Below are 71,214 nucleotides of genomic sequence, written 5' to 3' on the forward strand. Positions count from 1 at the left end.
TAAGGGCTTGATTTTTGAGCTCATGGGTTCTATGCAGTCATAGTGCAGAAGTGTGATGTCAAGTGCTGAATTGTGACATTACGATGTTCTATGATTTCACCAAAGTGTTGAATTGTGACATCGCAGGGCTTCCTTGTTTCATCATATTGCGTCGTTGTGAGATTTCAGTGCTCCATTGTACCCTCACAGTGTTGAAGTGTGCAGTCATAGTGCTCAGTTGTGACAATAGAATGATAAATTGTGGCACCACAGTGATGAATTACGACACCACACGGCTCCCATGTGTCACAAAAGAGCCGCACTGTGCCATCACAATGCTTGACTGAGCCCTCATAATACCCATGTGTCCTCACAAAGCTGAATTATGACATCGCAATGCTCCCTTGTGCCATCACAATGAGGCACTGTGATATCTTAGTACAGTAGAGTAGGCTACCATTATGCTGCACTGTGAAGTCATAATGTTCTATTGTGCCATCTCTGATCTGAACTGTGATGTCATGATGCTGAATTGTGACATTAATAGCTGTAACATGTCATCACAATGCCTCACTGTGCCATGACAATGCTCTTTGTACTACCACAATGACATTATTATGACATCACACCGTTCAATCTTAACATCACATAGTTCCATTAGGACATCATAAGGCTGGCCTCTGACGCACAATACTGAATTGTATTATCACAGTGCTGCTGCCTGATGTTTTACTCTTTTGGCTTTTTGGGGGTTCCACCACACAGCTCCCAAATAAATCACACACGGAGGCTTATGAATGCTCGGCCTTAGCTTGTTTCTTGCCAGCCTTTCTTAACTTAACCTGCCTACCTTTTGCCTCTGGCTTTTACTCTTCTCTTACTTCTGTATATCTTACTTTTCTTCTTGCTCCATGGCTGGCTGGGTGGCTGGTCCCCTAGTGTCCTCTTCTCCTTGTTCTTTCATTGCTTGTTCCTTCCCTTCCTCATTTCTCCTTCTGTTTATTTTGCCAGCCCCGCCCATCCTTGCTCCTGCCTTGCTATTGGCCATTCAGCTCTTTATTAGACCATCACGCGTTTTAGGCAGGCAGAGAATCACAGTTTCACAGAGCTAAACAAATGCAGCATAAACAAAAGCAACACACTTTCAAATAACACTCCCAAACACAGTACTTTTGTTTGCATCATTGAATTATGACATCATAATGCAGTATTGTTGACATCACAGTGCTGTATTATAAGATCACTATGTTGCATTGTGCAGTCATAATTGCAACATATCAATGCTCTATTGTACCATCACAATATTGAATGGTGACATCACAGTGTTGCATTACGCTATCACAATTCTTCACTGTGCCAGCAGGATGCTGAATCGTGACATCATAATACTGCACTATACCATCACAATGCCCTATTATGCCACAACAACACCCTTTGTATCATCACAATGCCCTATTATGCTTTCACAGTGTGAATATTACAGAGAATATTACAGAGCAGAAGGTTATTGAAATCAGGAGTGCCTGAAAGCGATCATGAGGTAAACATGAAAAAGTCACTTGAAACAAAGCCATAGCTGAGGATGTAGGGAGCAGGGCAGAGTGAGAGTAGTCAGGGCAGGAACTCTTGGAGACTGAGATAAAGCCCCAGAGGAGGCTATTCCACAGCCTGGACAGAGACATCATAGTAGAAGGTAGAAAGCCCAGAGAAAGCTACTCTAGCTATCAGGGTCCACTATAGCCCTGGAAGGAGTCCACAGTATCTTCAAAGGCCACCCAGGGGTTCAGGAAATGAGCTAACAGAATGTTGGCATTAAGGAAGAAGACATGTAAAGTTGGGGGGATTTTTCTTTCTTTCTTTTTTTTTTTTTAAAAATTGTTTTTATTGAGCTATATATTTTTCTCCACTCCTGCCCCTTTCTCTCCCCTCCCCTTCTCCCCTCTCCTATGATCCCCATGCTCCCAGTTTATTTGGGAGAGCTTGTATTTTTCTACTTCCCATGTATGTCTATCTTAGGATCCTCTTTGTTGTCTAAGTTTTCTGGCATTGTGAATTGTAGGCTGGTCTTTCTTTGCTTTATGTCTAAAAGCCACTTGTAAGTGAGTACATGTTATGCTTGGATTTCTGGGTCTGGGTTACCAAATTCAATATGATGTTTTCTAGATCCATCCATTTGCCTGCAGATTTCAAGGTGTCATTATTTTCCCCCCTGTGTAGTTGTTGTGTCCCCCTTTTCATTTCTGATTTTGTTATTTGGCTATTCTCTCTCTGTCTTTTGGTTAGTTTGGATAAAGGTTTGTCTATTTTGTTGATTTTCTCGAAGAACCAACTCTTTGTCTCATTGTTTTCTTTGTTTCTATTTTGTTGATTTCACCTTTCAATTTGATAATTTCCTGCTGTCTAGTCCTCCTGGGTGAGTTTGCTTCTTTTTGTTCTAGAGTTTTCAGGTGTTCTGATAACTCACTAGTGTGGGCTTTTCCAGCTTCTTTATGTGGGCATTTAGTGCTATCAGCTTTCCTTTGAACACTGCTTTCATTGTGTCTCATAAATTTGGGTATGTTGTGTGGTCATTTTCATTGAATTTTAGGATGTCTTTAATTTTTTCCTTGAATACACTGATCATTCAGGTGAGCATTGTTTAATTTCCATGTATTTGTGGGCTTTCTGGAATTAGTATTGCTATTGAATTGTAGTTTTAAGCCATGGTGATCTTATAAGATACTTGGGATTATTCCAATTTTTTTATCTGTGGAGGTTTGCTTTGTTACCTAATATGCGGTCAGTTTTTGAGATAGTTCCATGAGGTGCTGAGAAGAAAGTATGTTCTTTTCTGTTTGGATGGAATGTTCTATAGATGCCTCCTAAGTCAATTTGAGTCATAACAACTGTTAGTTCCCTTATTTCTCTGTTAATTTTTTTGTCTGATATACCTGTCCACTGGTGAGAATGGGGTCTTGAAGTCTCCCACTATTCACTATTAGTGTGTGTGGTTTAATGTGTGATTTAAACCTTAGTAGTGGTTTTTTTTTTCCATTGAGTATGCCCTTATATTTGGGGCATTGATGTTTAGTATTGAGATTTCTTCTTGATGGATTTTTCCTCTGACTAATATGAAATGTCCTCCTTTGTCTCTTTTGATTGATTTTAGTTTGAAGACTATTTTGTTAGATATTAGGATAGCTATACCAGTTTGTTTCTTAGGTTCATTTGATTGGGAAATGTTTCCCCAACCCTTTATTCTGAGGCAATGTCTGTCTTTGAGGTTGAGGTATGTTTCTTGTATGCAGCAGATGGATGGATTCTGTTTTTGTATCCAATCTGCTAGTCTATGTCTTTTTATAGGTGACTTGAGTCTATTTTTATTAAGGGATGTTAATGATCAATGACTGTTAGTTCCTGTTAATTTAGTTTTCATTGTTAGTGATGTTATTGTGTGTGTTTGCTGTTATGAGGTCTTCTATTGTCTGTGTTTTTGTTGATGTAGTCAACTTCTTTGGGTTGGAGTTTTGCTTCTAGTACTTTGTGTAGGGCTGGGTTTGTTGTTAGGTATTGGTTAAATCTGGTTCTGTCATGGAATATCTTGTTTTCTCCTTCTATGGTGATCGAAAGTTTTGCTGGGTATAATAGTCCAGGCTGGCATCTGTGATCTCTTAATGTCTGCATAACACTTGACCAGAACCTTCTGGTTTTCATTGTTTCCATTGAGAATTCAGGTGTAATTCTGATAGCTCTGCCTTTATATGTTACTTAGCCTTTTCCCCTTGCAGCTCTTAATATTATTTCTTCATTCTGTATGTTTAGTGTTTTGATTATTATGTGGCGAGGGGACTTTTTTTTTAATCTAGTCTATTTGGTGTTCTGTAAGCCTCTTGTATCTTCATATGCATATCTTTCTTTATGTTGGGAAAGTTTTCTTCTATGATTTTGTTGAATATATTTTTTTGTGCTCTTGAGTTTGACTTCTTCTTCTATCCCTATTATTCTTAGGTTTCATCTTTTCATGGTGTTCCATATTTCCTGGATATTTTGTGTTAAGCTTTTGTTAGATTTAATGTTTTCTATGACATCATGAGTCTGTTTCCTCTATTGTACCTTCAGCACTTGAGATTCTCTCTTCCATCTGTTATATTCTGCTGTTAATGCTTGCATTTGTGGTTCCTCATCATTTTCTCATATTTTCCATTTCCAGATTTCCCTGAGTTTGTGTTTTCTCTACTGTTTCTGTTTTCAAGTCTTGAATCATTTCTTTCATCTGATTGCTTTTTTTTGTTTGTTTTTTTCAGGGATTTGTTGATTTCTTCCATTTTTTTTTCTTTTCCTCCATTTCTGAGGGAAATTTTCATTTCCTCTTGGAGGGCCTCAAACATTCTCCTAAAGTTATTTTTTTTAGGTCATTTCTTCTGCTTCATCTATATTGGGGTGTTCAAGTCTTGCTGTTATAGAGCCTCTAGTTTTTGTTGGTGTTGTGTTGTTCTTTGTGATGTTGTGTTCTTACCTTGTCTACCCATCTTTTCCTCTGATTGGTGTAGATGGGGCTGTGTCTCTGTGAACAGTCTTCCAGGTGCCATTGGAAGCAACGCTCAGAGGGTTACTCTTCGTGGTGCAGTCAGGGCCATGGTTCCAGTTACCTCAGAGGTCACTCGGTGTTCCCAGAGGTTGCTTAGTGCTCCCAGGGGTTGCTCGGCAATCCCAAGATCATTCTGTCCTGCTCCCAAAGAGTTTGCTTGGTTGGGGCTGCTTCTGCTGAGGTGGTGGGCTCGAGCCTGCTCTAGCACAGGTTGCTGGTTTGGGCCTGTTTTCATGGAGGTTCCTGGCTAGGACCTGGTCCTGCAGAGGTGTCTGACTTGGGTCTGCTCCCTTGGCAGTTACATCCTTGTACCTGCTCCTGTGGAGGTCACTGCCTCGAGCCTACTTCAGTAGAAGTCACTGGCTCAGGCCTGTTCCCTTGAGTGTCCCTGGCTCCGACCTCCTCTTGTTGAGATCCCTGGCTTGGGCCCAGTCCTGCAGAGGTCTCTGGCTAGAACCTGCTCTGTTGGTGGTTGCTCCCTTGTCTTTTTTCTTTTCTCTTTCTTTCTCCCCGCCTCTTTTCTTTGAGACAGGGTTTGTCTGTAACCCTGGGAAGTCCTGGAACTCACTATGTAGAGCAGGCTGGCCTCAAACTACCAGATCTGCCTGCCTGTGCCTCCTGAGGGCTGGGATTAAAGGCATGTGCCACTACCACCCAGCTGGGATTTTTCTTTTAAAACAATCAAATTCAATTAAAAATGGAGAGATAGTTGAGGTCATCTATGAAATAAAGCAGAGAAGGAGGTGGCTAGAACCTAGCGTGAAGGTTTGGGTAGGGGGCTGGTCCCTAACAGGGTGGCGTTCTCAAGGGCAGAAAGGAACAAGAAAAAAAATGTGCATGAATGCCAAGCTGTGCTTTTGGGGCAATGAGTAGCAAAATGACCTGTGGGGCAGAAGGCTCCCGACTGAGGCTAGAGTGCCCGTGTAGCGCGCATCAGCTCTGGGATCCACTCTGCCGGCAATGGCGGAAGCTACTTACCAGGGCGATCCCACAGTGTACCTTTTCCATGTTCCCTTCATCCTCCCAGGCCCCGGCTCTACTTGGGATTTAAAGCAAGATTCCCTACAATCATTGTCGTCTAGTTTGGGGCTTGGCTGCAAGGCTAATGACGCCCTGTGGGAGTCACGGCTGGGACAGGGATGGAGATGTTTCTGTACCTGGGGTGACTCCCACTTGGAACCCAGCGCACAGACAACAGCTGTTGCATTTACTTGGGCAGGTTGGGGTCCGAACCGCTGTCAACGTTAATTAAACACAGAGCCATCTGGAGGATGAACTGCCCCCCGCTCCTCACCCTCAGTTTTTCTGGTGGAAAACAGGCTGAAACCTAATTCTGCCCAGCTGGTCCTCGCCTCTCGCTCGGGAGCAGCTTTGATGTGTGTGAGGAAAATGCTGAGCTGTGAAAGGGCTGTGGACAGATGGTGGACCCCTCACTCAGAGCTTGTCCCCCCCGTGTTGTGAACCTCAGGACTTTGTGCCCCAAGGAAGTCCCCTCCGAAGAGCTGCTCTGTGGGTGGCAGCCATTGCTGTGGCTCCATTGGCCAAGAGGGCTCTTGTCAGCCAACATTATGTCATCACCAGCTGTCTGCAGCTCTTCTAGGAGACACTTGAGAAACTGAAGGAAATATTTTTCTTGGGCCACAGTCGGCTGTTCTCATGGTTTGACAATACCAACCAAATGTAAAGTGGACCAGTAGAAAAAAGGCGGGGGAGGGGACTCAGAAAGCTCCACAGCCAACTCCTGTCCAAGCCCGGCAAGTTGGGCCCTCACACTCCAATCCTTAAAATGGGACAAAAATGGACCTTCCTGGGCTGTACACACGAGTGACAAAGAGCTGCGCGCAGATTTGAGTTGCTTTTTGTTCAGTTTTGTTTTTAAAATAGGTGTTTCCAGCCCGAACGGGAGCGGCATGAGCCTCCTGCCTCAGTCTCATACCTGCTGGGATTACAGGCACGTGCTATTATTCAGTTCAGGTTCTTTCTTTTTTAAATACAGGCCTTTGGAAGATTTGTTTTAGAAACAAATGAAATAATAAAGCAATTGTAACTGCAATGGTACTGACTTTGTGTGGGCCTAAAAAGCTGTGGACAGAGCTCTGGTGGTGTAAGTGGTCCTGAGGCTGGAGGGATGGCCCAGTGTTGAAGGGCACCCCAGGCTGGAGGGATGGCCCAGTGTTGAAGGGCACCCCAGGCTGGAGAGATAGATGACCCAGTGTTGAAGGGCACCCCAGGCTGGAGAGATGGCCCAGTGTTGAAGGGCACCCGAGGCTGGAGAGATGGCCCAGTGTTGAAGGGCACCAGCAGGCTGGACAGATAGCGCAGTGTTGAAGGGCACCCGAGGCTGGAGAGATAGATGGCCCAGTGTTGAAGGGCACCAGCCTCTCTCTCACGGGTTCTGCATCTGATTCCCATCACATACACAGCGGCTTACAACTGTCTATGGCTCCAGTCTCAGGAGATCCAACGCCCTCTTCTGGCCTCTGCAGGTACTGAATGTACATGGTGCACAGATATACAATGCACATACACGAAATAACAATGACATAAAGAAACAGGCATGTCACTGATATGATAGAACACCGTAGCCTATTGTTTCTATTTCAAGGTGGTGGGGGGTAGAAGCCAGCCTTTGGGCCTATTAGTGAAGCACTCTGCCACTGAGCTACACCTCTAGTCCTTAGTATTTTGCGACAGGATCATGCTTGTATGCTCAGGCTGCCCTTTGAACTTGCCATCTAGCTGAGGCTGTCTTTAAACATGCATCGGCTTCCCCAGTGCTGATATTACAGGCCGTGCTAGCATGCCTGGCCCAAACCCGATATTCTGAAAAGACAACACACCAGTGTTAAATGATTCCATTATATAAAACAGTACAATTATCTTTCTCTTTCCTGTCCCTGTTGCGGGAGCCCACATCCCCTCTGCCTTGCAGGGTGACAGGATGGGCCTTGTTTGCCTGAAACTTTTCTGATTTTCCACAGAAAACTCCTCGCACTGGGAAAAGTCATCAACAAACCTTAAGATATTCTCACAAACACACCTTGATATTTTACAAATCACCATAGGGAACTGCATGGAGAAGTTTCTTGTTTAAAAGCCAGTGCGTGATACTGGGTGGGAAGAGGTAACCCACGTGCATCATGGTAACTTCCGGTCCCCAGAGTCATTTTTCCTGTGTAGGGCGATATTCCTGGTCAGGCTTGGGAAACAGATTCATGGGAACATTAACAACCTGTGGCCTCATTTCCCTTGGCTGCGGTGGGCCAGAGACTCCGTTATCTTTTGTTTATAATTTATTTTCATGGAGTTAAAAAAGCCACTTGTGTATTTTGGGCTTTCCTTTTCTAAGTATGCCAAATTGCCATCACCTTCCAGACTTCTGCAAACATAGGTATCTGGTTTGGGAAAGCCCCATTTTTGTGAAAACGTAACAGCCTTATCACGTGGCAAGGGGCAAGGAGACTCGAAGCCTTTTCCAGGGTGAAAATGGACCTGGAACGAGGTGTATTTTCAATACAGGCTTCTCACAATCTGCAACCTGGCACGTTATTATTTTATGAATAAGGCGCTGACATTTCTTTTAAACATTCTAGCTTCAGGCTATTTTACTTTGTGAAGAAAAAGATGAATTATTTATAAAACCCAGCATGAATATCATATGAATAATCCTCATTTCTAGCAGGGAGTAAAATGAGCTGCAGCTGGTGCCCTGTCAGCTCCACAGACCTGGAGATCACAAGCCAGTGAAGGCTGGGCTCCACCATCCCATGCCCTGTCCTGTCCTTCAGATGCAGCAGTTCTGAGATGTGATTGGGTCTTCTCTGGAGAGGGAAGGCAGTCCATTTTCCCCACCTCTCATGGTGTGTGTGTGTGTGTGTGTGTGTGTGTGTGTGTGTGTGAGAGAGAGAGAGAGAGAGAGAGAGAGAGAGAGAGAGAGAGAGAGAGAGAGAGAGAGAGACTACCATAATGTGTGTAGACGTCATAGGCTAACTATGGAATTATAAAGGTGAGGCCCCTTCTACCTTTGTGTGGGTTCTGGGAATTGAACTCAGGTGTGGCAAACACTTTTCTCTGCTGAATCATCTTGCTGGCTTTCATCACTAATTTTTTGTTTCTTGTCCAAACTCCTTTTACTTTTTTCCTCCCCCCTTCCCTCTCTCCCTTCTTCTTTCCTTCCTTCCTCCTTTTTATTTCTTTTTGAGACAGGGATTCTTATTTATTTATTTATTCTTTATATATCCTGCCCACAGTTTCCCCTACCCTCCCTCCTCCAAGTCCTTCCCCCCACCTCCCCTCTCCCCCAGATTCACAGGTCTCCCAGGAGTATCACCCAAACATGGCATATCAAGTTGCAACAGACTAGGCATATCCCTTCATATTCAGCATGGACAAGGCAACTCAGAAGGCAGAAAAGGGTTCCAAAAGCAGTGAAAGAGTCAGAGACAGCGCCTGCTCCCACTGTTAGGAGTCCCACATAGTCTCAAATATCTGCATGCTCACTCCCCAGTCGGTGAGCTGCTTGGAAGAAATAAGAGGTATGTCCTCACTGGAGGAGGTGTGTGGTGTGGGTGGGCTTTGAGGTTTCCTACTCCAGGCCAGGCTTTCTCTGTCTCTCTCTCTCTGTCTGTCTCTCTCTCTGTCTCTCTCTCTGTCTGTCTCTCTGTCTCTGTCTCTCTGTCTCTGTCTCTGTCTCTCTCTTCTGCTTGAGGATCAAGAAATAAAACACAACTCTCAGCTACCTCTCCAGTACCATGCCTGCCTGCATGCTGCTCACCATGACGGCCCTGAACTGAGTCTCTGAAACTGTAAGCAAGCCTCCAGTTAAATGCTTTCCTCCCATAGGGTTGCCTTGGCCATGGTGTCTCTTCCCAGATATAGAAAACTAACAAAGACACCTGCCAAGAGCTGAGATTACAGTCATGTGAGTCTAGGATTCCACTGGTACTCAATATGTGTAGTTGATAAGAACTGAAGCCTGTGTACAGATTCTGACCAGCATTCTAGAAGGTTCCCCTACTACACCAGCACTGTTCTATTCTCTTTTTTTTTCTTTTTGAGACAGTATCATGTAGCCCAAGCTGATCTGAAACTCTGTATGTAGCTGAGCTAACTGTCAACTTCTCATTTCCACACGAGGCAATGTTATGTATACTATGCATGTTAAGGTGTGCATGGGGAAGTCAAGGGACAACTTTGTGAAGTCAGTTGTTCATTCCACCTCTATGTAGGCTTCAGGGTCAAATGCAGGTCACCAGGCTTGACCAAGTGCCTTTATTTATCTTCCTGGTCCACAGTCCTCTCTTTTCTGTTGGTGAATGAGCCGGGATGCAGCTGAGGTCATGCCAGCTCCACAGGCCGGGTGACTTTCCTGGCCATCTTGGTGAACCTTCTTCCCAGAATAAATTAAAAAGAGGATGTGGTCGGGAGTGTAGCTCAGATGGTAGAGAGCTTGCCACACATGTATGGTTTTGTTCACCAGCACCACATAAACCTGGGGGTAATGGCATGCCTGTAGTACTGGCATTTGAGAATTAGTGGCAGCCGGATGAAGCATTCAAGGTCACTTTCAGCTCTATCTAAGTTTGGTACCAGCCCAGGACACAAAAGACCCAGTTTCAAAATCAAATAAAAACGAGAAGATGGTTCTCGCTATATTAAGTAATAAAACAATCAAGATTAAAATATACATGACATGTAAAAGTTACAACATTAAGATGTAGGAAAAGCCTATTTCTTTCTCATCTCGGGAATTAGAGCGAGTGCCGGACAAGGAAAGGAAGACAATATGAACGCCCCAAAGTCACATGCTTGGGATGAGTGCCATTCATCTGTTGGTTCACTGCCATCCAGTCTTTCGTTGTTGTTCTGGTGTCTTCCTCTGCTACGTCCCAGAAAATGGGGATGTCCGCCTTCCACAAGCTTAGGCAATTTGCCCAAGACTCAGTTCCACTGAGTAGAGTCAGCCAATAAGGAGAGGGAAATAGTTACTGGCTGTCCCTGCTCTGAATTCAAAGGTGATCTAGACCTCATTACTTAAGGAGTCTGGTTTTGCACCTCAGTCCCTGCCTCTCGTGTGGAAGTAAGTGCGCTAGGCAAGATGCCAGCAGCTCTCTCCCCTGGCTATCCCACAAGCCTTGGAGGGTAGAGGAACAATTTACAATCAAATGCTCTCTGCTGTTTCAATGATCTTTTTTCACTGCGCTGATAGCTTGTCAATAGTTAGCACTTGCTATGCAATTACCATTTCTTAGATAGTGTGGTAAGCCTGCTGAAATATTAACTCACTTAGCCCTTGACACACTCTTATGGCAGAACTCCTTTCAATATCCCTACTTTCGAGAAAACGGAGGCCTCAAGAGGTTCAACCCATTGGCGTATCGGAATTAAATCGCTTCTATTGTGTTTATTGTGCTTACAGAAATATGTATACATCTTTCTATTTCTGTCCGTTCATCTTGGCCTGATTTGAATAGTTACTGAAGTTGAAGTGGCTATCTCTCAGTTCTAGTTAACACACACAGAGATGTCCTTATTTTGAGAATCCCTCCAGTTGTGTGTGTCTTGGTGAAAGAGGACACTACCCCCCCAATGGAAAGACAATGGGGTTGGATCTAGTCTTTTCCCCTCTTGGAGCAGGTAGCACAGTGATTGCCACTTGGGTCAGTCCATGGGAAGCTGCAACCAAGACTTCTGCATTTAAGCAAGTGGTGCAACTCACGGGCGGTTCAGAAGCTATTCTCCCAGTGGAGGTGATGGTAATGGTACTTAAGTGAGTGAGGGGGCAGAGCTGGGGGTCTGACCCCAGCCTGCTGCTCTGCGTGCCTTGGCCTGGCCTTTGGCATGGGCCGTCAGCTCTGCCATTCTGGTTCGCCACTTCACCATTTTCTGGTGAGTCCCAGACTATGGCCTCTTCCCTGGCCCACTCCCAGCCACAGCATGCCTAGTCTTGACAAGCTAGAGCTGGCCAATCAGGAAAGGGCAGATCCTGCAACCCTTCTCCCTACATTTTGATACGTGTGTGGGCTTGCCCCGACAAGTCCAAAAATACTACAGCCAATCAAATTTAAACTAATGTAACCATTGCTTGTTTAGCCCACTGTATTTGCTGGAGATGACCTAACTGTCCCTGGAATTCCCAGTACCCACATGGCAGTTCACAGCTGTCTATAACTCCAGTTCCAGGGGACCTGAAACCCATGGCAAAACACTAATAGACATTAAAAAAAAAAGAAATGGAAGAAAAGACCACCAAAAAAGTGGAGGAAATTAATAAATCTCTTAAAGAATGTCAAGAAAACCAAGAAAAAACAGTTGATGGAAACAAGGTCTAAAAATGGAAATAGAAGTAAAAAACCCCAACAAAAACAAACAAACAAACAACAACAACAACAAAAATACCTACAAACAGAGGGAATTCTGGAAATGGAAAACTTTGGTAAGTGAGCAGGAGCATCAGCAACAGAATACAAAAGATGGAAGAGGGATTTTCAGGCATTAAAGTTAGGATAGAGGAAATAGATTCATCAGTCAAAGAAAATATTAAATCTAAAATATTTCCTAACAAAAACCATCCAGGAAATCTGTGATACTATAAAAAGAGCAAACCTAAGAATAATAAGAATAGAAGAAGAATCCTTGCTTCAAGGCTCAGAAAATATATTCAATAAAATCACAGAAGAAAATTTTCCCAACCTAAAGAAGGACATACTTATAAGGGTACAAGAAGTTTACAGAGCACTAAATAGACTGGACCAGAAAAAAAGTACCCTTGCCAAATAATAATCAAAACACTAAACATACAGAATAAAGAAAGAATATTAAGAGCTTCAAAGAAGATAGGCCAAGTAACATATAAAGGCAGACCTATCAGAATTACACCCAATTTCTTAATGAAGACTTTAAAAGCCAGAAGAGGACCGACATCTTGCAGGCACTAAGAGACAACAGATGCAAGCCCAGACTACCATACCCAGCAAAACTCTTAATCACCATTGATGGAAAAAAAAAAATTCACAATAGCGTCAATATCCACAAACCCAGTTCTTCAGAAGGTACTAGGAGGAAAACTCCAACCTGAGGAAGTTAATTCCACCAATGAAAACACAGGCAATAGATAATCCCAAACCAGAGGTGTTTAAGTTAGGGTTTCTATTGCTGTGAAGAGATACTGTGACCATAGCAACTCTTATAAAGGAAAACATTTAATTGGGGTGGTTTGCTTAGTTTCAGAGGATCAGTCCATTAGCATCATGGTGGGGAGCATGGTGGCATGCAGGCAGACCTGGTGCTGGAAGAGTAGCTGAGAGTACTATATTTTCAGGCAACAGGAAGTTGACTGAGAGAACATAGGAAACCTCAAGGCCCACACCCATTGTGATACACTTCCTCCAACATGGCCTTACCCACTCCAACAAAGCCACATCCCCTAATAGTGCCACTTCCTATGAGATTATGGGGGCCAATTACATTCAAATAACCAGAGTGATCTAAATGAAGCAGCTGAATGGTGGGGAGACAGAGAACTTACTGGACATCTCTTGTCACCAAATGAAGCTTCCGGTACCAGGAATGGGTTATATCTAATTGAGTTGTTGGCCAAAGAGGTTCTATGGGAGCCTCCACACAACCAGGCTGTTGACAAGGCCCTACTGCTGAAGGCAACACCTACACAGCTCATGGAACCTGGAGAAGTTGAGTTGCTAGCTATCTAGTGCCTTCACCCCTATGGACTAGTGTTGATATCAGAACACACTCTGCACTACTGAAGGACAAAGCTAAACACCAACTCAGCTATAAACCCTTCCTGCCTGGACTTCCCTCAATGAATGAGCAACCTGGAAATACAAGATGAAATAAACCCTTTCCTCTCCAAGTGGCTTTGGTCAGAGTGTCTTATAGGACATGGTCCAACACTCAGCATAAATGAGAAACTATGATCAGACATTCATATCCTCCTCCAATGCTCACAGAACTTTATGGAAGATTGTGTGAAATGAACAAAGGCCAGAGGAGTCTCTAGATAGGAGAGGGCAAGATGAGAACTCTGTTGGGGACATCAAATCCACTGTCTTATTGGTGACCAAAAAATTTAGTCACTGATGTGACTAAATCTGACTAAGTGGTTCTTGGGTGTTTGGAACGGTTTAGGGGAGAATTTTGGAAGAGTCTGGAGCTGTGGCTCTGGTGGAAGTTTAGAATACCAGAATAGAGAAGTGGATTGTAAAAGCTATACCTGTGAGATTTCAACTGTAAATGTGGACTCTACTGGGAACTGGACTACATGATATTTATATCACATTCTGGCAAAGATTCTGTCCCATTTTGCTCATCTTCTGAGAATCTGAGTGAGGCCAAATCCAGAAGTAGTGGAACAATTAAATTGTAGTAGCACATCAGTAGTCAATAAATTAAATCGGTGGAGGGAATTTCAAGATGATTTGGGTGGAGAATGGTTGTTGGTTGCTTTAAGTAAGGCTTACAGTGAGAATCAGGAACAAGCAGTACAGAAGAATTAAAAAACCATGCAGTTTTCACAGATGTAAATAGAGTCAACGGAAACTTCTAGATGGGACAGCGAGGGCACTAAAGGGACTGGCGTCACTAAAGACACACCATTGTGGCAAACTCCCTCTTCCATGATCTCAGAGCCAGCAGCCACGACACAATGTAAAAAACCAAAGCACATCATAAATGTTTTTGATTCATCACACTACATCTGTCTTAGGCTGGGCAGTGGCTCATGCCTTTAATTTCAGCACTTGGGAGACAGAAGCAGATGGATCTCTGTGTGTTTGAGGCCACCTGGTCTGTATAGTAAGTTCCAGGCCGGGAGAGTTACATAGTGAGACTATTAAAACACAACAATAACAACAAAACAAACAAATAAACCAAAAATCAAAACCCAAAGCCAACCACCACCACCAAACAAAACAACAAATCTGTCTTATGGAATAGAAGTCTTTAGAAATAAACCCTCATGGCTATATTGCAGCCACCCAGATTTTGACAAATGGGTAAATATCTTACCATAAAAAATAAGATAGGATCTGGAGAGATGGCTCAGCGGTTAAGAGCACTGACTGCTCTTCCAGAGGTCCTGGGTTCAATTCCCAGCAACCATGTGGTGGCTTACAACCATCTATAATGAGATCTGGTGCCCTCTTCTGGCCTACAGGCAGGATACTGTATAAATAAATAAATAAATCTTTAAAAAGAGTAAAATAAGATAGCCTCTTAAAATCACAGTGCTGGGAAAACCGGGTGTCCATCTGCAGAAAAATGAAATGAAGTGTGTGTTGGGTTTGGCCCTACTGGTCCGTAGGTTCCTGAGAAGGGGAGTGTGGATTGAGGAAAGAGACAAGAGACAAAAGAGAATGGGGAGGACTTCCAGTGAATACAGTAGCAAAAGGCAAAAAGCCCCGAGTTTATTACTCTCAGCCCTTATACACCCCAAACAAAAGGGGGAGGTCACAGAACTTCCAGGAGACAAAGAACAAGCAAGCGCAATTACCTCTTTATATCTCAGAACTCCTGGTAACCACACCCTAAGTCAAAACATCCTGTTGACTGGCCTTTGAAGAGTAAGGCTACCAGTGGCCACATCCTTGGTCAAATATCTTGTTGCTCCTCCAAGAATAGGTCTGAACTCTCTGACCTTTAGTCAAGATGGAACAGATTCAAAACTGGGCCCTCACAAATCTGTATCTTTCAGCATGCATAAAAATCATCTCAAGGAGCTAGTGAGATGGCTCAACAGTTAAGAGCACTTTCTGCCTTTGCAGAGGACCCAGTTTTATTCCCAACACCCACATAGTGACTCACAGCTACCCAGAGTCCCAGTTCCACAAGAATTCAAACAGCACACACGGTGCACATACATGCAAGCAGGAAACACATTCATAGACATAAGAAAGTAAAATAAATAAACTTAAAAATATTTTTTTAAAAAAGGGGGCCTGGAAAGAAGGCTCAGTGGTTAAAAGCACTTACCCTTGCAGAGGACCTGGGTTCAATTCCCAGCACCCACACAATGTGGTTGCTTCCCAGCCATCCATGTTCTAGGGAATGAGATGCGTTCTTCTGACCTTTGTGGACACCAAACATGCACATGGTAGACATACGTACACACAGGCAAAATGCTCACATATAAAAAAAGAATATATTTAATAAAAATGTAAAAAAATCAACTTGAAATGGATCAAGGACTTTAACACAGAGGTTGAAACACTGAAACTGCCAGGAGAAATAACAGAAATCACTTCAGGATGTAGTCAGAAGCAAAAAGCTGTTCTGCTAATTACTCTAAGCACAGTACATAAACCAAAACATTGACAAGGAGGATTACATGAAATTAAAGGCTTCTGCACAGCAAAGGAAACAATCAGAGGAGTGGAGAGCGAGCCTACAGAATGGGGTGGGGGGGGGAGTATTTGCTGGCCATACGTCAGCTGACTTCCTTGAAGCGATGGCTTGTTTTTTGTTTTGTTTTTATTTTTGAGACATTGCCCACCACAGACCCACTCTGAAGTCTGCCAGTCATTCTTGGATGACAGATAGGGTTCCAGGGAAAAGAATGGCCATTTTGTCTGTGGCTCCAAGAACCACACACCTGCTTTTTCTCCTCTGCCAGTTCTCAGCATGAAACTAAAGCAACTTATTGATTCTTCCTGTCTTATCACATACGACGATAACATGTCCTGCTCCTCAGAGTCAAGGTTTAATAATCTCAAGGCTCTATCAAGGGAATTCTGAAGTGATATTGTTGCCATGCAGAGCAAGGCTTTGAAGATGACACCTAGCATAGGTAGAACTTGCCTGGAGTCTTGCCGTCACCCTTGTTGACATTGGCACAAATGTCAGCTCAATGCAAAAGGAAAACCCCCTCTCAGCACCCTTCTAGAATTATTTCTCACTTTGAGAATGCCCTGAGAGGGTGTGAGGAGCCCCAGGGGTCCACAGACCATGCTTCTAGAATGTCTGCTCTAGTGGACAGTAGTCTCGAAGACAGCCTAACCTGGGTCCAGCAGCCCTTGGTTTGATATCAACTGAAGCTGGTCACTGTTGCCTGTTACTATTTTCCCATGTTAAAAAGGCCATTGTACACAGTTATTTGTATCATAATGCTTTAGGTATTCTAAAATGGAACAATGTATAAGTGAACCTTAATTAGAAAGAATTAAAGATCCTAAAATGCCACTTTCCTAAGGTAGTTTAGCATTTATGCTTTCTATATTCTTGGTGTTAAGTCAATGTCAAGTAATCACACCCACAGCTCATAAATTGTGACAAAAGGAGAGAAGTCTGATACTTATTTTAGTGTATGTGTACGTCTGTGTGCCTGCTTCTCTGTGTACCACCTGTGTGCAGTGCCCAGGGAGGCCAGAAGAGGGCGCTGGATCCCCAGGAACTGGAGTTAACTGTGAATCACCTGATGTGGGTGCTAGGAATGGAGCCAAGGTCCTTCGCAGCTCCTTTTCTCTAGCCTGCTTCCCCCTTCTTGTGGATTTTTCTCAGTGACCATATTGTGCTTGGCCCTGTTACTCTTATTAAATATTAAAAACCTCCTATTCACTGGTTAAGTCCTTTCTGGCCCTGACCACTCAACAGTCAATGCCCATTCTTATTGAGAGGGTTTAACTTGGGCACACCTGTGCTCTATTATGCAAGGCTGCAGCACCTGAAGCTTGTTTCGGAGAAGGCTCGGGAATTATGAACCTCACATCCAGATCTTTAGGGAGTTTTCTGTGTATATAGTCATGAAAACGAAGACTCTCCATCAATGGTAGTTCAGAGTTGGAAGAACTTAACCATATGTTTCTTTTGTTTCTTTTTTTTTTTTTTTTGACGGGGGAGAAGGGTGTCTGGGTCTCACCATGTAGCTCTGGCTATATATGACTAACTATATAGCCCAGGATGGCATCAAACCCATAGGGATCTGCCTGCTTCTGCCTCCTCAGTGCTGGGATGAAAGGTGTGTGTCATCATGCTGAGCATATGCTCTATCTTTAGCGCTCATCCCTGTGACATGCTTGCAAACACACATTACACATAGTGCCTGGTGGGCAATGACTACTGGGAATCTGAATGTTGCTCATCCGCCCTCCCCCCTCTGCAAATAAAAACTCATCACATTGTATATGGCAGAGAGCTGGGAGATGGCCCCGATGCTCCCTGCTTCCTGGTATTTGCAACATTACAGTCGCCTTTCCTCAAGTGTGAATGAGCTCTGTGGCATGCTTCTAAGGAATTGGTTCAGGAAAAAGTGTCGGGATGTGATTTGTGATTGTGTTTTATGGAATTGTACTCTATCGTGCTGGATGATTTAACTGCTAACTGGGCTTGGATGCTTTGAAGATGCCAAATCCCAGCACTTGGGAGGCAGAGGCAGGAGGATATCTGTGAGTTCGAGGCCAGCCTTGTCTACAAAGCAAGTTCCAGGTCAGCCAAAGACACAGAAAAATCCTGTCTCAAAACCCCTCCTCCCATGCCCCGCGCATACACAGAAAAAGTCTCCAGTGAGAGAACTCAGGACAGACAACCTATGATAGACAGATGGGGGGGGGGGGGATGGAGGTTCTGATCTCACAGCCGATGAAGAGCTGATTCTGCCTGGAGAAGCTGACTGAGCCCAGAGACAGAGCTTGTCCTAGGTGAGCCTTCTTAGGAGCTCCTAACAAGACACCTTGAAACCGGAGAACCCAGATAGGTCTGAGATAATATACGTGGCTGTTGTGAGCTACTAAGTTTTGGGGTAATTATGGAAGTTTGGTTATGCAGATATAGACAATGAATATACTTTATATATATATACATTATATTTGTCTGTCTCTCTAGCAGGACCAGAAATGAGCTGTTCAAAGTATCCTGGTTCTTGTTCCATGTGTTTAAATATTTACCTATCATTGGGGGAGTGCCTCCCAGACCAACTTGGGGTTAGCTCGAGAAATGCACTCAGCACTGCCTCAATTCCTGGGCTCAGCATCATTTAGTTTATATGCCAGAGACAGCACGACAGTCAATTACTCCTTGGAGTTTGAAACGCCAGGCTGGTCTGGAGAAGGTGTTCATTATTTCCAAAGGTGGAAGCGCAGAAAACTAGTTCACCAGCAGAAGTGTAAAATGCTTACAAGCTCCAGGTGGGAAATTTGCGCTCCCGAGAGCTGGCTCTGCGTGCTAAATCAACTAATGAGGACGTGAGAATACCTGTTTCTAGAGGGGGCTGCTGGATTGAATGAGAAATCGCGCGAGCCGCTCAGCATACTACTCTGAGCAGAGTGAGCCAGGCCGTTAGGATTTCTCGGTGGGGTCTCAGGTCTCGAACAGCCTGGGGCCACCCAGGGGCGGAGCGCAGCGGGGACCCAGCCGAGGTCTGCCCCGCCCACGCGGGGCCGAAGCCCGTCGAATGACTCGGTGCAACGTGTTGGTGGCGGCTGCTGCTGCTGCGGCGGCGGCGGCGGCGGCGGCGGCGGCGCGGGTTCTTCCGGGCTCTGCAGCTTCCTGCTGAGCACCGCGCAGCCGCCTCGGCCGCCGGAGCCCCCGGCGCAGGCCTCCGGGGTGCAAGCCTCCGGGGCGCAGAATTCCTGGGTGCAAGCCTCCCGGGCTCAGGCTTCCGGGACTCAGACCTCCGCACCGTGCGCACAGCGCACCATGAGCGCCCTGTCGCCGCCGCCGCCGCTGCTGTCGCCGCTACTGGTGCTGCTGCTCTCTCTCCTGGCTGCGCCCGCCGTCCTCGCTCGCACAGCCGAGTCCGCCTCGGCCTCACAGCCCGAAGCGGAGCACCAGCTTCCGCCTAGCCTGGGGAATGCCACCCGGCTGGGACCTGGCGTGACGGGCGGGGGCGGCTCCAACAGCAGCGGCAACGCCGTGGTGACCCGTATCTCCAGCCTGCTTCGCGACCTGCCCACCCTGAAGGCGGCGGTGATCGTGGCGTGCGCCTTCAGCGCGCTGCTCATCGCCTGCCTGCTGCTGCGCGTCTTCAGGTGGGTCGCGTCACCCCGCGCCTTGCTCAGCTGGCTCGGCGGGCCGTGTCGCCACGCTGCTGCCCCCGCGCGCCGGCCCCACCTGCGCGCACAGGTGCTCGGTCTTGGCGCGCTCCCGCCCGACGCACGTCGTTCTGTTCTCCCTGCGAGGGTGGGAAACGGAGGGCGGGCGCGTGTCTTTGGGCACATTTCAGGAACCGTTTCCCCTTAAGGCTGTTCGGTGTGTCCCAGGTCCTAGATTCCATTGCTTTACTCTACTCAACAGTTAACACTCTTGAGTTCCAACCACCTTCCGCGGAATTTATCTTTATGCCCACTTTACAGACGAGGTAACATTCAAAGGGGTGGCTGGCTTACACAGGTACTCAGCGGTGGAGGGATAATTTGGAGTAGGGCTCTTCTAACGCGAACCTCGTTCCTGTTCTCCCCCTACTTTCTGCAGCTTTTCCCCCTGTCCAACCCGCTAGTCCCCTTTTCACCTACAGAAAAAGGGAGAGAAAGGGATGCCCGAGGAACCCGGGGACGCCTGCTACGCACCTGATTTGATAATAGGCTTCAGGAGGTTTGGTGACCCTCGACAGCTGCGGTGACTTTCCAAATTGCTGAGCTTCTAGACTGAGCTGTCCCAGTGCACACTTACAGGGGCCTGAAAAGACCTCAGGGAGGTTTTATAGGTTGTTCAAGGCCAAGGAGAAAGTGTCCAGGAAATCCAGGCAATCCCTGGACTAGTGAGGCAGGCGGGTTCACAGGGGAGGTCAGTTGGCCATTTCTCTGGAATGCTAGGGAAATCCTGGTTTGTAGGGAAAAAAGACAAATACATCCTGTTATTCCCACCAACCAGTCAGGAAATGTGTGTGTGTGTGTGTGTGTGTGTGTGTGTGGTTACTGACCCTCTGTCCCATACTATTTTGATGAGCTAGCAAAGATAGGGCAAAGGGCTTGTACCTTTGGAGAACATCTACGCTACAAGAGCAATTAGATCCGCGAAAGTCAAGGTTAGGAACTACGTGTAGAGAGGGTGCTCTTAGTTTTGACACTAAGTCTAGGCATTTCCTTTGGGGCCAATATGATGAAATGCCGGTAGTCTGAGGACGGAGAAGAGGGTCTGTGGTCCCGTGTTCCAATACCACTTCCTGCTTTGGCTCACCCCAGCCTTCCCACTTCCCTCATTCCTGCTGACGAACCGCACTGGGTCTTTGTAGCCACAGCCTAGGCATGGAATTACCTATGTGAGGTGTTTGGGGCCCTTATACACTGGCCCAGTTCACCTTGCTTCTCTTAACCTGTTCTTCTGAGTCTTGTTTTTATCTCTTGCTTTTTCCTTTTATACCCATGGCCCCAGCTTGTGTTTTCCTATCTCTGGTTGGATTTGTCCTCTGCATCTTCCAAGACCGCATGCTGGACCCTGAGTGGTTTTCATGGACAGCTGAATGGGGTCGTTGCTTTCTTACCTGGCCTGTCCAGCCCTAACCTTGTGTCTGTCTCTGCCACTACACCCTATATCCCACCATGCTGCATTGCCCAGTTCGCATGCGCAGTAAAGAGTCCTTGAGGGTGAGATGCCCCTCTTAGTGTTTCTGTGCAGAAGGAGGGGCTGGCATTCAGCTGAGGCAGCGACATCTTTTGCTGATTTCCTCACTGTTCACTTGGAGTCTGCGAACGTCTAGAGCAAGCAGCTCTGAGCCTGGAGGGCTGAAGCATTTAGCTCAAAATAGTCCCGGCCCACACAGCTGTATACTTTTAAAAGAAGGCATTTGAACTATTTTGCCAGTCTGCTCTCTATTACCCAAGAGTGGGGGAGAAGACAAGGCATCGTGTGGCCAGATGTGTGTGTTGTGGGGGGGGCAGGGCAATGAGTTTAAGTAGGAGATGGGGTACTCAGGCCTGGAAGGGAGAGTCCTTGGCTTGGGTGTGGAAGGAAGGAGACCACTTCAGAAGATAAACGGCTTCTGGTTGTGATCATATCCTCTTCCTGGGAAGGCAGGCTTGTTAGCTGAGTCTCCAGGCAGAGAACTGCCACTCTGGATTTGGATGGAGATAGGATCTGTAGTGTTTTTACAGCAGGGAAGGGCCTTGATGGTACCCAGTCCTCTGGAGTTCTTTTGGAGATGTTGCTCCTCGGAGTGTGGGACAAGTATTGGGTTTCAGAACACCCCATGGTTCTGTATGGCTGAAGGCGGGGCTGCACCTTGACTCTGCTGTGGGGTGCTCTGTTCTGTGACTGTTGTCTATAGCCTATAGCCATGTCCCCCTGTGGACTTGATTAACTGGGCTTTCAGAACAACTGGGCTGCCGGCGAGGGGTCTTTTGTACCTGCTTGCTTTCCATTACTTAGCTGTAGGCCCTGAGTCCTGGTCTTCCAGTCATCCAGAATTCCCAAGACCATTTCATTCCTGTTTAAAGGTTGCCGGCTGAAGTGGTCCCACCCACCACCGCTTTCACCTGGGCTGCACCTTCCCCTTCTCTCCTGGGTCACAGTGATGTTCTTTAGGCTGCGGTTCCTGGCTGATCCCTGTTGCTCTGCCCTTCATCCTCCCTCTTCTGCTGAGTGATGGTCTCATTCTTTGATTCTCTCAATCTCCTACATCAAATTCTTGGACCCGTGGGCAAGGCCGTCTCTTCATGATTGGCATTGTGTTTATTCTTGAGCCTTTATATAAGTTCTGCCCAGTGCTCCTCTGCCCTTAGCTGTGCTGGACTCCAAGGGCTCCCAAGAGGCATCATGTGGTCCTTTATTTCTCTCTCTCTCTCTCTCTCTCTCTCTCTCTCTCTCTCTCTCTCTCTCTGATCGGCTTTTCCGATCCTATAAGGCCCCGGTTTCTCCTTTGCTATCTGGTAACCATTAGCCACCTGTGGTTTTGGAGAACTGGAAACATAACTTTCTGAACTGGGAGGTGCTGTAATAATGAGATACACGTGGAATTTATTAAGGGATGCTTGACGTTTTTTCTAAGTCTTTGAAGTAATGTTATTTTCTTTAAAATTATACAATTTTGATGTATGGGTTAAATATATTAAAATTAGGGCTGGAGATGCCATTCAGTGGCACATGTTTCTCTCTCTCTCTCTCTCTCTCTCTCTCTCTCTCTCTCTCTCTCACACACACACACACACACACACACACACACGTTCACACTCACATGAGTACAAGCGAGCATGCATACACGCACAAGTGTCTGACAGGTTTAAGTGTCTTTAGGTTTCTGTTTCTTTTGTTGAACCTAGAAAGCTGGTCTCAAGATCAAGCAATTCTTCTGTCTTAGTTAGGATTTCTATTGCTGTGACAAAACACCATGACCATAAAGCAAGCTGGGGAGGAAAGGGTTTATTTGGCTTACACTTTATTTAACATTACTGTTCATTGTTGAAGGAAGTTGGGACAGGAACTCAAACAGATCAGGATCCCAGAGGCAGGAGCTGATGCAGAGGCCAGGGAGGAGTGCTGCTTACTGGCTTGCTCTCTCTGGCTTACTCAGCCTGCTTTCTTAGAGAACCATGGACTGGGCCCTCTATCATTGATCACTAAATGAGAAAATGCCTTATAGAGGGATCTCATGGAGGCATTTCTTCAACCGAGTCTCCTTCCTCTTCGATGACTCTAGCTTCTGTCAAGTTGACACATAAAACCAGCCAATATACCTCCTGTCTCAGCCTCCCAAGTGCTAAGATTACAGGCACGAGCCACCATGTTTAACTCTTGCTTGCTGAAGGCTCTGGTTATGTAAAATGTACCATGAACTTAGAAATTTAGGGAAAGATACTGTGTTGGTTTTTCATGCTGCTGTGTCAAAAATCCTGATAAAAATGGGGGCTGAGCACGAACTGTTGATCTGAGCTCATGGTTTTAGAGGTATCTGGGCCCCAGCGCTGTGGACCTGTGGTGAGGCAGGGCATCATGACCAGGAGGTCAGGGTGGAGAACAGATGCTCACTTACTGGTCTCTGGGAAAGAGAGAGATTGGACCAACATGTTGTCCCACCCTGCCTCTCGCCTGGATTCCCCTGGGATGCCAAGTCTATACAACTAGCTCATTGTTGACCCTGCTGTCTTTTCACTTGGGAAGACTCCTTGGTCAGGCCGCCTTCACTCAAGCTCCCTAAACCCACTTGAGTTTTGAATTTTCTGTCCCTCTGCAATACCAGGCTGCCGACTGCCAAGGGCAGGGCTTCCGTGGCTCCCTAGCACCTAGTGTCATTCCAAGAATAGGCTGGCATTTAATAAAGATATTTTTAGCAAAAGAATGTTGACCTCCCAAGTATTTTACATTGTTGACGACTCTCCAAGTGTCCCCTGTGACTATTTGCATGGCCAATGTGGGATGCCTACAGGATAGTGGTTTGGGTGGTACCTATTCATTGTCTTAGCCATGCAGAAAAACTGGGGAAGAGAGTGTGGTATCTGTGCTTTTAAATTAGCGCTCTGTCTTCCTGTTTGTCTTCCCTGATGGAGTCACCTTGCTAGACAACAGAAAAAACTTGAATCCAAGTTTAGTAAAAGGAAAGATCCATGTCGTGAAACCAGGAACTTTTAGATAGGCAGCCACCCCGCTAAGGTCCACATGGTTTTCACTTTGATGTTCTTATTCTGATGCTAACGATTAGAAGAAGATGAAATGTGTGCATGTTAGGGTCTTCAGAGCAGTTCCGTCTCATAGTAGAGGTAAGTGTGATTGGGGACACCTGTAATTTCAATATTGAGGAGGCTGAGGCAGGAGGATCATGAGTTGGAAGCTAGCTGGTACACAGTATGGCCTTGCTGAAACAAAACACAAAAACCAAGACATACCCAGCAATTGACACTGTTGGGAAGAATATGGCAGTCTGTGACGGGTTAATACTGAGTGTCAACTTGACAGACTTGAGAACCGTCTAGAGGATGACCCTTTAGGCATGTCTGTGACGGAGCCCCTAGATTGGGTTTGTTGAGGTGAGTGGACACACCTTAAATATGGTCAGCCCTGTGGCCTGGGCCGGGGTGCCAGGTGGAGTGAAAGGGGAGGCGGAGCTGAGCATCAGTGTTCCTGTCTCTCTGTTTCCTGACTGCGGGTGCCGTGTGACCGGTGCCTCATGCTCCTGCCACAGCGATGTCCCCACTGTGCTGCTCTGTACCTTCAGAATGTGAGCCGAAAAAGACCCTTCCTTAGGGCTATGCCAGCAGAGGGCTATGTAATAACAACAGGGCAGGTACAGGATATGTAATTCTCTAGAGCTGCTAAAAGCGATGACGTGGGACGGTGGTGGTGTGCACTGAATAAGACCTGGACTATGGGAAAGACAGTGGCAGTGGCAGTATTGGCCATGTGTTGTTGGATGCAGCGGCATGAAAGTATGGGTTCATTTCACTCAATTATAAACATATGCATATATGAATGTGCAAAGAAATACATTAGCATGTGCACATACCTGTACACGTGGGCGACTCTTCCTTTATGTGATTCTATTCATGGCATGATTCTGTATCACCTGGACTCCTTTACAGTTCTGAGTCATGTGTTCATGCATGCACACTGTATCCTCGGACATGTCTGAAGACCAGTAGGAAAACAGGGCGTACCCCTGGTGATGGGATTCCTGTGTTCTCCTACTCGGTTTCCCTGGTTGGGTACCAGGGTGTGCTCTGTGCAGCCATGCCTGGGGTTCCTTTGTTTGTTCCCGGCGGTCAGGATAACTGATGCTTTCCCATGTGTTGGATATACTGTAGCATCTCCTTGCTTTGGTCTCCGTTTCTTTAGTGTCTGCGGGACCCGAACAGCGTTCTTCTCTCTCTTCTTTTGTGTGTGTGCCAACATGCACATGCATGTGGAGGCCCAAGGAAGACACTGGGTGTCTCCTCTGTGGCCCTCCACTCTGTCCTCTTAAGACAGAATCTCTCACTGATCTAGGAGTTCACCAGTTTTTCAGCTAAGGATGACTTATCAGCAAACCCCTGTTGATCTGCCTGTCTCCACCCACCCATTGTGGGGTTACAGGCACCTCCCCAGGCACACTCAGTTTTTTTAGTGGGTTCTAGGAATCTGAACTCTGGTTTTCATGCTTGTATGGCAAATGCTTTTACCCACTGAACCCCAGGACCCATATTTTATCTCATTTCCCTGTCTTAGTTATATTTCTATTTGTGTGATTAAATGCTGTGACGGAGACCAAGGCACCTTACAAGAGTTAGTTGGGCTTTGGTTTTAGAGGGTTAGCATTCATGATGCTTCTATGTATTAATAAATCTTTTAATTTTTATTTAGTTTTACTTTCTATTACAAAAAACGTATTCTCTCTCTCTCTCTCTCTCTCTCTCTCTCTCTCTCTCTCTCTCTGTCTCTGTCTGTGTATGTGTGTGTAGGTTAGAGACACCTTGTTGGAGTCAGTTCTCCCCTTCTACCATATGGAACCCAGGAACTGAACTCAGTTCCTTAGGATGGGTGACAAGAGCCGCTATTCACTGAGCCACTTTACCTGCCCCATGTGTTAATATTTTACTATCAAGGGAAACTCTAGGTAGGAGATCAAATCTGGAGAGAAGATTCTAGAGCACCTTCTGGTGGGTGTGATCACATGGTTGAGTATCCTGGAGGTCTTGGAGGTGGGCGGACATCTCTGGGTTGGCTGCTCGATGCCTTTCATGAAAGAGCAGGAGGTAGATTTTTTTTCCTTTTTAAGGAGCTATGTGTAGGAGTAGAAAACCGCTTTTTCTTACCTTTTTGACATTGGGTGCTGGTAGCCTTGCGTGGATTCAAGGATATAACACTCATAGACCCGAGACTACAGAGACCCTTTGCCCTAAGGGTTCCCCTATAATATCTCTTTCATTGAGCTTTGAGAACTCTCCCGTGATGTGGCTGCCAGCCAGGGAAGCTTTACACATTGAAACCGCAGCTTCCCCGCTCCCTGGCTTGGCTGCTCTCCCGGTTTTACTGTACAGGCACTGCTTCTCTCCTGTCTCTGGTGGCTGCGTGCGCAACCCCTTCTTATTTCAAAATCTCTGTAAAATCCTCTGATCCGAAAGGATTTGTTTTGGCGCTTCCCCAGGGATCGGGAAGACAAAGTTGAAGTGATCTAGCATTGCTTGGTGTGGTGGCGAGGGAGTAGCCACCATGTTCCGGAGACAGTGACCCCTTGCATTACCCAAGTTGCTATCTAGGTCCTGGAGAAGGGGCTAAAGTTTCCTACTTGCCTGTGTTTCCCAAATTTTCTATTATTATTATTTATAATAAGGAGAAAAGTTAAATATAAGCACTTACTCCAGGGCTGGGCAGGGTGTGTCAGGAGGACCTCTCCAACTCACTGGCCGGCCTCCGTGAGAGAACCTGTCTCAGAAAGCAAGGTGGAGAGTAATTGTTGACACAACCAGTGTCAACACACATATGCATGTGCACACCCCTTTGGATGTTTGCGTGTGCATGCAACACATATAATCACCATTACTTATGGAGCCACAAGCATCAAGGGTACTAGGGCTGAGTTGCTCTCAGATTTGGCTTTCTGGTTTGCTTGTTGGCAATGTGAGCATTCTCTGAACCATGCTAGGTAGCCACTCTCTGTTATTAATTACATACAGTACATGCTTCTGAGGCCTGGTGGGATATCTTAGGATAACATCCTGTCAACCACATCCCAGTTTCTCCTTCAAGCAGCCGAGTAGCCTACGGTACCAAAAGCTATGGCTTCTGAAGACAGAGGTAGTTTCTACTTGACCTTTTGTCTTGTTCCTGCTCGGGAGCAAGGCTGCCATATGGTCGAAATAATCAGGCAGCCGTGTGTACCTCCGAGCATGTTTCAAGCGAAATTGGTAATCATCTCGGCTGAGCCCTTTTGACTGCTCAGCTCCCCAGCAAAGACGGTATCTTGTGACCACCCTTATGAATAGGCCTTTTAGACACGGGCACCTGCCTCTAGTTCCTTCTAACAAACTGAAAAGGGAAAAGAACAAATCCCTCTTTAATGTAACCCTGAGCTCCTGGCTTACATGGAGTTTCCATAGACGCCCTGGCACGCATACTCCTGCCGTTGTACGTTCTTCTGATACCAGACACATGTGTAAGGCTAAGTGGAAATGGGATTGGCTGAGCTAGGGTGGGGTGAATGTGTCCCACCAGAAGGGAAACCCTCCTGGATTTAAGCAGTAGTTTCTTGAGTTGTGTGTTTAGTGTTCTGGTGCATGCTTAGGTCTAAACCTTTGCAAGGGGACATTCTGGGAGCAGGCGTTTAAAATCATGTTCCTTCTTATGGTTTCACTTAAAAAAACAACAACAATAATATCTCCTAATCTGAGTGTAGTCTGCAAGGAACCCAAACTTCATGTTTATATTCTGGGGCTGTGGGGAGGAGGAAGCCCATTCTAGGTAGGCGTGGCTCAGAGGAGAGCGGGATACAGAGGACTCTGGCAGTGTTCCCCCAGAAGTGGGAGGCCTTGGGCCCTGGAACCTCTCAGGTGTGAGCTTTCTTCACATTCAGGGCTCTACTTCTGCAGGACCCCACTCCCCACTTCTGCACTGTACAGCTGGAACAGAAACCCATAGCTAAGAGAGCTGTAACCCCAGGTGTTTGTATGCTCAGCTGTGCTCTCTCCCTGGGCCTCCAGGATATGGCAGGCTGCCTTTGGCCTGTCAAATGGGTCTAACACTCAGCCCAGGAGAAAGTTTGACTGAAGAGACAGTGCATTCTTGCTAATGTTTCACAAGTGCCTCTGTGAACACAGGGTGCTGTACTGAACAGGGAGCACCCCAAGGATCCAGGAACATCAGTAGGCAAGGGAAGATAGCACCTTTATTGCTATCTGGTGGGAAGGAAGCAGGGAGTCACAAATCAAAGCCAAGTAGCGTTGGCTGGAGATAGAGTGGCCTGGGAAGGCACTGTAGTAAAGGAGGGAGATTTGGACTTAGCAGTGGGAAGGAGGGCTTGGATAGACAAAGCAAGTGGAACGGTTAGTTCTAGCTGTCAGCACAGTTTCGAGTCTTCGGGGAAGAGAGTCCCAGTGAGTTGTTGTCAGGGTCAGATTGTCTTACAGGCATGTCTGTAAAGGGTTGTCTTGATTGCGTTGGCTGATGTGGGAACTGGCCTGCTGTGGGTCCTGGATTGGCTAAGAATTGCAAAGATGAACTGACCAGTAGACATACATGCGTGCATTCTCTTTGCTCTTGACTGTGGATGTGAGTAGCTGCTTTAGGTTCCTGCTTGACTTTCCCAAGTCAGTGAGGGATGGTAACCTGGAATTCTGAGACAGAAAACCTGAAATAGAACAATCTTCCCTGAGGACCTCATTGTTACACAGTTCTGTGCTGGGCGGTTTATGTTTCCTGCTCCAGGTAAGGGTGCTTTATTGGGGTTCCCATTTTACAGGTGAGCAAATCAAGTCACTGAATGTGAATGTGTCTCGCTTAAAGGCGAGAGCTGAATGGGAACAGGGAAGGGTCCAACTCATGCTTCTTCTGTTGAGATATATTTGGAAAACACCCAATGCTTTCCAGAGGTTTTGGCCTGCTGGAGGAAACTGAGGGATAACATAGGGTGAAAAATTAAAGGGCTGTTTGCAAAAGAGTGGGCCAGAGGAGGTCTTAGGTACGGAGTGAGTGGCTGAAGAGTGATTGAGTGCAGTGGGGGTGCATGGTGTCTAAGGAGACCCGGAAAAGGTGTTGGAAGAACCAGTTGGCAGGGCTGGAGGGCTGAGTGATGCTGAGAAAAAGAAAGCATCTGGAGACTCAGGGTGTGCTGTATCTGTTTGGGAGGACAAGGGAGACCATCCTGCAGAGTGCGAGGGTGACGGGGCATGGGGCAGTTGGATTGGAAGCTCCTAGATCTGTAGTTGAGATCTTATGATTTGTCTGGCTCATGTTGTCTAATACCTAAGGCCGCGGTCCTGACTGCCTGTATTGGGATCTATCTACAGTTGGTACCATTTTGCCAATCCCAAAGGAGTGAGAACAGGAAGCATTGGTTTGCTGATCATGACAAAATTGCCAGGGAAGAGGGAGGGGGGATCCTGGCTGATGGGCGTATCATTACATCTGTCAGGGCTCATAGGCTTAGAGTAGAATTATTAAATATCACCCATGCTTGGCACTCAAGACCATAGAAACCACAGCTAAGAAACTGAGACAAATTTTGCTAACAGAAGGCTTGGCACTTGCAAATTCAGGCCACAGACAGGTAGGCTAGTCTGTTTGGTTTGGATCTGATACTGATTTTGAAAACTGGAAGAGCCGAGAATACTTAATGTAAAGATTTGGGGTCCCTCTTCTCTTGCTAGGTGAGAATGCATAGTGGTATAGTGGCGGTGAACCTCAGCCTAGGAAGGGACAGGAGCTGGCTGCTGCTGCCCCCTTTATGCTGGGCATGACACTGATCTTTTTATTATTATTTTTACATTTTTGGATTTATTGTGTGGGTGCACAAGTGTGTGTGCTATTTTTGCATTTATTTATTGTGTGTTTGCACATGTAGGTGAGCATGCGCTGAGGTGGGTTTGTGTAGGAAGCTTGTGGGAGTTAATAGTTCCCTTCCATCACGTGGGTCCCAGAGCTCTAACTCAGGTGATCAGGCCTTTCTGTGAGCACCTTGACCCGCTAAACTGTTTCAGTGCCTCCATGCACCGCTCCTGGGGCCTTTGATTTGAAGGCAGTGCTTAGTCACCATCTGTCATTATGTTTGTTCCCATGTTTACGTCACACCATGTCCACTTCAAGGGTTCCCTGTATTTACTGGGCTCAGTGGCATTTGAGTTGTTGACTTGCTGCTTTGAGTCACAGGGCTGGGCCCATGCTGGTACATTGGGGCAGCACCCTGACCAGGTGAGGAGTGGGTGCCCACAAAGAATCTCAACACAGCCTCCAGGAGGCCCAGGCTGAGCGGCTGAGGCGGAGCCCGGCTGCTGGAGATCCTAAAGTCATTGCTGCAGTAAAGGGACAATCCCATGTTTCATGTGGCCGTGTTTAATTGAAGTTGCCCATCTGGAGCAGAGCAAGATGAGATTCAGATATTACTGGCTCATTGAGACTTCCTTACAGGGCGGGCACTTGTCAGATGGAGCTCCTGAATGCTGCGGTGCTGCAGCCTGGCTTCGGGGGAAGGTTCCTGAGATGGGGAAGGGGCGTTGGCATGAAGAAACGAACTGTCCGACCACCAGATGAGTTTCATACAAGTGGCCAGTCCCCAATAGCTCCAGAATCTTTATTTATGTATCAAAACAAACATGTTTTTCCATACTAACAAGTTTTTCCCAGCCTCCAGTGTTAACCTCCGGCAAAAACAAATATGTCAAATATGTTTTTTTTCCCCCAACTTTTACATCGAAACATCTTTAAACCAAACCCAATACTTATCATTTTGCTAACTTGGCCAAATATTGAGCCAGGTACATCCTGTCTTTACAAAACTAGAGGTGATAAACATAGGCATACATTTTCAAGAACAACAATCTTACTCAAAGCATATTTACAGAAATAGGGGTGATCTGCCTCGGGTCCTGTCAGTGCTGAATCAGAACAGCTCCCGGGGTCTGCAGTGACAGCTGGCATCCCAGGACAAGAAACCTGAGAAGCATCAGCTCCCAAGAAATCTTAGGGGAAAATGTTTGAGAAAAAAAATGGGATTTCCATGAATGATCACATCTGTCCCATGCATGGTTGATAAAATGATACTAAAACTGCCAAGAGAATCATCAGTTTTGTGAGAGAGCACGCAGGCTGTGTGGTCCCAGCAGTATTCTGTGCTGTCCTGAAGTCCACTGGTTCTTGCTAAGTGAGACTGTCCCGTGGACTTTTGCCTCGTCTGGAGACCCGTTAGACAAGAGCTCATATACTGGTCTGAAACTAGGCCGCATGGCTCCCAACACATGTGCTGTGCTCAGGGCAGCTTGCTGGGGAAGGGTGCATTGGTAACAGGCAATGGAGGCTTTTCTATCGAGACCCCAGCTAACCTGGGACTCAGGGACCTCTTCTGTAAGGGATCCTGCAGAGGCCATGACTGGACAGGGGCCATCCTGGGGTCCAATTCTACCATTTCTTCAAGTTTAGTTGCTTTTCTAGTTACTTCTCATGTTCTGAGGAGTAGGTGCAGAAGAGAGGTCAAAAGTCAGATATGTCCTTAGAACCCTGGCTACAACCCAGGCGTCAAGGCTCACCTGCAGGGTGAACCCCTACTTATGCTCCGCGGCTGCTTGCTTGGTCTCCCCAACCCCCACATTCTGGTTCCATTTTCTCGGCTGAGTTTCCCTCCTGTCAGAGGTGACCACCCTTCGCTTCCAGCTACAGTAGGGCTTTAGGGGCCCAATGCTGATATAGCTGAGGAGGAGGAGTGTTGAGCTGCTGAATGTGACCCCTAAAGTCACCCGGTCAGGGGAACACAGCCAGCTGGAGTAGCCATGCCAGCCCTGGGTGGGTTCCAGGAGGGGCAGCCGGGTCCATTTCAAATTGAGTGTTCTACTTTGAATTTTTGGCATTTATTTACTTGTTTAAAACACAGATCTTGGTCTGGGGAATGTGTGTAGTTCAGTTGGTAGAATGCTTGTATAACATGCACGAATGCCCAGGGTCATAAAATAAGGAAGATGGTCCCTGCCTGTTATCTCAACACTCAGGACACAGATGCAGGAGGCAGAACTCAGGGTAATACTTGGCTATATAGCAAGTTTGAGGGCAGCCTGAGCCCCTTTCTCAAAACAACCAAATCCAAAACAGATAGTGTATTCATGTGGGTCAAACTTCACAAAGAATAGGAGTAGATAGTAAAAAATTTTTCACGTGACTATAAGCTATTTTTTAAAAATATTTATTTATTATGTATACAATATTCTGTCTGTATGTCTGCCGACCAGAAGAGGGCACCAGACGTCACGACAAATGGTTGTGAGCCATCATGTGGTTGCTGGGAATTGAACTCAGGACCTTTGGAAGAGCAGGCAATGCTCTTAACCACTGAGCCATCTCTCCAGCCCCTATAAGCTATTTTTTAAACTAGAGACTGTCAATTTCTTGTAAATATTTCCAGAAAGATTGTGAGTATAGAGACAAGTTAATGTGATAGTCACACACACACGCACACACACACGCACACACATATGCGTGCACACCGACACTGAGGCACACACACATGCGTGCACACCGACACTGAGATTTACTTTACTGGCTACACAGTTCACCCTTTAAAACATCCAACACTGTGTTGTTTAGGTTATTTTATAGAGTTATGCATCCCCCACTATGGTCAGTTTTAGAATGTTCATCACTCCAGGCTGAAACCCTGCATCCGTCGAGGCTCGCTCTCCATACGCCTTTCCCAGCTCCGGGCGACCGCTGATTGACTCCCGAGTCTGGGGGCGTCTCTCTTTGGACTGTCACATGGCTGCAGTCACATCACACGAGGTCTGTTCTACTCAGCATTGTCTTCTCAGGGTTCATTTTGCTCCTCCCCCGAGTAGTAGCTTCCTAATTAGTTACCGTATCACCTTGTCTTTTTCAAGATCAGTCTACGTTTAAAAATTATGGGTATTTGTGGGTGTCTGTGTCGGGATATCTGCTTGTGAGTGCAGAGGTCAGAGGCATTGGGTTAGCCCGACAGCTAGAGTTCCAGGTGATTTTAAGCGCCCGATGTGGGTGTTGGGAACCAAACTTGGGTTCTCTGCAGGAGCTGTATGTGTTTGTAACTGTGGAGCCCTCTCTCTGGTTCTGTATGCCTCATTTATCCCTCATTTATCCATTTGTGGTGGTCTCAATGACAGTGGCCCCCACAGGCTCATGTATTTGAATGTTTGGTTTCTACTTGGTTGAAACATTTGGGAAGGGTTATGAAGTGTAGCCTTGTTGGAGGAAGTGTGTCATGGGGATGGGTCTTGAGGGTTCAGAAGTCCATCCCATTCCCAATTGGCCCTCTTGCTGCCTCTTGCTTGTCCATCAGGATATAAACTCCCAGCTACTGCTTCAGAACCGCGGCTGCCTGTCTGCTACCATGCTCTCTGCCACAATGGTCATGCACTCACTTTCTGAAACTGCAAGCCTCCAATAAACTTTTTCTCCTTTAGTGGTTGTGTCTTATCACAGTAATCGAAAAGTACCCAAGATGCTATATTCTCAGTTGATAAATACTTGAATTGTTTCTGCTTTTGGGCCATTCCGAGCAATGCTGTACTGAACATTTGCACGTGTTTGTGTGGACGTGTGATTTAATTCCTCTTGGGTATGGAGCTAAGGGAAGACCTTCTTGGTCATTTGGTAATGCCTGTGCTTAGTGTTTTAAAAAGCTGATGGCTATTTAGGATGATGACATCATACTATTCTGTGTCTCACTAGAAGCATAGGAGGACACAGGTTCTTCATATCCTTGCTAACCTTGGCTGCAGACTGTCTTTTTGATCCTAGAGAGTGGGAAGTGGTACCTCACTGTGGTGTGGTTTGGTTTGCACTGTGCTGTTTGATAATGGTGTGACTTTCCCTGTATGACTTAATCGGCCATTTATATGTTTGCTTTAGAGAACTATTAAGATATTCTTGCCTAGGGACTGGGGGAGCTGGTTCAGTGGCTAAGAGCTCTTGCTACTGAAGCGTCAGCACCTGAATCTGAACCCCAAGCACCTGTGTAAAAAGTCAGGCGTGGTCACGTGACCATGCAACCCAAGTGCTGTGCACTGTGCGTGAGGTTTGAGAGCAGAAGACAGAAGGATTCCCGGGCTTGCTGGCTGCAAACTAGGCTCCAAGTTCAGTGAGAGAGCTTGTCTTGAGGAAGTAAGGTAGGGAATAGTAGAGCAAGACATCCGGAGTCCTCCTCTGACTCTGCGCATGTGCATGGCTACACACACTGGCACACACACACACACACACACACACACACACACACACACGTGTCTATATCTCACATCCACACACCAACAGTCTTTCTGGTAGTTTATATCAAGTTGATATAAATTAGTCACTTGGGGGGATCTCAGTTGAGGAAGTGCCTCTATTAGATTGGCCTGTGGACAAACCTATAGGGCATTTGTTTTTGATTAATGATTGATGTAGGCAGATCCACCCCAGTCTGGGTGGTGCTTTCCCTGGTGAGGTGGTCTTGGGTTGTATGAACAAGCAAGGTGAGTTAGCCATAGAGAGCAAGGCAATAAACAGTATTTCTCCATGGTTCTGGCCTCTGCCCCTGCTTGGGTACCTGTCCTGACTTCCTTCAGGAACTACGATCAGGATATGTAAGCCAAATAAATCTTTTTCTTTCTAATCAGTGTTTTATCACATTAGAAACCCAACTAAAACACACACAATAAAAAATGGTATCACCATTTCATTATTGAGATGTAAGACTATTTCTGTGTTGCAAATGCAATTTTATCCCATTTCTGGCTCTTTTCACTTTTTGAATGGTGTTCTTTGAAGCACTACATTTTTTTTTATTTTGATGAAGTCCAATTTATCTATTTCCTGCTTTAGCTTCTGATATCCTAATCCAAGGTCACAAAAGCGTATCCTATGCTTTCTTCTGCGAATTATAATATAATGAACAATAGCTTTAGTTCTGAGATATGTCTCATGTATTTATTAACGTCTCCAGACAATTCTATGAGGTAATTTTTGTATATGATCGCTTAATGTTTCACGAACAAGTGTTCTATCGGGGGCCAGCGGCTTCCAAATTTATATTTTGCATGTGGGTAGCTTCTCCTTCTTCACACATATACTATGTGTCTCATCTTGGATTATATAAATATCAATCGTGCATATATGAAAGATGTTTCTTGTCCATGTAGAGACAGCAGCTCCATGTCAACAATGTGGAGACTTTATGCTCTGTGTGGCCAGTCTCCTACTAATGGGCACTTGTATGTCACATTATGTAGGCTGAAGCATATGGTTAAGGTGGTCTCCCCAAAGGGAAATTCTTGGTGTGGTTTGTACCATTGTAAACGACAGGTGTTACTGAACTGTGTGTGTAACAGCCTGTGCACCCGGTAGCATCGTGAGACCTGTTTCCCATGCCCCGCCCACTGTGTATCTTTAGTCATTTTGATGTTTGCTAAGCTTGCAAGTGGATAATGGAATCTCTTTAGAGGCTGAATCTGCCGGATGCACAGCCTTTTGTTTGCTTTTTCTCTGCCTGTGACCTGCCTGCTTTTATGTCCTTTGACACATTTTTCAATTAGATGATTGGCCTCTTTTATTGATTTGTAGATAGATACTCCTTCTGTCTGTCAAGGAGGTTAGTTTACATCTGCACTGCAATTGGATATATTTTCCAAGCTTATCATTTATCTTGACTTAAGTTATTATTATTATTATTATTATTATTATTTTTCCTGTGCCCCCCGCTGACTTAAATTATTTTCCTATGTTTGAATTCAGCACCCTTCTCTTTCTAAGGCATTTGGATCTCCTCCATGTTTTGTGCTAACAGTTTTATTTCCTACCCTTAAGTCTATTTATCTCGTTTATTATGATAGAGTATGAGATATTGGTGGCTGTAAGCAAAACACTGGATAAATGGCTTTCCCTGAACCATACTGCCACCTTTATTCTATGTTGGGATATAGTAGTGTCTGCCTCTGGGTGCTCTGGTCCACTACAGCGTCTCTTTGTGGGTCTGTAACTCAACGCTGTGATTGTGGCTTCGCTGTGTGGAGAAGCCAGTTCCCTCCATTACTTCTCCTTTGCAGAAGGTTCCTGGATCTGTGTCCACTTCTATGCTTGGCTTTGTGTTTGTTTGAGATGGGGGGGTCCCCCTGTGTAGCCCAAGCTAGCCTTCATCTTCCTGCCTTAGCCTCTGGATGCTGGGATTACACTTGTGCACCGACACTGGAATCAGCATGTCTAGATTTCCCAACACAAACCTTGTTAGTATTTTATTGTATTTCATGAAATGTGTAGGTTAGGCTAATTTAGATGGCTCAGCGTCTCCATGAGACAGAAGCTAAGCATGCCTCCCTTCCATGCACAGATGTTGTCTGGTGACTTTTAGTTGTAGTAGGAACTGCCTGGCAACCAAAGGAACTTGGGGCTGTCCTTATAGTCACCTGGGAAGTATCACAGGTGACTGCCTGCACTTCTCAGGGGTGGATATACCCAGACTCTGTGCATATCTGGGTTTACCCAGCACTTCCTGTCCTTTGCTGGTGTGGGACAAGTTCAAAATTTGAGTCCCACTTACTAGATTAGGCTCATCAGCATCTCCTGGTTTTTGTTTCCTTAACTTCATAGTATGAACCCGCCTGCGTTTCTAGCCTCAGGCTATGATGACATCATGTGTGTTGTTGTGCTAAGCCCAACTGTGGTGGCTGCCCTTACTGTCACCCCAAGGGAGAGGATGGTAGAGGACCAGGCATACTTACAAGTTGTAAGTGGAGTGTGTCCCACAGTAGGGCTGTCGACAGAAGTCAGAACAAGGTTTAGGTGTCCTTAATGATCTCAGGTAAAAATGGGGGGAAACTTAAGGTCCTATGGAGTAGGTTGGCTGGGTGATCCACCATCAGAATCCCAGAACCTGGAAAGAAACAGCTATGAAGGCATTTGCTTTTAGGATGAATAGCTTACTCACAGGCACAAAGGCAAGGGCTAGGATTCAAACCTCTGTCTCTGGACTCCTTGGTCTATGTCTCTGACAGCCATGCTCCAAACTGAGCCCACTCACTGGGGCTCAGTGTTGCTCTGCCCTGCCTTGTTGTTGAGTGCAGGTCTGGAAGGGTTCTTTCCGAGTTGCTCTGCTAGCCCTGGAGCTTGCTCCCCAGCTTCCTTGTTTGTCTAAGTGAAGCTTGCAGGCTCATTGGAAACTTGATTCTGGCCAGCTGCTGGAGAGCCCTCTGAGTAAACAAACCAGGGGATGACATTCCGGAGGGGAAGAATTTAAAAAATGTATTTATTTTGTAATACCTCCCTCTTGTCTTTTCATTAATCTTCTCTTTATTCTGGAGGATTTTATACCTGTATACAGTGGGATCACACATACTCATATACTCCCCCTTTCTCCTCTCCAGCTCTCAGATCTTCAACATGTCCCCCTCACAGCTTCAGGTCTCTTTTTTTTTGGGTATGTATTTATAACCTGTTTAGCCCAGCTAGTGCTGCCCCATATGTACATTGGTGTGGAACCCTTTACTGGAGCATGGGGATCCTATCAGTGCTCATATTTTCAAAAAAGAACGATCCTCTCCCAGCAACTGTCTACTGCCAATAGCTTCCCAGTAAGGGGCGGGGCCTGGAAATCATCTACCACATCTCTGCTGGACTTTTGGTTACTTGACCGTGTGCAGGCAGCCACAGCCGCTGTGAGTTCCCAAGTGCGATGGTTATCTCTGTCATCTCTCTAGGACACAGAATCTCACAGCCCTCCCCCACATCTTCCAGCTCTCCCATTCTTTTTGCTTCTCCTTCCACGGTATCCTCTGAGCCTCAGTTGGGGTTGGGGGATTGATACAGATGCCCCATTTAGGACTGATCACTCAGTCTCTTCTTCTTAGTACTGTGACCAGTTATGTATCTCTCTGTTGACTGCTGCCCACTGCAAAAAGAAACCTCTCTGACCAAGACTGAGAACCGCCCAGGTGTGTGGATGTAAACATATGTAGGTAAGAGACTCTTTGAAAACATGACCATTTAGCAAAATAACAGAAGCAGCTTCTCCCTTAGGCTCTGTGACTTCTCTAGCCTTAGGCTTCTGGTCAGGTTTATAGTACCAGGCATGAGCTCTCTCTGTGGAGCAGGCCTCATAACCGATCAGAAAGTGGTTGGTTACCCCCACAACAGTCATGCCACTGTTACAAATTGGGCATATCTTGCCTGGCAGGTTGCTGCTGTGACAAACAGGGTCCAACTCTGAGTAAGACAATTGACGTGTTTTCTCTTCCAGAAGCTTCTCCAGCCCCTTCCTGCACCGTGACAGCTTGCCAGCAGGGAGGAAGTTGACTGTTGGTTCAAGATCAATTTCTCTGTGTCCTGTAGTCCAAGTGTGTGGTGAAGGCAGCCGTGCACTTCTGAGCTCCTTGGTCACGGGAACTTCAGATCGAACTATACTTCTGATTAACTGTGTGGCAGTGGGCAGAGTGACCTCTCTGAACCTCAGTTTCCTCTCTTGGAAGACTGAATTATCAATGATATTGCTTTATAGATTATTTAGATGTTGTGCCCGTGGGAGTTTGGGACATGGTTTGATTAGTAAAATGCTTGTCACGAAAGCATAAGACCTGAGTTTGGGTCCCCAGCGGCCACGTAGAAAGCTGGCTGGAGAGCTGGAGCGATGACTCAGGAGTTGAGAGCACCGGATGCTCTTCCAGAGGACTCCAGTACAACAACAACAGTAACAAAAAGCTAGTTGAGCAATGGGTCCCTGCAAACCAGTGTTTCGAGGTAGAGACAATTGGATCCTAGTCTAGCCAATCAGTGAGCTCGAGGATGTGTGAAGAGACCCTGTCTCAAAACATAAGGTGGAGGGAGCTAGAGGAGGATACGAACAGTGCACATACCATCTACTTACCCACACACCCACGTCCATGTGCACACATGGACACACAAATGCAAGACAAGTCGCACGTGTGAACACACTTGTGAGTTGCTTAGCATCATGGACACAAGCATAGCTTCTAGGACTACTGTTTCCAAGTTTCTCATGTTCTCTCTTGCTGATGCAGGATGCCCTGGTTCCATACTCTCAGGACAGTTAGACTCCAGGACCTGGAAGTCTGAAAAGCACTGACCCATTCTATTTCTGAATTACCTGCTTCTGCCCTGTGCACAGCTAGGAAAGAAAAGGTCCTCTTTGGAAGAAGTGTGTGCATGCAAGTAGGGCAGTCCCCACACTACCCAGTGTCCCTGCTGTCCGTGGATGTCCTTTTTAGTGCGTGATGTGGTGCGAGCTCTGCCCCGAATGGACCCGCGTGTATCGACTTCGTATGGGTCTCGGCTTTGTCCGATAAACACGCCTGGCAATGAGACAGCAAGACTTGTGCTTCCCTAGCAAAGGGTATTTTGTTTCAGAGGGTTGATTGTTTGAAATGCAGTTTCTCTGGCTCATAATGTCAGAACTGGTGTTTGAAGTACACCTTCCCCCCCCCCTCTCTGTCTGTCTGTCTGTCTGTCTGTCTGTCTGTCTGTCTGTCTGTCTCTGTGTATGTGTGTGTCTGAGAGAGGAAGGGAGAGAGAGGTGGGCCATATACTTATAGGAAATTGCTTATGAAGATCTTATAGGTTTAGTCTTTTTTTGTAACTTTATTTGTTTGTTGTGAATTTCATTACATATATCTTGATCCTATTTATCTCCCTGTCCCTTTGTATCTGTCCTCTACCCTTGTAGAAAAAGAAAATGCGAAAGCTGTAGTGTGACTCAGTGAGTCACACAGCAAGGAGCAAGGGGGCAGGGCCCATTTCCTGTTTTAATGCCCTCAGGGCCGGCTCACCAACACTTATACCACCAGGGCCAGCTGTACTGTGGTGCCCAGGTGAGGGACAGGGACTGCTCTCCTGAGTGTTGCAGCTGGTGAGGGACAGGGGCCACTCTCCTGAGTGTTGCAGCTGGTGAGGGACAGGGGCAGTTCTCCCAGCTGCCTCAGGCAGAGTGGGAGAAAGGCATCTCTTCCTTGCCCATGCCACCATATGGCAGATGAGGGGTGGGGCCAGATCTGCTGGTAATGGGGATGGGCAGCTCTGGAAGGGCATCTTTCTCTGGTCTTTGACACCACCTGGCAGACAAAGGGTGCAGTGCTAGCTCTCTCTCAGGCCCTCCGGCAAGGTGCAAGGCCTGCACTCCCAAGTGCTGCAGCCAGTAAGGGGTAGGTGATGAGGGGCAAGGAGAAGGCATCTCTCCCTTGTCCATGCCACCACATGGCAGATGAGAAGCACCAGATCTCCCGTGCTCATGTTTTCAGGGCTGGCACACCACACCCGTGTTGACAGGATCAACTCTACTTTGCTGCCTAGGTGAGGTGCAGGGCCTGCTCTTTTGCGTGCTGCAGCTGTTGAGGGACTGGGTCAGCAATCCCTAATGTTGCAGCCGGTGAGAGCCCTGCCTCTTGGCCTTCCGTGGTATGAGGAGTCACAGACATCAACACAGACCCAAGGTGCAGCAGGCCACAGACCTACACATGGGCCTTAGCAGCAGGCGAGGCCCGGACATCACCATGGCCCTTGGTGACAAGCAGACCACCCACCTCAGCCTGCTCCTCACTGCCTTCACCTCTTCAGATCTCTTTCTACACAGGACATGAACCATTCTCTCTCTCCCATCCCAGCCCAGCCCAGCCCATCCATTTGTCTATGATAATAGTGCTTGACCAGCTGGTTTCCCTGGGCAGGCAGGCATGTGGGTCTCCTCCTACTCAGTCTAAATGGTGCTGGTGGGGTTGTGTTTTTTCCTCACCACCTGGGTAGGCTACCCTGGTAGTTTTTTAAATTAATTTTTATTTCTGGTGCATTGGTGTTTTGCCTACAGTTATGTCTGTGTGACAGTGTTGATTTCCTTGGAATTGGAATTACAGACAGTTGTGAGCTGCCATGTGGGTGCTGGGAATTGAACCTGGGTCCTCTGGAGGAGTAGTCAGTGCTCTTAACCACTGAACCATTTCTCCAACCCCTCGGTTCTGGTCTGAATGCAGACATACTTAAGGCTGAGAAACAGCCATTGTTTCAGTGAGTCCAAAGACAGTGTATCTGGCTAGCTGGTACACATCCATGAGATGGAGGCAGGAGAATATGAGTCTTGAGACAAGTTTGGGATACATCATAGGACTGTCTCAGAAACCAATATAACAAAACAAACGAAGAGATAACCCCCCACCCCACAAACCTACTGGCTAATGGGCAGGAAGACTTCCCTTTAAAAGAGACTGCCTTTTGTTTCACTTAGGCCTTTGCCTGGGTAGGTGAGGCCCACCCACATTGTGGAGGAGAGTTGGCTTTATTTATTTAAAAATTTCTTTTAATGATTTATTTTTATTTCACGTGCAATGGTGTTTTGCCTGAAAATATGTCTGTATAAGGGTGCCAGATCCCCTAGAACTGTGGCTATAGGCAGTTGTGAACTGCCATACAGGTGCTGGGAATTGAGCCCAGGTCATCTGGAAGAGCAGTCAGTACTCTTAACCACCGAGCCATCTCTCCAGCCCTGACTTTGTTTATCTACTTTAGATGTTACATCCATTCAGAAATACCTGGGATAATGTTTGTCTAGGTGTTTGAGTGTTCATAGCCCCATCGTTTTACACACAATGTTCCCTATTACATCCTTGGTATCATCTTGGGGTTCATGATCCCTTTCTGAGCTTGTGTAGTTGAGAAGACTGGTATTAAAGCATCACAGACCATGGAGGTCTCGGGGTTGGTGTTGTTTTCCTGAATCTTCCATGGGGAAATATGTAAGGCCTTGCTGGTCAGTGGTGGGGCACGCCTTTAACCTCAGCCCTTGGGAGGCAGAGGTAGGCAGATCTCTGATTCCGAGGCCAGCCTGGTCTACAGAGTGAGTTCCAGGGACAGCCAAGGCTACACAGGGCTCCCCTTCCAGAGTCAGTAATGATGGGTATTTCATATTGCACATGCACACTGGAGTCTGTAGGTCAGAGTGTGCACTTTGCAGAGTTCCTGATCCAGAACCGCGACTCGGCCTGAAGCCGTCTGGGTGGGGCCATTTTGAGGATGTACTAGTGACTTCCTCAAGCCCTCAGGTTCGAGGAAATTTCCTAAACATTTTAGACACTTCTTCTGCCCAGCCTATAAACCTTGGGCACTCAGGATCTCGTTTATGACAAGGTGGCTAGGCATGTCCCTTTGGTTTAATGTTTTGATGTCAGGCTTGGCATTTGTACCATTTTTCAACCTGATTTTGGAGTCCAGGTAGACACATCTGTGCCCAGGAACATTACCTGTGAGGACAGCGGTAGGAACAGTTATTCAGCAGTGAGGCTTCAGGTTGCCCCATTTTGTTGCTAGGTTCTTACTTGCCAAGGTCTTCCCTCTGTGTTGTGTGACTGCTTGGGAGGACACATGCCTGTTTGCCCAGATAGGGCTCCAGTAACAGACAGAAGAAGTTCTTTCATGTAAGCCTACCTTGGTGACCAGTGGATTTCCTAGAGTTACTTATAGAGCTGGAGAGATGGCTCAGCTGTTAAGAGCACTGCCTGCTTTTCCAAAGGTTCCGAGTTCAACTCCCAGCAACCACATGATGATTCAACCTTCTATAATCGGGGAAGAGACCTGGTCAGTCGTCCTCATCAACTTAGAACGTGAAACCCAACATGGCCAAGTTCAACAGAAACACCTTGCATGCTTCAGCATTGCCAGGGCATATTTCACTTTTCATTTCACTTATAGGGACGCGGGTGACTTAGAGGGAAGAGCCAGTTCCACTGTGCATTGAAGCCCTCTGCAGCTTGTGGGCATCAACACCATGGAAGTGTCCCCTACTTCCAGCATGTGTTCCTGCTCCTGTAATTTGGGGAAGGAGCCTCACGAGGCTTTTAGCTCTCTTGTAGCTTGTGAGTTGCCCAAGCCTTCCTCCTCCCCTCCTTAAGAAATGCTTCAATCTCAAGAAAACAGACTTGTTACCTGAAGGGCTGGATGAGCAGGCGCCATAGATCACACAGGCTGATTTATGCTAGAGATATGGTGCTAAAGTTTGCTATGCAAATGACGTGGCAGTTTGGTGAGTCCTATTTTTGGTAATTTGTAGTAGGTAAGCCAAGAGCACATTGCCGTTCCGAAGACATTTTTAGAGGACCTAAAAGTGAGTTTCTATTTTGATGCTTTTTGAGAACTTGAGAGGCTTTCTCTTGGCAAGAGGTAAGAAGATCTGCCGGTGTCTTTGACAAGTGGTCTCAGGGGAACAGCTTGCCATCTGCAGGAGGCCTCTTCAGTGCCCTACTTAGGATGCTTTGGATTGGCTGCTTTTTCATAGAGAGCATCCGGTTTTCTTAAGAGGAGGCTGGCAGAGAATACAAAGCCTTGGGAACAGATCCAAGACCACAGAGGAACAGGCTCAGAGAGCGTCAGCGGTCATCAGAAGAGGGCTCTCCTTACATGGCACCATGCGCTTTCCAGACACCCCCTGAAAAATATTGCAGTTTTCATGCAGAGAGTCATATGCTAGGGTCTGGCGTCTGCTCTTTTCCTGGGACTTGCAGTGTCCCTCTGGCACACCAGAGGTAACAGTGTAGTACTATAGCCCTCACCACGGAAACAACATTGACTCACTTTTACAAGTCCTACTCTTAGGAGAGAGGCTGGGGTATGTGTAATTTCTGTTTGTTATTATCAACCCCAACTAACTTATGCCAAGAACCTACTGTATGCAGACTTGAGAAGGGCATCATTCATCTCAGCCACCATCCCTCACCTTCGAGGAAGATTGCTCCTATCACATTTGACTTAGGATGAATCTGAAAGAACTTCTCTGTGTCTGGACTTTGACCCAGATCCTGTAGGATGGCACTTGCACCTCAAGCCAGGCTGTCATTTTCTCGTCCTCAGAGAATGATATGATCTTTGTTCACCATGCATTGCTTGCATGAATTTTATCTTTTTGAACTGCTGCGTTTATACTATTTCTCTCAGTTATTGAGTTGTTGGTGCTCAGATAGCCCTGCGTTGGGAAGGCAGGAAGGGTTAGGAAGCTGTAAGTCCTGTGGACACCTGGGTTGTGTCCCCCTCTCCAGTGTGTGTATATGTGTGTGTGTGTGTGTGTGTGTGTATGTATATATCTGTGGTGTGTGTGTGTGTATATGTATCTGTGTGTGTGTGTACCTTTGGGGTGTGTGTATGTGTGTGTGTGTGTGTGTGTGTGTATCTTTCTAGTTTATAAGGCAGAGTTTTTTGCTGAACTGGAAGCTTCTTCTTGGGCTAGTTTAACTATCCATCTTGTTCCCAGATGCCCTGTCTGGCTTCTGAATGATGAGATTTCAGGAGGGCCATTATACCCATCTGGCATTTGACCTTTTTCTTGCAGCTGAGGGTGAGTGATGGAGGTTCGGACTCCAGTGTTCTTGCCTGCACGGCAAGTGCCGTACCCCGAGTTCTCTCTCTAGCCCCCAGCTTCTGGGGCCTTAACCAAGCTTTCGGGGTACAGCTGCAGCCTCTGTCTGGAGGCGGTAGCAGGCTTTGTCTGCAGATGTCAGGAAGTGAACTTAACTGAGCACGAGCTACTCCATCTGTACAGAGGCTTGGCCTCATCAGCGTCTCTCGCGGCCGGCCGTGGTCTCATGAATGTTTCTCCTCCTCCAGGTTGGGAAAGAGGTTAAAGAAGACCCGCAAGTATGACATCATCACCACTCCTGCTGAGCGTGTGGAGATGGCCCCACTGAATGAGGAGGACGATGAGGATGAGGACGCCACAGTATTCGACATCAAGTATAGGTGCGGGCAGGGGACAGAGGCTTCTCCCCAGGCTGTGTCCGGTAGGGTGGTTCAGCCACAGTGTTCTTGTGTTCTTGTTAAGTGTTAGTCCAGATGAGCACAGGGATGGTGGGTAAATGCTTATCCTGAAACAAAGAGTCATATTATCATGGTTGTTCCTGGAACATTGGTTTTAGAAACAGAGTTTGTTAATGAATCACATTTGAATTTTATTTACGTGTGTGTGTGTGTGTGTGTGTGTGTGTGTGTGAGAGAGAGAGAGAGAGAGAGAGAGAGAGAGAGAGAGAGAGAGAGAGATTTCTCTGTGTAGACCTTGAACTTGATTTGTAGACCAGGCTGGCCTCGAACTCAGAGATCCTCCTGCCTCTGCCTTCCAAGAGCTGGGACTAAAGGCGTGTGACACAACACCTTGCTCTCTTACATTTTATAAAGAACAACCACACATTGAGACTTGCTGGTTCTAGATACCAGAGTAGGAAGAAACCCATAACTTTTATTTTGTCAGGAAAAGAGTGAAGTCAACAGTAATATTCAGTTATGCTACAAACTAATACATACATAGTGTTATTAATGATTGTATTGGGCTTATTGCTAAGCCTTTTGCCTATTTCACAGTCAGTACATAGAAACAAGAAAATTATGGCCAGGTGATGGTGGTGCATGCACGCCTTTAATCCCAGCACTTGGGAGGCAGAGGCAGATCTCTGTGAGTTCAAAGCCAGCCTGGTCTACAAGAGCTAGTTCAGGACAGGCACCAAAGTTACAGAGAAGCCCTCTCAAAAAACAAACAAACAAAAAATTAATGTCATTTAAAAGGTATTCCCGCTTATACTTCAAAAGTATATGGTATGTGTGTGTGTGCGCATGCATACATGTGTCACAGTACATGTGAGTGGAGGGCAGGGGCAACTTTGTAAAGTTGTTCTCTCCTTATACCTTATATGAGTTTTATGGGTCAAACTCAGGTCATCAGGCTTGCATAGCAAGCTCCTCTACTTCTGCCAGCTCATCTTGCTAAACCTTTCTTTTGTTTTTATTTCTTGTTTGAGGCAGGATTGCATAACCTGGGCTGGCCTGGAACCTGCTGTGTAGAACTCAGTCTCCTGAGTAGTGCATGGCCATCCTGTGCTTCCAGGCTTTCATTATTATTACAATAAATAAGGGTCCGAGTTCTCCTGCAGGCCTGCGACATGGTGTGCAGTACAGAACTTAAGGGAGTGAATCAGTTGTACTACATATATATGTGTGTGTGTGTGTATACATATATATATGTGCGTGTATGTAGTAGTGTATATATGTGTGTATATATAAATGCATGCATATAAACATGTATGTATATATGTGTGCCTACACACAGGCATATATGTCACTGAGTATATTTGGAGGCAGAGAACAGCTTTTTTGGAGTTGATTCCCTCTTTCCATTATGTGGATTCTGGGAATCAAACACAGTTTGTCCGGCATAGCAGCAAGTGCCTGTACCTGCTAATTTTTTTTTTTTTTTTTTTTTTTTTATTCAGAGCCACTCCTAGAATCTTGTTCATATTAGGTGTGGCTGTTAATACTGACCGAACTTGACAGGCTCCAGAATCACCCTAGAGACAAATCTCTTGCCGAGCTTGTGAGGGAGTTTCTAGACTGAGCTAATCAAGAGAAGACCTACCTTAAATGTGGTCAGCACTATCCCATGGGTGGGGGTCCTGGGCTGGATGAAAAGGAGGAGCCGTGCTGAGCACCCGCATTCACCTGTCAGCTTCCTGACTGAATGCCACATGACAGCTGCCTCGTGCTCCTGCTGCCTTGCTGTCTCCGCCGTGGTCGACTGTACCCTCAAACTGTAAATCAAGCAACTCTTCCTTCCTTAAGTTGCTGTCTTAGTTAGGGTCTCTCTTGCTGTGATAAAACAACCTGGGAGGGCAGGCGGTGGTGACACGCGCCTTTAATCCCAGCACTTGGGAGACAGAGGCAGGTGGATCTCTGTGAGTTCCAGGTCAGCCTGGTCTATAAGAACTAGTCCCAGGACAGGCACCAAAGCTACACAGAGAAACCCTGTCTCAAAAAACCAAAAACCAAACAAACAAAAAGAAAATGCAACAACATGGGGAGGAAAGGGTTTATTTCATTCTACCCTTTTTTTTTTTTTGAGGCTTTCTGCAAAGTGACAACAGAGAGAACCAGACTGCCCAGGAGCAGACACTGAGCACGGAGCCCGAGTCCATGGGTCTAGGGTTCACAAGTAACCCTTAGAGTAAAGGATTAATACAAATGGATTTGCTGGCTCCTGCTGTTCCACCTAGAATAGAAGAAATGAGAGACACCAAGGGATTGGGGGGAGCAAACCCAAGTCCTGTTTCAGACATCACCAGGCGCCAAGACGGGAGTGTCTGTGAAATGCTAAGCATTTATAATTCATTACCCAGGAATGTCAGGGCAGGAACGAAAGCAGAGACCATGGGTGGATGCTGCTTACTGGCTTGCTCCTCATGGCTTGTTCAGCTTGCTTTATTAGAGTACCGAGGACCACCAGTCTAGGGGTAGCTCCACCCACAGTGAGCTGGGCCCTCCCATATCAATCATCAAGGATCATTTGAGAGGCTGTACCACAGGCTTGCCCAAAGGCTGGTTTGGTGTGGGCATTTCCTCAGTTGAGATTCTCTCTTCCCAGATGGCTCTAGCTTGTGTTAAGGTGACGGAAAACCAGCTAGCACCGTTGCTTTTGGTAAGTATTTTCTCATTATCACAACCAAGAGAGAAGCAACTAATCCACTGGGTGACTGAACTGGCTCTGTGGAAACCATGACAGAATGGGCTGTTTTTATTCTATTTTCACATGCCACTAAGTGAGAGAAATCCCTAGTCTGGACATGCAAGCCGATGCCAGTAGTTCCAATACTCAGGAGGCTGAAGCAGGAGGTTTTGAGTTCAAGGTTGGCCTGAGATACATAATGAGAACCTGTTTCAAATAACTGGTTGGGAAGGGGGAGAGACTTAAACAAGGTACTCTAAAATCTGTTTAGAAATTCTGTCTAGAACATGAGATGCGAAAAGGTTCTATTCTTTGACTGCCTGGATGCCAGCGCTGCTATAGCTTAAAATACATCCACACTCGTCTCAGTTCTTCAAATTAGACCAAGTTCCCTTTTTGGGCTGATTGTCAGTCCTGGATTGGTATTGCTGCAAGCTCTGAAACTCATCAAAAAGTAACTGACAAAACTGAACCACTTGGTAGGTATTCAAGTGGTAGGAATACTTTTGTTTTCTGAAAGACTGACTTCCTCCCCTGGCCTAATGCAAGAGTGAGAATCAAGGATGAGGAGAAACTGTGTACCCATATACACAGTGGCATTTAGGACTTGGGTATGCTCCCCCCAATCCCTTGGTGTCCCTCATTTTTTCTAGGCAGAAACTCAGGACCCAGCAAATCCATTGTATTAATCCTGTACTCTAAGCAATGGCCATTGTGAACCCTAGTCCCATGGACTTGGGCTCTATGCTCAGTGTCCGCTCCTGGGCAGTCTGGTTCTCTCTGATGTCACTATGGGGACAGTGTCAAAAACAGGTTCTTCTTTTTTCTATTTATTTATTTATTAAATATTTCTGCCTCCTCCCCGCCACCGCCTCCCATTTCCCTCCCCCTCCACCAATCAAGTCCCCCTCCCTCGTCAGCCCGAAGAGCAATCAGGGTTCCCTGCCCTGTGAGAAGTCCAAGGACCACCCACCTCCATCCAGGTCTAGTAAGGTGAGCATCCAAACTGCCTAGGCTCCCACAAAGCCAGTACGTGCAGTAGGATCAAAAACCCATTGCCATTGTTCTTGAGTTCTCAGTAGTCCTCATTGTCCGCTATGTTCAGCGAGTCTGGTTTTATCCCATGCTTTTTCAGACCCAGGCCAGCTGGCCTTGGTGAGTTCCAGATAGAACATCCCCATTGTCTCAGTGTGTGGGTGCACCCCTTGCGGTCCTGAGTTCCATGCTCGTGCTCTCTCTCCTTCTGCTCCTGATTTGGACCTTGGGATTTCAGTCCAGTGCTCCAATGTGGGTCTCTGTCTCTGTCTCCTTTCATCGCCTGATGAAGGTTAATAACCAGGAGGATGTCTATATGTTTTTCTTTGGGTTCACCTTCTTATTTATCTTCTCTAGGATCACGAATTATAGACTCAATGCCATTTATTTATGGCTAGAAACCAAATATGAGTGAGTACATCTCATGTTCCTCTTTTTGGGTCTGGCTTACCTCACTCAGGATAGTGTTTTCTATTTCCATCCATTTGCCTGCAAACTTCAAGAAGTCCTTGTTTTTTACTGCTGAGTAGTACTCTAATATGTATATATTCCATACTTTCTTCATCCATTCTTCCATTGAGGGGCATCTAGGTTGTTTCCAGGTCCTGGCTAATACAAGCAATGCTGCTATGAACATAGTTGAGCATATACTTTTGTTGTATGATAGGGCATCTCTTGGGTGTATTCCCAAGAGTGGTATTGCTGGGTCCAGTGGTAGGTTGATCCCGAATTTCCTGAGAAAAAACAGGTTCTTGTATAAAATGTGGTCCCGACATTTGTGACCTTATTTCCCACACCCTTATTTTATTTAAAAGTTATTTGTGTCTATGCATGTACATGCCTGTGTACGCATGAACATGTGTGCACACATGCTGTAGGTGGTATGACAGCTTACAGGCGCCAGTTCTCTCATTCTGTCATGTGGATCTGTTTGGTCTGAATGAGAATAGCCCCCATAGACTTGTGCACGAATTCCTCAGTTGGTGGAACTGTTTGGGAAGGATTAGAAGTGTTGTCTTGTTGGAGGAGGTGTGTGATGGGGGTGGACTTTGGGGTTTCAGAAGTCCATACCAGGCACAGTCAGCTCGCTCGCGCTCTCTCTCTCTCTCTCTCTCTCTCTCTCTCTCTCTCTCTCTCTCTCTCTCTCTGCCTGTGCTGTAGATGAGGAGAGATAGTAGCAGCCTCGTTGTCTTACTCCTGGCCTTAAAGGAGTATGCATTCAATATTTGACCACTGAGCGAGGTTTGCTATTGGGATTTTCTTCTCTGCGTGTTACCTTTGAATTTTATTCCTTTCTCTAGCTCTGTTGAGCTTTTCCTTTAGCCCATTATGGTGGTGAATCTATCTATATTCATTAGATTTCTCCTCTCCAGTCAATTCAGGATTCTGGAGTTAAGAGCTTTGGTCATGCGTTACTATCTATGTGCATTGCACTGTCTAAGGCTTCCTTTCTCTCTAGGGAATGGTGACTGGCCTGTTGCTTTTCCGTTTTGTTATTAGTCTGTTTGTCTGGCTCTGGTACAAGTTAATACTGGCCTCATGAAGCAAGTTGGGTGTGTTTCCTTATTTTCCTTTTGTAGACAAGTTTGAATCAGATTGGAACCGTTTGTTTCCTAAGTGTTTAGTAGAGCATGCCAAAAAACCGGCTGCACCCAAGACAGCCTGTGTGCAGTATTTAGGATAGTGGCATGCATCAGTTCCTTGAATAGTTCCGAGAATATTCAGTCTTTATTTCTTCTTGGGTCGGTTTTGACCAGAAGTAGTTTTGGGGGCATTTTGTCCATGTCTGTTAAAGTTTACAGATCTGTTTTTGTATAGTTGTTCCTAATATTCTTCTTTAATCCTGTAAATGTGTGTAATATGAGTAGCTATGGTCTTTTTTTTTTTTTTTTTGTCTTTTTTGAATGACAGGATCTTTGTGTAGCCCTGGCTGGCCTGGAACTAGCTATGTAGACCAGGCTGTATAGACAGTGTAAATCTCGAATTTACAGAGATCTGACTGCTTTTGCCTCCTGAATTCTGGGATTAAATGTGTGTGCCACAATGCCTGGCTCATTTGCATTATTATTATTATTTAATATTTAATATTATTTTTCACTTCCCCCCTTTCTCAGTCTTGTAGGAAGCTTCATTTTATCTCTCTGCATGTAGAATCATCCTGGGGATTCTTTGATACCCTCTCTGATGATCAACTTTCAGTTGGTGTCTGCCTCCCATCTTAGCTAGGATCTCTGTTGCTTTGACAAACCACATGACCAAAAGCAAGTTGGGGAAGAAAGGGTTTTTGCAGCTAACACTTCCATATTGCTGTTTACCACTGAAGGAAGTAAGTGTTGACTGAGATTTCTGTCCTGCCCGGTTCCTGCAGTTGTTCAGTCCCAAAGAAATTACACAGAGGTTTACATTAATTATAAACTGATTGGTCTAGTATCTCAGGCTTCTTATTAACTTTTATAACTTATATTAGCCCATAATTCTTGTCTGTGATAGCCATGTGGCTTGGTACCCTTTTCTGCAAGGTAGTCACGTCTTGCATCCTCTGCATCTAGGTCAGGACTGCAGACTGAAACTTTCCTCTTCCCATAATTCTCGTTGCCCCACCTCTACTTCCTGCCTGGCTACTGGCCAATCAGTGTTTATTAAACAAGTACAAGAAACAAATCTTTACAGGGTAAAACCATTGTCCCACAGCAAGTGAGGACAGGAACTCAAGCAGGGCAGGATCCTTGAGGCAGGAGCTGATGCAGAGGCCATGGAGGAGTGCTGCTTACTGGCTTGCTTCCTCTGACTTGGTCAGCCTGCTTTCTTATAAAACCCAGGACCACCAGCCCAGGGATAGCATCACCTACCATGGGCTGGGCCCTCCCACATTGTTCACTAAATGAGAAAAGCCTTACAGTGGATCTCATGGAGGCATTTCCTTCTTTGAGGCTCCGTCTCTGAGGGCTCAAGCTTGTGTCAAGTTGACGCACAAAACCAGCCAGTATACCAACCCTCAGCTTTCTTTGAGTGAATTCTGTTCTGCTGCTGCTTTCACTGAATATGAAACCCATCCAGTTATTGTCAGACTTCCCAGCTGGAATCGGCATTTTTTTTCTGTGGCAGCCTGTGGCAGAGCTTCCTGTAGACGTCCAGGACTGTTGCCAGGCCCTGCCCTGCCTCTCTTTGTGTCCTGAAGAACTGACCTTCGGAGAGCTCCCCCATGGACACTCCTGCTGTTTGTGGTTGAAGTGAAATGATGTTGTGGATGACCTTGGAGGTGAATCAGTCAGACACAAGGCCGCGCCAGGCCGGAGAAGACTGACAGCTGGGAGGCTAAGTAGCTTTTCCTCATGTCCAGGTTTATGGGAACTACAGCCGAGAAGTGGGGGAAATGGATTGGCTGTCATCTCACTACTTAGCAGTAGCCACTAGAGTGTGTGTAAGTACGTGTCTGTGGGGCTTTCTTTTTCTTTTGAAATAGACCCATGCTACAAAGGCTGACTTGGGGCCCCTTCCCCCCGAGTAGCCTATTGTGAACAGCTTTTCACGTCAGTAAGTATGAAAGAATGAAGCTCTTTAAGGTCACCTTTCTGCTTCATGCAGGTTTTTGAGGACTTGTCGGCACACTGCTGACCTATTCATAGGGACTTGTTTTTCCTGTCCACCAAATGTTTCTGCTTCTCTCCAGGAAGCACACACATTGAAATCAGATGTGAATGAGCCATGGCTTTTGGGTTGTTTTGTGATGGAGTGGAGAGAGGAGTGTCATGTGCTTGGCACCATGGCAGTGAGGTGGGTCCGATGTGTCTTACCGTATATGCAACTTTCTGATCGTATCTTGTGACTTGGAGCCCGGGTGGATCAGCCAGGCTTGTTCTCCCCAAGTTTCCTGTCACGGGGAGAAGAGGTCAGAGGCCAGGGAGGTGTCTGTGGACAGCACCCCCAGCCCCAGTCCTGGGTATCAATCCTAGGCTCTCATGCATGCTAGCTCCACCCCTTCTTTGTTTGTTCCATACCGCTGGGATGCTTTGATTTGGGAAAAATACCACTTGGAGGACCAAACGCCTGGAGTTTTGGAATGATTCCATACTCCAGGAGGCATTTGGATTTCACTTGTGTTTGTGCTTGGTTGGCCTGGTGCACTGTTGCAGTGTTTTGGGTCTTTGTGAATCCCTAGTTTATTTTGGAAGACTTTTGTTACACTGCCTAGGCATCCCCGGAGGACAGGCACGCATGAGCGCTGCTGGTTGTGTGTCAGGGAGCCTGGCAGCTGGGTTGAGCACAGCTCAAGGTACCTAGCTGCTGGGTAAAACCCACCCAAGGTACCAGACTGCTGCTGTCCCTGCCAGCCCTGCTTCCTGCTGAGTTGGGCTTTCTGTGTGTGGAAACAGCGTGGCTCCTCCAGGGTGTGGACCAGCATTCTAAGCAGGCTTGCTTGCCCCACTTTTATGGCTAGAGCTTCCTATAGGAATATTAGCTACCAGTGAGATGACCATGATGTAGGAGACTGTGCCTACTCTATCCCCCCCCCCCCCCCCCCCCCCCCCCCCCCCCCCGGCTCCACCCCCATCCCAGGTTGAGGTCTAGACTAAGTACTTCTTACATGAAGGTATTAATACCTTTCCCATGGCAACGTCTTCTGGCTGCTTTTTCTTCCTAAGGAACTTGGGAATGGTTAGGGTCTGGAGGCTCCTCTGCCCGCCTCCTGTCCCAAGGTTTTAATTCTTCTGTGAGAGGTGCTTATGGCGAGGAGACTGTCATGAAAACTGGGGTTCTCCTTTGCTCTGCAGCCCTCCCGTGTCTATGTGTGGCTGATGAGTGTTCAGGTATGGGGGTTGGCCGTGAGCAACTCATGGGAGGAAGGCACAGGGCCTGCCAGAGCTATCCATGCAGGTGCTTCTGGGACCCCCCATGAGATGAACACCCAGGCAGGCCACAGTGCCACATGTTGTTCAGTGAACCCATGATTTGTTTTGGTGTAGCTATAGAGAGTACTCTGTGCCCTGGCCTGATTCTTGGTTTGGTCTCTGAAGCCATCGCCATTCCTTAAATTCTATTACGCTTTTGTTTGTCATGGATGATTACGCAAGGCCCGTAATCCAACGCTGATGGAGGAATCGGGTCTAATGGGTCTGCTTTTCCTTCCTAAGCTCCTGTGGCGCAGCTTGTGAGCTTTCACTCGTGGCAAAAGCATTGCTTGTCCCCCTGCTGTGGTCTGCACTGTGTTAGAGTTGGAGCAGGAAGACGAGCAGGCTCACACATGGCTCCAAACACCCAGTCTGAGCAGGAGCCAGACGCTCATATGCGTCTATAGGCCCAGCTCATCTAACTACGGCCAGAGCGCCAATGCCTTCTGCATTCACTGGGTCTCAGTTACTGTGACAGAAAGCCTGAGGCATCAACCCGAAGGCTTATTTTGGCTCCCAGAGCTGGAGGTTTCAGTCCATGGTTGGTTTGCCCCGTGGTGAGGCAGCACGTCCGGGTGGGTGTGGGGGAACAAAACCACTCACCACGTCGTGAGCCAGGGAACGAAAGGGAGAGATTGGAATCCCGGAATTCCTGTCCTGTGTCCCCAGTGACCTGGAGGCCTCCGCTCTGAAAAGTTCTGCTGCCTTCCGACAGTGCCAATCCTTCTGACTCAGCGGGCCGAGGGGAGGCGTCATGGAGTCCAGACTCTCACAAGTGCTCCCAAGCCAAGCATGAGTTCTACTTTCTGTCCTGTGTGCACCCAGGTCTCACTGGGCTGCTCAGGGCTTTTCTCAAATGCGTATCTTTTCCCCCTGCCTCCCAACGGCTAGGATTGCAGCTCTGTGCCAACGTGCCCAGCTCTGATTTTTACATTTCCGTGTTTGAAAAAGAATCAAAAGGAGAATAATATTTCAGGATATATCAAAGTTGAGTGTAATTCAGATTTCATTGCCCATAAATAAAGTTTTATCGGCACACAGCCATCACCAGACATTCTGTACCGTCTCTGGCCGCTTTTCTGTCATGACAGCAGGATTCATAGCGGACATAGAAACTGCAGGATATACAAGCTTTAAGGCAGTTACTCTTGGGTAAATTTTAAAGAAACACTTTGTTGACACTCGGCCTGAACACCTGTGGGAGGGCGAGAAAGAGGGATTTAAGGAAAAAGCAGCTTGTGTTCTAAGGGCTGTGGAGGCTGTGTGTGGAAGGAGGGTCCCTGGGCGTCCTGTGTGAGATCTGAAGGTCAGAGTGACACGGGAGAATGGAATGTGCCTTCCAGACAGCACCTGAAGAAGCCGTATGGTTGAGCGCACCAAGGGCTGCAGAGTACGATGGTGACAATAATGATGAAGATGACCACGCAGATGGCAGGAATAGGAAAAGGGACAGAGAGTATGACCGTGTGGCCCATGGGGTGGAGACTGCCAGGAAGAGTCAGATGGTTTCAAGTGCTCTGCCCAAGTGGTGATTCTTCCTCCTTTTCTTTCAGGTAAAGATTTTCGGGCGTGTCAGCATCCTGGGGGACGTTGGTCAACTGCAGCCTGGGATATGAAGGTCTGGGCACCGGCTCTCACCTGAGGTGTTGAAACCGAAACCAATGTTACTTATGAAACTCTGACTCCACTCTGTGTGTCCAGCGTCTACTTGGAACGTCACCAACAAGCTTGTCCCCAGTCGCCAGATGAGAGTCACCTCGGCCACCCTTGGATGCCCCTTTGAGATGCCCTTTGCACTCCTTCCTTGAGGGGTTTTCCACCTTCCTAAGAGGCAAAGATGGGAATATTGATTTCTAAGAATCTTTCTAGAACAACTATAGATAACAGTAAAGCTACAATTAGGAGGAGCAATAATTTTAAAAAGCTGGGAAGATACCTTAGCTCATAGCCTGATTACCTTAGAAGCAGGGGATACAAGTTTTGTCCCTGGAGCTCACATAAAACAGAACTAGCATGAGGGCCCACACCTCTAATCCAGTCTAGGGCAAAGAGGTGAAGGCCTGGGGTTGACTGCTCAGCCAACCTAACCTTGTGAGTGAGTTCCGGTGACGACACCTGGTCCCAGACACGGTGGATGACTCCAGAGGAACAATGCCCAAGGTTCATTTCTGGCCCCTACACACATGTTCACCAACACACAGCACACATACACACACCCTCAAAAGCCGGAAGGGCCTTCAGATGTACCTAGGAGAATCCTGGCATTTTGTTATTCCAGATCTTTCCGTCACCATCAGGTCTGGCTTTATTTGGGGGACAGCTATGTGACATTTCAGAGTGAACATACAAGCTCCCCACCCAACTCCACTCCACCCCTTCCAAGAGGTTCGGCATAAATAGGAATGGCTACTACACAAATTTCAAATTTTCAGGGATCAGACCACATGAGAGTGTGTGTGTGTGTGTGTGTGTGTGTGTGTGTGTATGGGTATGGGTATGGGTGTATGGTGTGTATACCTGTCTCTCTCTTCATGGGGATGTAAAGTGCCAGGTAGCTTTTAGTGATTGTGTGTGTGTGTGTGTGTGTGTGTGTGTGCTGTAAAAACGTTTCTCTCTCCTGCCTCAGTGTTGTGTTGTTTGTCTTAGGAATATAATGCTAAGAAGAAATCACTGTGGTAATTTAAATAAATGATACTTTGGTTGGCTGGAAAAGGAAGAAAAAAGGGACACTGTCAGGAACTCTGTTGGCAGCCCGTCCAGGCTAGGTTGCACTAGACTAGACTAGAAGCTCTCCTGGGCCCACTGCACCTAGCCTGGGAGCTGGGTACCCAGAGATGCCTGGAGGAAACAGGTCCTGGACTAACTGCTCAGGTTAACGGAGGTCTCCCGCTTGGTCTTCTCCCACATTGCTGTAGCTCGGATGCTGTGCAAATCTCGTAGCAGTGCCTTTGGGACCCCGGGAGTGTAGTATGTCTGGAAAGTATGGCTGCTGTTATTGCCTTGTTTCCATTCTGTCTTGGTTCTTGAGTTTGTGTACTTGTCTGTTTGATGCCCTGCTCCATTGCTTTGGGTAAAATCCCCTACCATGGCCAGCTCCACCCCACCATCAGACTCTCCAGTCCCTGGCTGGGGCTGTGGTGGTGGCAGTAGGTAGAGAGAGCCACCTTGGCTCTGGAGCCTGGCTGGGCATGGGTGCTTTGCAATCCTAACCCATCACGGAGTGGCCTGTTCTTCTGGGCTCCCTTAATCTCTGCTTCTCAGTTGGTTTCTCTCACCCTCCTGCCCTGCTAGTCAGAGGGGTGGGGCTTGAAGCAGAGCAGGTGGCTCGCTTTCCTCACTGTGTAGTCACAGCACAGAGGTGATTCTAGGACATTGGCCATCTTCAAGCTGTGTGCCCTGCCCTCTCAGCCTTGGTGCTGGGACTGTCACCTCCCATTCAGGTGTCCCGGGACTACAGGTGACCACCTAGAGAAGCTGGATTCTCCTGCCTTATGTGTGAACACCATGGATCCGGCTGCCAGTCCCTCATCGCTGACTCTGGCAAGAATAGCAGGACGGTGACCTTACAAATCCTTGATGAAACTTCAACACCGCAGGCACTTAAATAAAGATCCTTAAAACAAACAAGAATCATCAGACTGAGTCATGAGTGTGTTGGGTTTGGGTGTTTTTCGATGGAGCTGGTGAAACGACTCTGTGGTCAGAAATGTGAACACAGGTTGTGGGTAGGTATGTGTTGGGGTTTCTGGGGCTGTGTGTGTCCTGGTGATTTAGGAAAAGGCATATGAATGGAATGGGGCTGGGGAAACTTCCCCCCCCTCTCTCTCCCCCCCCCTCACACATACACAACACACACATACACATGCACACACATGCGTGCACGCTTGCTTCATGCACTCTTGTTCAAGAAGCTGGTTCAGGTTGGGAAGTGTTGAGCCCTCACTGGATACCCTTGAGGTGTCCAGAGGATGGAGAGCCCACCATGTGTAATCTGTGGTCCTGTCCTTGCCTCATCCCTGGTTTTGCATAAGATTTCTGTGACATCCAGGGTGCGATGGCGCATGCCTGTCATCCCAGGGCTGCAGAGGCCAGTCTGGGATCCAGAGCAAGACTTTGTCTCAACAAACAGAAAACCATCCCCAAATTTCTATGGATGTCCAGGCTGGATTAACCCCCTAGTGGATAAAAGCCAGAGAGGGTGGCTCACTCACTTGAACATGCAGTGTTGGGTATCGCCAAGAACTTCAAGGGTGTGGTCTACTTGACTCTTCCGACAGCACGCTCGTCGTCGTCTCTGTAGCCAAGCGTTTCCCTACCAGTCTCGTTCCTCTTGACATCCAGGGATGAGCCAGCCCGAGGAGGAAGGAGGTACCCTCAATCCAGCAGTGCCCCTTTTGGTTTGGATTGCTGCTAAGGCAGCTTGTTCTTTGGTTTTACGGGCTCATTTGTGGGAGTCTATTCAAATCCTGGCCCTTTCTGCACAAAGAAAGCTTTTCTTTCTCCACATACCCTGTTAGAGCTGTCAGAGTCTAGTAGAGGAGATGGTCCATGACTCCCAAGCGTGTCTCCCAACTGCCTGCCTTTTTTACCATAAGTGCTGACACTTAGGAAGAGGGGTAGCTTGGGGCATTGCTCAAAATGGTACTTTCTAAGGTTGTGAGACCCCCTACTGAAGTCTTAGGTTTATGATATGTACCTTGCTTGCTTTTCTTTTTTCTTTTTTCTTTTTCTTTTTTCAGCAAGATGCTGGGTCTGGGGACCTTTTGAATGGAATTGGGAAGTAACCAGAAGAGAAATGTCCAGAGGCAGGTGCACAGGTACCCTACGCTTGCTGGTGAGACTTTGACTAGCAAAGTGATTTTGAGATTGATCGGCTCCCTGGTATTGTGAGCTCTGTGAGAGGGGGTGGGCATCAGCAAAGGGGACTATGGCTCAGTCGATAGGAAGACTGCAGGAAGAGTCGGGGGACTTCTCCATCTGCTCTCCAGAGGCACAGAATCTGCCCCACGAAGCCCGCAAGCTGCTCCCAGTCACATGTGGGAGCCAGCACTTGCCTCTAGCTCTGCTGCAGTAGAATTCTTGTGACTTTTATCTGAGAATTCAGGGAGCCTTTGTGTGGACTCAGTATGAAATACACAGCATATGATTTGTGAGATCGCTTTCTTTTCTATTCTTGGTGGGAACCAAATAGCGTGAGCATTTAAGGCCGTTGCTGTGAACCGCTACCTGCGCTGTTGCCTGAGTATTTGGTCTGCAGAGCGTCTCTCCCCTTGGTAATTGCCTCAGAATTTCTTGCTATAGTTAGGCTCAGTGGACTAGATTATCTATCAGCAAGCTTCACCTTCCTGGAGGTGGGCTGTTTTTGATGAGCCAAAATGATGTGGAAGGGCCACAATGGGGTTTACCTGTATTTGTTAGCAAAGAGAGGTACCACAGCCTCAATTTAAGTGTTTAAACCCTCCATCCGACACCAGTGCTGCGAGTAGGAATGATCATAGAGTAATTGATTGTGAAGTTTGTAAGAAGTCAGCTGGGCGGTGCCGGGTGTTATGGGAAGAAGCAAAAGAGAATGGGTGTGATTCCTGCCTTGCTTGCTCAGAGTAATGGGGGGCTAGCTTCCTCCGCTAGCTGTTGCGGTCACCTAGAGCGCAAGTCTAGCTTGGCATTGCTCAGTGATGGGTATCTCTTTGGCAGACACCAAGCCACAGAGCTTCTGTGAAGACCTTGTAGCTTCCCTCTGGAGGTCATTTTCCGCTCCTAGAGTCAGAGCTAGTCACCTCCGGTCTCTTCCATCAGCTTGCTTCCAAGCGAAGGTCATTTTCAGCCACTGGAGCCATCCCCAGGATCCTTCTTTAGCTTGCAGAAGCCTTAGGAGGTCAGGCAGGGAGTGTTTACGGCTTCCACAGTCCCAGATACCTCACCAGACACAAAGTCATCATCACGAAAAGATCAAGGCACATGGGCGATGCTGCTGCCCAAGTGCAGGGCAGCAAAGTCTCATGTTGGGGAATGGTAGAGTGAATGGGGGAGACAAGAGCAGGTCATTGGGCCTGGGAGTGAGGGCCTAGAGGTGACTGGGAGGACAAGCAGTGTGGGAGAAGGCCACAGGTCTGGACTCAGCCCAGGCAGGGACCCTCCCCCCCTCAAAAAAAATTAGGTAGAATTGGAGTAAGGGCTATAAGTATCTGGGAATTGTTACCATTACCAGTAACTTCTGGGGTCCTTCTATGTGCCTGGAGCCTTGGCATTTTATTTCTTATTCAGTTTCTCAGCTGGTCTTTTAGGAGGGTATAATCTTATTTCTAGAATAGGCCCTGGGGTTCTGTGATCATTTCCACAAACCACAGACGGGGGTTGGTTTCAATAATGGTCCAACTTCCTGCTTGTCCTGTACTTTAACATCCCCTGAGTCCCAGCATCACAGGATGGAGTTGGCAATTGCCTTCTCTTTGTCTGTGTGGGAACTAGCCTAGGAAACTCAGCACACAGGGTCACAGGTTGGTAATGGGTAGGTCGTGGACCATGGCCTCTTACCCTCCCCAGCATGTTTACTTGGAGGCTCTGGAGAGATGGGAGAGCATAAAAACTCCTATTGGGTGGCAGAGGATACCTGAGCTCTGGGCCAATGGGAATTAAGGTTGTGTACTCCAAGAGGCATCCAACTTAGGTGGTAGCCCCCCTTCATGGCTAAAAGAGACTGTCTGCCCAGGAGCCCTTTTCACTTTTTAAATCCTACCTGGGTACCTAGGTCCTTGGAGTCCCCTATCCTATCCAGTTGCACCAATCTGGGTTCAGGGCCTATGCTAGGAACACTTGCCTATCTATGTTGTTGGGAACCACTGTTCTCTGAGCATAGCATGGCAGTTACTCCGCTAATCAGTGCAGCTCTGACTACCACCCACACAACACCTGCATAAGGCGGGGACTGCTGATGGTTCCTTGTCTTCTTTGAAAATCTTCTAAAATTTTGAGCTAAAACCATCTGGTCCTGGGCTTTTTTTTTTTTTTTTTTTTTTTTTTTTTTTTTTTTTTTTTTTTTTTTTTTTTTTTTTNTTTTTTTTTTTTTTTTTTTTTTTTTTTTTTTTTTTTTTTTTTTTTTTTGGTTGGGAGACTTTTGATGACTGGTTTCTATTTCTTCAGCAGTCATAGGTCTGTTTAATTTGCTTATCTGGTCTTGATTTAATTTAGGTAAGTGATATTTATCCAGAAAGTTGTCCATTTCCTTAAGTTTTCAAATTTTGTAGAGTACAGGTTTTCAAAGTATGCCCTGATGATTCTCTGGATTTTCTTCATGGCTGTTGTGTCCTCCTTCCCATTTCTCATTGTGTTATTTGTATATTCTCTCTCTGCCTTTTGGGTGATTTGGATAAAGGTTTGTCTATTTTGTTAATTTTCTTGAAGAACCAACTCTTTGTCTCATTGATTCTTTGTTTCTATTTTGTTGATTTCAGCTTTCAATTTGATTATTTCCTGCTGTCTAGCCCTCCTGGGCAAATTAGCTTCTTTTTGTTCTAGAGTTTTCAGGTGTTCAGTTAACTCACTAGTGTGGGCTTTTTCCAGCTTCTTTATGTAGGCATTTAGTGCTATGAGCTTTCCTTTGAACATTGCTTTCATTGTGTCCCATAAATTTGGGTATGTTGTATGGTCATTTTCATTACATTTTAGGAAGTCTTTAATTTCTCCCTTGACCCATTGACGATTCAGGTGAACATTGTTTAATTTTTATGTCTTTGTGGGCTTTCTGGAATTAGTATTGCTGTTGACTTTCAGTGTTAAACCATGGTGATCTGATAAGATACTTGGGGTCATTCCAATTATTTTTGTGTTTGTTAGGTTTGTTTTGTTACCAAGTATATAGTCAGTTTTTGAGATAGTTCCATGAGGTGCTGAGAAGAAGGTATATTCTTTTTTGTTTGTATGGAATATTCTATAGATGCCTGCTAAGTCTATTTGAGTCATAACATCTGTTAGTTCCCTTATTTCTCTGTTCATTTTTTGTCTTACTGACCTGTCCAATGGTGAGAGTGGAGTGTTGAAGTCTCCCACTATTAGTGTGTGGGGTTTAATGTATGATTTAAGCTTTAGAAGTGTTTCTTTTACATATGAGCATGCCCTTGTATTTGGGGCATAGATGTTCAGTATTGAGATTTCTTCTTGATGGATTTTTCCTGTGACTAATATGAAATGTCCTGCTATGTTTCCTTTGATTCATTTTAGTTTGAAGTCTATTTAGTTAGATATTAGGATAGCTACACAAGCTTGTTTTTTAGGTCCATTTGATTGAAATATTTTTTTTCCAACCCTTTACTGTCTGTCTTTGGTGTTGAGGTTTGTTTCTTGTATGCAGAAGAAGGATGGATTCTGTTTTTGTATCCAATCTGTTAGCCTGTGCCTCTTTTATAAGTGACTTGAGTCCATTTAAATTAAGGGATATTAATGACCAGTGATTGCTATCTCCTTTTAATTTAGTTTTCATTGTTGGTGATGTTGTGTTTTTCCTTTTTTGGGTTTTCCTGCTATGAGACCATCAATTGTCTGTGTTTTTTGCTGATGTAGTCAACTCTCTTGGGTTGGAGTTTTCCTTCTAGTATTTTGTGTAGGGCTGGGTTTGTGGCTAGGTATTGGTTGAATCTGGTTTTGTCATGGAGTATCTTGTTTTGTTCTATGGTGATTTAAAGTTTTGCTGGGTATAGTACTCTGGTCTTGCATCCATGGTCTCTTAATGTCTGCATAATGCTTGACCAAGGCCTTCTAGCTTTCATTGTCTTCAGTGAAAAGTCAGGTGTAATTCTGCCTTTATGTGTTACTTGGCGTTTTTCCTTTGCAGCTCTTAATATTCTTTCTTTATTCTGTATATTTAGTGTCTTGATTATTATGTGGTGAGGGGAATTTTTTTTTCGTCCAGTCTGTTTGGTGTTTTGTAAGCTTCTTGTATCTTCATAGGCATATCTTTCTTTAGGTTGAAAAAGATTTCTTCTATGATTTTGTTAAACATATTTTCTGTGCTTTTCAGTTGAACTTCTTCTTCTTCTATACCTATTATTCCTAGGTTTGGTCTTTTCATGGTGTCCCATATTTCCTGGATATTTTGGGTTAAACTTTTGTTAGATTTAATGTTTTCTTTGATGAGCCTATTTCCTCTGTTTTGTGTTCAGCACTTGAGATTCTTTTCCATCTCTTGTATTTTACTGTTTGTGCTTGCGTTTGTGGTTCCTAATTGTTTCCCCATGATTTCTGTTTCCATAATTCCCTCGGCTTGTGTTTTTTTTTATTGTCTGTTTCCACTTTTCAAATGTTCAATAGTTTGTTTCATGTGTTTGATTGCTTTTTCTTGATTTTCTTTAAGGGATTTGCTGATGTCTTCCAATTTTTTTGTTTGTCTTTTCCTCCATTTCTTTGAGGGAAATTCTCATTTCCTCTTTAAGAGTTTCAAACATTCTCTTGAAGTTATTTTTTAGGCCATTTTCTTCTGCTCCATTTATATTTGGTTGTTCAAATCTTGCTATTGTAGGGTCTTTAGGTTTTACTGATATTGTGTTGCTCTTTGTGGTGTTGAATGTGTTCCCACCTTTCCTACTCATCTTTTCCTCTAATAGGTGTGGCTGGGACTGTCTGAGAGTCTGTTGAATAATCTTCTAGGTGCCAGTGAATCCAAGGCTCAGATGGTTGTTCCTTGTGGTATAGTCATTGCCACGGTTCTGTTTATCCCGTTGGTCACTCTGTGTTTCTGGAGATTGCTCAGCGCTCCTGGGATTTGCTTCATTTCCTTGGAATTTGCTGTCTCAGGCCTGCTCTAGCCTAGGACTTCAGTTCAGACCTGTTTCTGTAAATGCCCCTGGTTCTGGATCCATTCCTGCAGAGGTCCCTGGCTTGGGGTTGGTCCTGCAGTGGTCTCTGGTTCCAGTCTCCTGCCTTGGAGTTCCCAGGTTCGGGTTTGCTCAGACCCGCAGAGGACCTGGCTCAGGCTTACTCCCTCAGAGGTTCCAGACTCATGCTTGGACCTGCAGAGGTTTCTGATTCCTGCCTATTCCCTTTGATATCCCAGACCAATGCCTGGACCTGCAGAGATCTCTGGCTCTTGCCTACTCCCTCAGAAGTCACAGATTCATGCCCAGACCCGCAGAGGACCTGGCTCAGGCTTACTCCCTCAGAGGTTCCAGACTCATGCTTGGACCTGCAGAGATCTCTGGTTTTTGCCTACTCCCTCAGAAGTCACAGACTCATGCCCAGATCCGCAGAGGTCCTGGCTCAGGCCTAGTTCCTTGGAGGTCCTAGACTCATCCCTAGACCCACAGGGGTCCTGACTTAGGTCTACTCCCTTGAAGGTCCCAGATTCATGTCTGGATCCATAGTGGTCTATGTCTCTAGCTCACTCGCTCAGCAGTTGCTCTCCTGTACCTGTTCCTGTGGAATTCGCTATCTCACACCTGCTCTGGCCCAGCTTGCTGGCTCAGTCCTGATTCACCCATGTCCCTGGACCGGATCCACTCCCGCTCCCATGGAGCTGGGCTTTCTAAGGCCCCTCCAGCCTAGGTAGCTGGTTCAGTCTTGCTCCCGTGGAGCTCACAGCCTCAGGCCTGCTCTGGCCTAGGTTGCTGGCCCAGTCCCACTTCTGCAAATAACCCTGGTCTGGATCTGCTTCTGCTCTTGTGGAGTTCATTGTCCGAGCATGTTGTGGTTTCCCACGTTGCCAAAGCTATCTGTTCATAATCTCCCTGCAGCAGCAACTGCACCACAGCACAGCTCCTCTGCAAAGCCCAGTATCGCTGTCATTTATCTTTTACATATGTACTCCATGCCTCCAAATGTTTGTGTACTCTACACATTTTTTCTTAAAAAAAAAAAAAACCAAACAAACAAACTGATTTTAAACTGACTACAACAAAATCCTATGCTTCTGTTGTCTGGGGGAAGGTATGGCTTTTGAAATGACTCCTGCCTGCCTTGCCTGCTACAGTGGGCAGGGCATTCTTCCCTGCTCCTTCATGTCATGGCTGTGCTTATTTTGGCTTTGCACTCACCAAGATGCGAACCCATTGTGTTGGGTTAAAAATAAGAAGCCCACTTGGTGCTCGTGATGTGATCACAGGCCTTTTGCCCAATCAGAGGAGTCTTGTTTGTGGGACTTGTCTCTGTCTCCCTTTCCTATCGAGGATGGGCAGAGGACTATTGGGATTTCTGCTGTTTCAAAACAGTGGGCTTTCCTTCGCCATGACCATCCCTCCACAGTTTTAGAGCTTGAGCATGTCATTGACTTCACCTGCCTCTACATCCCTGCCGTTATCTGATACCTTTCCCTCAAGGCCTTGGTAAGCACCTGTGTCCTCTCCTTGCCTTACTTTATCTGAAATCACTTCGCATGGAAAAGAATTACTAGAAGTGTTGTGGACATGAAAGTGAACAGCCAGCTTGTGTAGTAAGTGCAGCAGAAAGCAGCTAATGAAATGGAGTAATCTTTTTATTGGCACGGAGTACTGCTGGGAATTAAGGCTCTCTCTACACTGCCCTCCTGACACTTTGCCGAGACACTGAAATTCTCAGCTCTGACAAAGCAGGGAAGAGTGACTGAGAGGCGTATGTGGCCGTGGGGGTGCGATTAACAAACGGGATGTTCATCTCTACACCTCCTACAGGTGTTCATAGGGCTGCAGGCACAGTGGAGTCTGCTGGGCTTTCCAGGTGGATAGTGAATTCATACCTGGGTTTAAGGCTTCTGAAGTTGGAGGGGAAGAGCTGCACACAAGGGCCGCGCCACGACTGGTGTCTACTTTACATAGGCACCTGCATCCTGGCACATGGGAGTGCCATCTTATGCTTATTGGGCTTTTATTGTGTTTCAGGAAGCACAGGACGAACTTCACATGAATTATTAGAGGCTCATTTGCAGTGATCCGAGCAAGGGGACTGTGAAGCCAGACTCCGGGTGAGACTTACAGGCGCTAAGGCTTGCCACATTGTGTGTGTGACCTTAGATACATCTCACCCTCTATGAGCCTTGTCTGTAATAGAGGAATCAGTTTGTTTAGCCTGGGTGTTGTGAACTGAATGTGTTATCGACTTTTAGGGTACCCTTTGACACCGCCAGGCACTTAATGTGTTATTGTGTACGACAGCCAGTGCAAGGTAGCATCTGTATTATCGTTTCTACTTTCAAATAAGAACACTTAAGCTTTAGTAATGAGTTCGCCCAGATCTCCTGCAAGCAGAGTTAGATGCTTGCCTTTGTAGGCCCGAGTGCTTTACTGAATCCCCATCCAGAACTAGCTTCTGCTCGAGACCAGGAGCCAGGCATGCGGGGTGTGTGTGTGTGGTGTGTGTGTGTGTGTGGGGGGGGTTGGCTGATGATGTCAGCCAGGTCCATGGAGCAGTTCCAGATGTGCAGAAGAGTTCTGGGCAGGCATGGGTGTGTGGCGGTCGCCTGAGGTAGCTCTCCTCCTATGGAGCAAGGAATTTGAAGTTGCAGTGAATCCTGCTTGGAAGAGCGAGAGCCCCGGATAAATGGAAAGCAGAGAGCTGGAGGCAGAGAGGATGCTGCGGTTCATGTCCTGCTGAATTCTAGGAGCAGCAGAGTGGGCCCAGCCCTGGACGAGCAAACCTGGGTTGGAAGGAAACTTGCAAAGTTTGCACCAGGCACGTGAAGGTGAAGCAGTGATATAGCATCTGTTAAGAATTAAAATAGCTCGGGACCGACGCATGGCGGCGGCGGATGGACCAACGCAAGGCGGGCGACACGGCAGGTACCAGAGGGCAACACCGAGAGCAGATCGCCCCAGGACAATTAAATCAAAGAGGTAGGCCTTTGGTTGGCGAGGTCCCTGGCAAACGGGGAATCTGGTTCTTTTCCTGAAGACCCGTCTGAGGGGTGAGAGGGATCTTGTCCCCCGGCAGGGGCCAGGAAACAGAACGAGGGAATTTTGCAAGAGGAGCCTCTGGCCAGCAGAGAAACCTGATCCGGTTTTAAAAGACCAATTAGAGATCGTCAATAGGAGGAGATGGGCAGGCGCCAAGGCAAAAATTCACCCAATAATCTGAAAAACAACTTGAAAGCACCAGAATCCAATGATCTTACAACAGAAGGACTTGAACACCCTAACACAGAAGAAGTGGAAAAAATAGACTTTATGAAAGCAATAGAGTCCCTAAAACAATATGTAAAAAACACCTTTATAGAAATGGATGAGAAGTATAACAAAAAGTTTGAAGAATTGAGTAAATATGTACATGAGACCCTGGGAAACCAAGAAAAAATGAACAAACAGGTAAAGGAAACTTGCACAGGTCAAGTGTCTTTCTCTTACACATCCCGTGTCCCTGATTGTGGGCACTCTCAGGATACTGCTGCTGGGGGAAAACAGCCAAGCTGCCAGCTCTGCCATCTACTTTCTTCCCACAGTGGGATTTAGAATTGGGAATCCTGCTTAGATTTTTGAGGAACCAGCTTTACAAACACTCAGCCTCATTTAAAAAAAAAAGAGTTAAAGACTCATGAGGTAGTGTGTTCCCAGCATTGGGCTGGAAGTTGTGTAGTGACCACTATTGCAGAGAAGATCGAGTTGTAGTGCTCTCCGGATTACTAACGTAGAAGTAACCTTGATGTGGAGAGAAACCATTGGAGGCTAATTCACATAGCAGAATTTTGGTCAAAAGGTGTTGATCAAAACGTAATCTTTCTGTTGACCAAATTTTGTGCAATGAATAATCCAAAAGAAAGCCAAAATAAGTTATCCAGACAACAGGGAGGCTCAATGGTATTTGGGTGTCCTCCCCGCGGGAATTGCCGGGCCTTCATTTTCCTCCCATCCATTGTTTTGTAAACACCTGTTGAGTCCTCACTTGTGCCAGGTGGCGCCATTCCCACGGGCAGGCTCAAGGAACTGGTGGCCTGGGGAGTTAGGTGTGGGATCCTGCTCTCACTTATGAGGTTCCAGCATTTCAAACCCTCAGCCTACTTTTTTTAAATTTAAGAATGTTTTAAATGAGTACTTAACCTGTTACTGTGTCCCAGCGTGTGTGTGTGTGTGTGTGTGTGTGTGTGTGTGTGCGCGTGCGCCGGGGCCGGGGAGTGGAGAAGACACAGTGACCACATTTCTTTCTTTCTTTCTTTTTTTTTTTCTGTTTTTACATGGATTCTCTTGTACAGGTTGTGTTAAGGTTGGCAAAGAGAGATCATAAGAAATTAATCCATAAGCTACACCAGCCTGTACAGCAAACAGTCCCATGCTTTTAGCTCCATAACTGCTTACAGCACACCACAGAACGTCTGGGTTGTCATTTACTCTATGAAATAAACGTCCCATCTCTTCAAGGCAATGTACAAGTTTCCTTATGCCGGTTCTGCCAGTGCCTTTGTGAAATTCCAAACATTTGCCTGAAGAGAGATACATCAGAGCTGCCACCTTGTGGCTCTGGGTATTATACCATTCGTCCTCAGAAATCAAATGCTTTTTTATTGCTTTTTAAAAATTCCAACAGTATGTAGATATGGATTTTCTTCCCAGAGCTTTTGTTTGAATTATTCCAAATTCCCTAGTGCTTTCCCCAGCTAGGAACAGTTTGAAATCAAGCCAGAATTCAGAGTACCTATCTCATACAGTATTTTTTTTTTATTGGTTAAATTTTAAGCTTTTTTTAAAATTTATTTATTTCTTTATTAATTAATTAAAGATTTCTGAATGACCACATTTCTCTGCCAGAGACAACCATGAATAGAGGCATGAGGGCTTCAGGGACCGCCCAGGGAGTGATCAGCTCTGCCAGGACAAACGACCTCTGGGACTTTTGTATTTTTGCCTTGGCATCTTTTTCTCTTGAGAATTGGATCACATGACCTGTTTTTTGTTTCCTCCCCACCTCGTTCGTAAATATTTAAAGGGGAGCCTTCCAATTGTACTCTGTAGGCTAGTTCTGGCCAGTGTCTCCAAACCTCAGGCTGAGAAAGGCTTCCTGTAGAAGTAAAGGGGCAAGGACCTGGGGGATTGCTCCCAAGAAGAGCTCACGCTATTGAATAGCCTTCTTTCCTCCTCCCCGCTTTTGACAACGCTAACCTGAAAAACGAAGGAGGGATTATATAAGCAGGGTGCTGATCCATCTTTAAGTTTGTACCACCAGGGAACGCGGGCTTCCCACCAGGTCCAGCCATTGGGATGAAACAGCAGTCCATCTTCGAGCCTGCCCTCTCCCCTCTTCTGGCAGAGAGCAGCTCAGTGTCTGTACTTGAAACACTGGGCAAGGCCCACGTGGAACCTGTCGGATGGGGTGTCATGCTCACAACCTACCTTTCAACCCCACCACCTGTCTTTCTCTCACCTCTCACAGCCCCCAAGAACCCTGCTACTCCTTACCCCTGACTCTGAAACAGCTACCGTGTGGATTATAAGTCCAGTTTGGTTTGTGCCCACGTGTGTCTATCCAGTATACATGGTCACAGACTACGTTCTATTAGAGTTTTGTTGTTTACGGCTGCTGTATCTTCCCTCTAACGGAATGGTTATCCTTGGGAAGAGGTCCTAGAACGCGGAAAGGTCCACCTCGCCGTGGCTACCTGAGGACTGGGCCCTACTGGGCAGAATGATATCCTGGGAATTCGTAGTACAGGTGTTTGAGATACAGGAGCTACAGAGACTGCAGAGTTCTATTTAATTCTGCCCCAGGGGACCCTGAAGCTCAGAGAGTTTACATGAATTCCAACCGTTTCCACCCCAGGAAAGAAAACCTGCTCTGAACCTGGGCCTCTGTTCCCCCCTTCACTCTCCCTGGGGTACCTGGGTCTTAGGGTTCCCTTTCTGATACAGAGGAGGATATGGGGGAGGGGTCAACAGACACTCATTTTGCCAAGTGACTGAAAGATTACATGATGAACTTCATCTATCAGGAAAGAAAATGGGTTTAGGTTCAGATGTACATCATTCTTATAGGTTCAAAACACAGTGAACTTTGAAAGGAATGACTATATCTTTGGCCCAGTGACTGGGAGTCCCAGGAGTCTTAAAGTCTTGAAGCTCACCCTTTAAGGGGCCAAGGGGCACTGTTTGTGGTGGGGTGGCTGACCCTAACTAGATGGTCAGGCCAGCTGGGGTTGAGGGTGCGAAGTTACTGCTACGTATTTCTCAGTCTGGGGAGCCTGGGAGGGCATCCTGGAGCCAGGAGAAGAGGCCGCAGTGTCCTATGCCCAATGAGAGGTATAACAAGCCATTGAAGGAGGAGCCAAGCCAAGGGACACCCACATTCAGCTTGGTGGGGATTCTAGGAGTCACTCCTCCCTGCCGGAGACCAAGGCCACACAGCGTGAAGATTCCTGAGCACTAACCACGGGAGCCTTCCCTGTATGCTGTTTCAGGGTATGTGCAGCCCCAAAGACAGCATTCTATCAAGCCCCCAGGAGGCCCTGGTGGTCCTGGTCCGAGGGTTCCGTCTTGAACGGGAACATTTTTTAGGTTGCCTTTTCTTGAACACCATGTTTCACTGTTGCCTCTTGCCTCTCTGCCCTTGAAAGCATGGGCCAGAGCCCCGACATCACTAATTACCACCACCACAATTCCCCCATCCCACCCCCCGGCCCGGGATCCTGGCACTCTCAGATACCATGACACTTCCTGAAATCAAAACCATGGTGATCAGGCAAAGACGTCTAGGTGGGAGAGTCACACGTGTGACTCCAAATACCATCCCAGAGACCTGAGGCCAGGAGGCCTGTTGGAGTTTATCATCTGTCTTAGAGAGCAGTAGGCACCTGAGTGGAGAACAGATTCCCCCTTCCGTCTCAGGGGATCCAATCTCTCTTGAGGAACTGAATTTTCAGGGTGCAGCCCTTATATCCGAGGAAGGGGTTGTCTAGCCTGGTAGGATAACTGTTAACTCTTCCCCTGCCATGCAGGTGTTTTGCCTGTTTTATTTATTTTTTTTTCTGATGAATAGTTGAAGACTTCAAAAAGTACTACAGGCTTCCCTTTCTTTGTGACCCACAGACAGGGAGAACTGATTAAGCGGGGCTTCTCCGGACCTTGGAGAAGGCTGTGTGCCCCTGGCAGGGCCCACTTGCCTTGGCAGGTAGACCGTGTGAGAAGGAGCCTTGCCTCAGAGTCCTTCCCACAAAGTGTGACCTAGGCCTGGAGCAAGTCACAAGGAAAACAGCTTACGGATGGATTCCCGAGGAGTTGGTTCAGTAGGAACAGCCCAGGGCTTGGCAGCAAAGATGGAAGAGTTATATTCGTAAAGGCATGTTGAAAAATCTCTACGGTGGGTGCTGTGAGATGCGTGCTCAGTTTGGGCTAGAGAAAGTGAGACCCGGTGCCACTGTCTGTCCAGAGAAAAGGGATGCAAGCCAAGCATTTGGGAGCTCGCCAAGCAGTGACCCCGGTCCCAGGAAGTTAACAGATGCAGAGGAGAGGAAGCAGAGCCTTTAACTGCAATATAAAAAAGCAACAAGCTCACACTTCAAAAGCTGAGGTGAAGCATTAGGAGGCTGGTCTAAAAGAGTGGCGACAGATGGTTTACGTTTTGGGGAAATTAAAATGCATGGGACCTTCAGACTGTTGCCCATGGGATAGGAACCGGAGGGCTGCTTTTGTAGGTGGAAGACTACTTGGTACAAAGGAAAACAGGAGTTGGGAAGCTGATAGAATCCAAACAGAACCAGGATAGCAGCAGGGTGAACCTAGAAGAGCAAGCAAAGGGCAGGCAACTGGTGGGAGAGGCTAGGTCGAGGCTCCCTCACACGGGGGTTCAATCAG

The 71,214-nt window shown here is 46.6% G+C and overlaps 1 protein-coding gene across 4 annotated transcripts; it reads left to right on the forward strand.

Annotated features, from left to right (window-relative positions):
• The first annotated feature begins 16,382 nt into the window (after positions 1-16,382).
• On the forward strand, positions 16,383-57,121 carry Fam174b (family with sequence similarity 174 member B). Of its 4 annotated transcripts, none has more exons than XR_007593004.1 (5): positions 16,383-19,524; positions 44,684-44,815; positions 47,481-47,534; positions 51,702-52,017; positions 55,039-57,121. XR_007593004.1 is itself a non-coding variant. In XM_050149133.1 (4 exons), the coding sequence occupies exons 1-3, from the start codon at positions 19,193-19,195 to the stop codon at positions 47,488-47,490; spliced, it is 474 nt and encodes a 157-aa protein (XP_050005090.1). In that variant the 5' UTR covers positions 16,383-19,192; the 3' UTR covers positions 47,491-47,534; positions 55,039-57,121. The 4 variants fall into 4 exon arrangements, 2 of the variants coding, with proteins under 2 accessions (XP_050005090.1, XP_050005091.1); XR_007593005.1 differs by having other exon boundaries at positions 51,702-51,936; XM_050149133.1 differs by lacking the exon at positions 51,702-52,017.
• The last annotated feature ends 14,093 nt before the right edge of the window (positions 57,122-71,214 follow it).

This window comes from Alexandromys fortis, unplaced genomic scaffold (genome assembly GCF_014885135.2).
Source record: "Alexandromys fortis isolate MF-2015 unplaced genomic scaffold, M_Fortis_MF-2015_v1.1 scaffold_67, whole genome shotgun sequence".
In the NCBI taxonomy this organism is placed as follows: domain Eukaryota; kingdom Metazoa; phylum Chordata; class Mammalia; order Rodentia; family Cricetidae; genus Alexandromys; species Alexandromys fortis.

Excerpts from the sequence above, each read along its gene's own strand:
- Fam174b (XM_050149133.1), top strand. The coding sequence starts at position 19,193 with ATGAGCGCCCTGTCGCCGCCGCCGCCGCTGCTGTCGCCGCTACTGGTG. Across the intron at positions 19,525-44,683 it reads CTGCTGCTGCGCGTCTTCAG|GTTGGGAAAGAGGTTAAAGA; the intron begins GTGGGTCGCGTC and ends CTCCTCCTCCAG.